The sequence below is a fragment of the Aegilops tauschii genome, chromosome 1 (genome assembly GCF_002575655.3).
Source record: "Aegilops tauschii subsp. strangulata cultivar AL8/78 chromosome 1, Aet v6.0, whole genome shotgun sequence".
NCBI classification, from domain to species: Eukaryota; Viridiplantae; Streptophyta; class Magnoliopsida; order Poales; family Poaceae; genus Aegilops; species Aegilops tauschii.
Genome location: NC_053035.3, coordinates 475,690,293 through 475,762,381, shown reverse-complemented (window position 1 = coordinate 475,762,381; position 72,089 = coordinate 475,690,293). Strand labels below are relative to the sequence as shown.

Genomic DNA, 72,089 nt, shown 5'->3' with positions numbered 1-72,089 from the left:
GACTTGGATGGATGGCACGATATGGTGGAGTGATTGTCGATATATGACAATGTGTCCGTTTAGTCCATACTTTCTGTATGACGAAACTTTGAGTTATGCACGACGAAACTTTATTTGTGATGTAATTAAACCGTACTCCTCGACTAGCGAAGATCACTTTAGTTAGGGCATTTTGGGTACGATGAACTTCGTTATTTATGCTTATGATATGTCGCTTCTATTTATGCCAAGGCTGTCTCTTTCTGTTGCTCAACTATATATGTTGCATATCATCGACTCATGTGACGATGCAGGTGCATAGATCATCGATGGCGAAGCAGTGCTACGCCAGGAGTATATATACGACGAGTGGCCGGAGTGTCAGGCCCAGGTGTACTGGTTTTCGGTTTCCGAGCGACAAGCAGTAGTTAGTTTAGGTTCACGCTAATGCGAGAGAGGGATACGAACTCATGTACTGCATAGTTCCGCTCTCACTCATAGTGATAGCTCTTCTCGCGTATATCATTGTTTAGATGGATGACGATGTAGTTGCAAGTAATCGAGACTTGTATCACTATTTTCGAGATGATGACGAGAGACCACTTTGTGTTGGATGATGATTATGATGATGACATGATTTGAAGAGACTATTTGTATGTATATGCTATGTTTACATTTGTATGTGTATGATATGCTAAAGATTATTGTATAAAGCCTGTTCAAATACAAAACAAATATGCAAAAAAAAACTAATAAAACTAGCAGTAGCGAGGGGATTAAAGTTAGCAGTAGCGCTCCCTTACCAGTAGCGCTTCCTTCTAAAAAGCGCTGGAGATATTAGCAGCAGCGCGTTGCGATAAAGCTCGCTACTGCTAGCCATGTATAGCAGTAGCGTTGGATGACACGTGCTACTGCTACATGATAGCTGTAGCGCCTTATCAGTAGCGCGGCGTCCCGCGCTACTGATAGGCAAAATACCCGTGCTACTGCTAGGGTTTTCCCTAGTAGTGTAGAGAGCTACATTGACTATCTTCATTTAGCCTTGCTGTTTCTTGAGAATCATGTGGGGAGGATGACACTGCACTCTTTAAACGAGTAGTGCGTCTCACAGTAACCCACTGGGGTGACTGTCTCATCATAAGTGATTGATGAGGGATACAAAAGAGCATTAGTTTGATGTACGAACATGGTTAATAGACATATGTAGTATGTATCAAAAACAGGAAGTCATGTCATTATCAAAGGTATAATGTGTAAAGTAAGCATATGTAATTTAACCAAATTGGAAGCGATACAAGCTAGACACCATATGCAACATGCAACCACATTTGACAGCGCGAAGTTAAAGCAAGCACCTGGGATTGTTGTGTGTGGCAATTCAGATCATCAACTGCAGAGCTACATTTACGATCTCCATCTGCTGACACTGTACCCTTTAGAGCGCTGAAACGCTTAGTGCTTATCTTCGAATTACACTGGAGCGACTTCTGTCTTTTCTTTTTTGTATTCATCAACACTGCGTCAGAGTCTGAAATACCCATGCATAAAAAAACAATAGTGTGAGTATGGGTGAAGTGTGTGCACAAGTAGTACAGTGTAAAGGTAGCAGGTCGGTGAGAAATAAATGACGGGAGACATATGATAGCTCTACAACATGCATGGCACATGAAATTACTAGATTCTAGGATTTTGAAATATGAGCACATGGATGGCTGGGAAATGCAGATGCTCCTCCAGCACACCACAAGGTGTGGTCCTATGAAAATAACAGATAGGTCAGTCCATTTTTTCTACACCATCCGATGTACAAAGAACGAGCAGATCGCCTTCATCTACCTCCAGCCAGTCAGTGTTACGATCTTCCTCAAAACGCCGGCGACCATCGTCCCAGTCCCCTGCCTCCGCCCTCCCCTCGACCTCACCGCACCGCTGTGCTTGGCACCGCCCCCGGCCATCCCTTCAAGCCATGCCGACCTCCAGATCGGGCGCAAGCAGCTCCTGCGCCCCACACCCCTATGATAGACACCGATGCGCCGCTTCCCCGGCGAACACGCGGACTAGGTGCAAAGTACACGTGAATACCAGTCATTGCGTGTGTGTATACTATCGACGAACTAGCCCCCAGGCTTCTATAACATACTCGGGGCCTAGGGTTACAAATCATATATAGTCGGCTTATCACTAGTGGGGATAGAGTCCTCCACGACTCTGCTAGCTTCGTCTTGTACACCGAGTCCTCCACATGGGTCTTCGTATAATGCGTCTCGGTCCAACCTATGTGGCGCAGGATGGAACCGACCCATGAGTCCTCATGTTGACCCACCACAAATAGAAATGATGTGCCCACCCCAACTAGAAATGATGCACCCACCACACCACACACGCAATCGGCCACTAAGAAAATAAGCATATACAATAGTACGATGTTATACATGAAAGTAAATTGCATGTGCATCCAAAAATATTTGTTCTGCATTGTGAATGTTTATATTTTCTCCTAAAATATTAGTCACGGGAAAGAGAAACGAAGGGCATATCTCTCCTTGTCTCCACCGGACACCCCCTCTTTCTACACCACTTTCACGTACGCACACAAACTATCTCTCGGCCCTCTAAAATTATGCATGCCCCTAACACATTCACGTGTGACGGTCACTGTATTTCAAGCAAAAGCACTATACGGTCACTGGACTTCAGAATATGCTCATTACGGTCACCGTATACATTCTCATGGTGATCATACGGTATCTAGCTCACGAGACGTCTGCGTATTTTGTTGATGACAGTGACAGATATTGTATTTGATGCATGCTCCGTATTTTGTTAACGACACTTACGGTCATTGTATTTGAAGCGAAAGCACGATATGGTCACTCGACTTCAAAATAAGCTCATCACGGTCACCACATACATTTTGTGGTGCTAACCAACCCATGGTTGGATGGTTAGGAGGACAGTGGTTCCCCGAGCCCACCAGGGTTAAAGTCCTGGTGCTCGCATTTATCCGGGGTTAATTTTAGTATTTTCCGGTGATGTGCGTTCAGTGGGAGGAGACGTCCCACTCGACTACAAGGCACCTATGGTGACTTCGTAAAATCTCAAGATCATATGCTGGCTCACTCTCTCGAAGGTGCTCATAGGGGTAGGGTCTGTGTGTGCGCGCTTATAGCAGTGTGTGCTTGCACGTATATATGAGCGCTTGTGTTTGTATCATGTTAAAAAAATACATGTCGTGATTATACAGTCACTGGCTCACCCGTACAACTCCGTATTTTGTTGATGACACAATCAATTGACCAGTCAAACGTTCCACGTGGCGCATCTAGTGTTGCACCATCGGGGCGCGTAACCATGGGGCCCACCTATCGGCGCATATATGAAAGAAAGAAATGATAGTTTGAGTCTGTACTGAGTTAATAAAATACATTTTAGGGTGATTATACGGTCACTGGCTCACCATACAGCTCCGTAATTTGTTGATGACACGATCAATTGACCAGTCAACCGGTCCACATTCAGCAGCGCACATCACCATAGGGCCCACCCGTCAGCACGTATATGAAAGACATAATTGGTAATAAATTAGTGGTCGATGGGGATTCGGAGTCGTGGGACCTCTGGTTGACAGTCGCCGGCGGTGGGGGGCGCGATGATTGGGCGGTGGCGTGGGGATCGCCGGAGAAAAAGCTCGGCGCAGGGGGGCCTAGAGGGATGGCCGGGGCGGCGGCGGACCGGCGGTGGGGAGTGGTTTCGGGGCGGGCGGGGCGGCATGGCGGTGCGGGCCGGCAGCGGGCAGCGGGGGCCGGCGGTTCGGCCAGTGGTGGCTGGCGGTTCAGGGGGTGGAGGTTGAAGATAAACTGCAGGCCCTTGATTTCGTATCCAATGGCTATAAAATTGACTGACCAGAGATGAAAAAGCCAGTCGACTGACGTGTAGCCTGACCCCGCACGTACACATGCACGCACGCAACACTCGCACGAATACACGCACGCATGCAGGTGTGCAACACTGGCACGTACACACTGAAACGTACACATGCATGCACGCAATACTCGCACGCCTGCATGCACACATCACACGACGCAAGACACACGCTCCACCTATACGTGCATGCACCCTTTGTTAAGGACATGGATTGTTACGGGTATTAATCAATCTTATCTGTGATAAGCAGAACATTGATGTTTGCAGCGGTCTTTATGAATCACAGCGTATCGAACGGGCTATCAACGTATATATGAAAAATTTAAAATTCTCTTACATTATATAGTAGGCTTATCTACATGAAATAGATGACGTCACACTCAATGAACAATCATCGGTTTATGAAATGCCCGCTTCTGACCGCCCTGGCCCAACAAAAGTTCCTCTGCCGTGCGCTGCCTGCGTTGGGTCACTGACATGCAGGCCATGTACCCAAAGAGCCCACACGTCAGTGGAAGAACGGCGCGGTGTCGTACGTCAGAGTCGAGCGCGCCACTCACTGCACGCCCGGCTGAACACGCCTCCTTTCCGCATTCAAACGCCTTCATGAAACCCGTGTGGAAGCCGAGAAACCCACTCTGGACACACGTCCGTTCATGACCGGACCAGCATTAAAGTAACGCCGGCCGAGCTCCTCCCGTCCGCCGTCTATTTAATCTCCTATTTAAATGAGGCCAGACGCCGGCCAAGAATCGCACACCTCCGCCGCTCCCCTATCTCCTCCTTCACCATTTTGTCCACTCTTACAATGGCTTACGAAGAGTAGTTATCCCGCATCCAAGCCGGCTGGGTGGCCCGCCGAGCCCGCCGGATACGAGCTATGCAGCTCGCTAATCCACCTCTCTCCCCTCGCCCGACGGAGCCAGTTGCCGCCCCAAGCCGGCGCACGGTTCAACAACTCGCCGCTCCAAGCCAGCTCGACGAGGAGCAGCGCACGGGCGTCGTCGCTGCCGTCCATGCCGCCGCCTCGTACCGCGCCTCCTGTGTCTGCGACCGCATCTCCCGTTTCTATGGCCGAGACTCCAATGCCGGCGGCCGCGCCATGCAAGCAGAGACAGAAGCTGGGTGCGCGGAGAGCGATGAGTCGGTGGCCAGCGCCTCCACGTCCGCCGCCATCATCGAGGAGAAGTAGAACACGGGAGGCCGCCGCCGCTTGGGTCCCATGAAGGCCACCACGGATCCTTTTGTTGCGAGGACCTTCGTCGACCCCGCATGAGCTCCACGGAAGCGGAGAAGTCCCCTTCCACCTTCATCGTGGGCATCAGCCAACGATATCAGTTGGGCAGTGGGGAAGCGAGCCGTCCTTTGCGCTGAAGCATATACCTCCGGGGCTCCCGGCAGCGGTGATCGTGCTACCGGACATGAGGAACACAAATGGATTGGCGGGTGACCATTTAGGGCAGGTATTATATACCTGTGCTGTCCAGAACTAGCACTGCTTAGTTGATTTGAATGTAATGAAATCCCTCATGTTTGTATGAAAATCCGGTATTTTATATGAATCCCGTCATTGTTTATATGAAATATTGCCGTGTTTGCATGAATTTCGTCTGGTTGGTTGAGTTGCTGTCAGAATGTGTGCGGCTATGGTTGGATGGCGTAATTTGCGGGTCGCCGTTCGGTCTGGGGCTGGCTCGGGCGGCGTGGTGGGACAAAAAAAGCACAGCTCGTGCGAGCTTGTCTCCAACGTGCGCGCTGGAGGATGCATGAGCACCCGAGCCATTCCTCATTCATCGGTGGCAAAGGCACCGGTGGACAAAAGGGTCACCAATATTTTGGCTACCCCGGGCAAGATCCAAACAGCCCCTCCCAGCACATTCAAATCCCTCGTTCACCGTGAAATTTGGCCATGTGTTGTTTTCATGGACTAGCAAGATGCCCGTACATTGCAGGGAACATCAAGATGCATTTTTTTTACAAAACACCTGTTGTGATTGACCCATGCAGGAGTAATCCCATGTCTAAAAACTAATGATATCTCGAGAATTTTATCGGAAAAATGGCATCTCGAGAATTTCATCGAAAAAATGGCATCTCGAGAATTTCATCGAAAAAATGATATCTCGAGAAAGATGAGAGATAAGGTGAGGAGGAGTGGGGCGTGGTGGTGACTGGTGGTCAGTCTGGGCGGAGGCATGGGGATGGATGGCGCATTATGTCTAGGTTTGTATCTCTCTCACACACACCCATGTAGGTGGGGGACGTGCACGAAGAGAAGAGGTGCACGCACGGCGCACGTACTCCCGTCTCTTTCCCAACCACACCCGTGCAGGTACACGGTGGAGCTCATTTCTGTACGAAAAGGCAGCCCACATGGTAATTTGACACGTGTACTGGTTGTCCACTTGATGGAGGATCGTCTACCACGGGTGAACAAACAAATTGCGACTTGACGCGTTATGTTAAAAAAGAGGCAAACCATGTGGGGCCTACCTTAGAGGCAAGGCTCTATAGGCTGGAGTACTTTTGATGTGTCCCGTCAACTCGCAGAACGAGGAGAAGCTTGCTTAGTACGCTGTCTCCCCCGCCCACGTGCGCGGTGGCTCGCAGGACGAGGTGAAGCTTGCTTACTACTCCCTCCGTTTACTCCTCGTCCCTACCTTGGTTAGAGAGATTATCATATTGTTTGAAATATAGTATGTCTTTTAGTAGTAGGAGTAGTACAGTGGTACATAGGAGTAGTACTACAACAATTTCCTTGGAGTCTGTGGTGCAGCAAGCTACCCTAGGCTATGTTACTACTCCCTCCTTTCCGGTTTATGGCTCAATTTCAAAATCTCTCCAACCAATGTAGACGGTGAGTGGTGGAATTAATTTCATAGTTTTCAAGTAATTAGTACGCTCATTTTTCTCAAGAAGTTATGTTTACCAATGCATTAATTACAACGAATGCATGCATGACCACAAAATTTCCATGAACTTCTACATGCATTGGTGAGTTTTCTCTTGACACTGCTTGCATCGGGTGATTTAACGCACCTCAAAATCCAAACATGTGATTGTATTACTACTACTAGTAGAATTGAGACTTATAAATCGAAAAAACGATTTTTTAGATGAGCCCTATAAACTGGAAAGGAGGGAGTAGTAAGTAGTACTACCTCCATAGTGGGTACGTACTCCGTAAAATCAGATTTTCCCAAAACTAAGTCGCTCAACCTTTATTTGCTTGTTTCCCTTCCTGCCTCGTTGCCTCGAACAGACTATGCCAAACTCCCCTGCCTGCCGCGCGGGAAAAGACCCGCCCTCGCCTTTTTTAGTCCGGGTTTGTATCGATGGATCGCACGAAGCAGCAAAAACCAAGCCGAGTCTTGTACTCCTCCATCAAAGCTCGCTTTCATGAATTCTGTACTTCCTCTCGCCAACATGTGGGACATATAGCAACTGGGTCGACGTGTCATGCACCAAATAACAGTGCAGAACAGCAGGGGGGACGCACCTTAGTCGTACCGCCCCAGTAGTAGTAATGAGCAATGAGACGTCAAATCACAATGCCGCACCTTCCCAGACGGACGAAGCAACAATTATCTCACACTTCGCTTCGCCATCATCTCCTTTAAGAAAACCGCGTATTGCTTCTGCCATTGTTTTACCTCAAGAGGGACGCGCATCGCCTTGGTACATCATGACACGTGGGACCGCATGAGAGGCCATGCTCCCCCGCCCATCGCTCGGTAAAATCACCTCATTTTTACTACTTCCTCTGTATCGGTGTACAGGGCATGCACGTCGTTCTAGGTTGAGAATTTAACTGGCTATATATGTGATGAACAGTGTATGTTTAGAAACTACATCCGCTTAAGAATCCAATGATATACTTTTTGTGACATAGCAACTCATATTTAGTTAGTCAAATGGATGACCTAGAACTACGTGCACGCCTTATAAACCGAGACGGAGAGGGTAGTACAGTATCTTTTTAGATCAATATAGTCGGGATTCACCACGGAGCAAAACCAAGTGGTAGGCTGCTCCTGTCGTGTTGGCGTAGCAACTCAAGCAGGGTCATTCCGCACACAAAATGGCGACACACTTAACAGGACCCCTTTGGCCGACATGTGGCTCATCCACCATCTTGTTCCACGTGCTATGCACCAAATTACAGTTCGGAGTAACGGTTGGACTTGGAGGCACCCTGGTCGTAGCGCCGCAGTAGTAGGAAATGAGCGATGAGGGGTCAAATCACAAAGCCCCACCTTTCCCGCATTAAGCTGGACGGACGAAGCAACCATCATTTCACTCTAGGGCGCAAGAGCATAAAGAAAAGAGAAAACCAATGATGTGTGCGGCAGCTACCTCGGGCACCGTAGGGTAGGGGCCTCCACTACAAATCCTTTTTTAAAGCGCCTCCACTACAAGCCCTTGAAAGCATGCACGGCCCACATCTCTTATTGGTTGATATGTCACGAAACAAAAAACGAGGAGGGAGTTAATGTACCGTCCCTAAGTATTTTGGGATTATTTGGCTTTCGGAAGATGACTTACACACCTAAACGGAGGGAGTACAAAGAGAAAAAATGAATTGTAGTTAAAAGAATGACATTTCTAACAAAAATGTGAATGTGAACTACATATGTGTGCACGTGACCAACACATACATTGTCAATACAAAATCTAATGCAAGAAATAACTTATGAGTAACATGCACGAATTGATGATGTGGTGCTTGCATGCATAGAGTACAAAAACAATGTGATTTATGACTTGCATGCATGACGCGTTCTTGTGCCATAGTTGCATGTCTAGGAAAAAAGCTACTAGTGGGTTGTACTAGCTATTTAGGAATAGAAGATGTATACATGGAAGTTGTAGGGAAAGATATGACATGTATCTCAATTCCTATGAGTAGGGATTGGTAAGGAGATGTCATTTGGTTCACATCATAGGAACTTTTCTCTTGAATCTAGAGATGACATGTATCTCAATTCCTATGAGGAGGGATTATAAAAGAGATGTCATTTGGTTCACATCATAGGAACTTTTCTATTGAATATACACTAATGTTTATTTTCCTTTGAAATTATGGGAGTATAGGAATCCATTCATATGAACCAAGTGGCTCTAAAGCTATAAAAATGATATCATGTTTATTTCCTTTGAAATGTGGAGTATATGAATCTATTCCTATGAACCAATTGGCTCTAAAGGAAAAAATCCTATAAAAATCATATCATATAGAGTTCATATGATATTCCTCCACACCAAAGGATGGTTCAAATTGCTGTAGGTGATACGACGGTCTTTCTTTGTAGACTCCTCCCCCATCACTACTAGGGAAAAGCCTAGCAGCAGCGTGGGCTTTAGGCCTATCAGTAGCGCGGCCAGGAGTGCTACTGGTATGACGCTACAGCTAAAGGTTAGCAGTAGCGTTGGTTAGCGTTGGTTAACCAATGCTACTGCTACACCGACTTAGTAGTAGCGCTTTCTCGGAGCGGCGCTACTGGTAATTACTAGTAGCGCTTCTCCCAGCCCGCCCTACTACTATTATTTCGTATTTTATTTCTTTTTCATTTCATGTTGTATTCATACACCTCTATAAAAGTTTTAATACATCAGCAATTTAGAGATTGTTTTTACATTATAATGAGTTATTACATCATTGGGTGAAAGAACCGTGGACTAGTTTCAAGTGGATGGACATCCACTTGAAACTAATCCGCGGTTCTTTCACGCAATGATATAATAAATATCATCATCATCGTCACCATATCATTAACAACTTATCATCATAATACATCATTGTCATATAACACCTCCTCATGATGATCGTTTTCATCGATGAGACATCACATAGCAAGTTGGTCACTAGTCATAATAACAACTACTCCTCATCATCAACTCTAACACATTGTACCACATAATAAACATATTGTACCTCATAGGACCTACTACATTCCCTTAGGACCTACTATATTCTCTAAGGTAAAATAGCAAAAAACAATATAGGCCCTGGCTCTCCATTATGGAGAATGCAGATTATCCTGTCTCCAATTCTTGCCTTTCGCTTAATGTTGCTTCCAAGAACCTCCTTACGAATGTCCAAACATTTTTTCCACTCTTTGATTAGCATGTGTTCACCGGTTTCAGAAATCCGATAAGCACAGGTGAGATCCGTAGGATGACCTGGCTGTAGGTTCAGAACTTCAAGGCGACCATTGTAATACATCAGATGAGGCATACAATCCATCGGGATTTTCTGTTGAAAAACATAGTAATAACTTCGTAGTTAGCAATGATGTACTAGTTTTAGAAGTATGCAAAAGATGCACGAATGTCGTAATAGTAAAAAACTAGGGTATCTCCATAGAAATTATCGTGGTTCAACACGTGCACTAGTGGCACGTATTCACCATAATTTGGAGGAGTTCGATAATAGGTATTGTAATTCTCAAAGAAAGTACAAAATGCGATCAGATGATTTTTCTCCTTATAAGTTAATTCGGAGCCATCGGTGTAGTGGGTTTTGTCTGCCATCTTCCGCACATTCTTTGAAGAATGAAAATAAGCTGTCAACTATTTTGAAATAAACAATATAAATTAGTTAATAACTATGTTTGAGAAACTCACATAGCGGTAGAATCGGAAACGTATCAACAAGGACCCAAATGTCCATATTGTTTTGCTCGATATCAGGATCACCAAGATCCATGGTGACAATCATACCCTCATAAAAACCATACATTTTGCAAAGTGCTTCCCAATTTTGGCAACCAAAATGGGTTACGCTCTGATAATTGTACAGATTTACTTCAAAATCCATATCATGATGGGTCCTTAGGTGTATTTTCTTTGTTTCAAAATTTTCATGGTCTTCAAAACCCATCCTCTCCAAGACATAGCGTCTTGCATGGCATGGGATAAGCTAGTCGAATTGTAAAAGATGAAAATTAGACGTTGAAATAGTTGAAGTCGTGCTTAATTACAAAAAAAAACACTTGTCGTCGTTGCGTACCATTTAAACGTCGAAGGTCTCCTCGAGCTTAATGTTGAAGCGCCGATCATCGTCCAGGTGAGGGCACCTGTCGCACAAACCTCGATCATCGTGGCACCAGCCGCACTCCCCCGGGAGACTTTCGTCATCCGAGTACGACATTTCCTACGTTCATAATTCAAAGATTAAACTTGTACAATTAAATATATGTACTAAAAACCTAAATTAGATCATTATTTTTTGAGAAAATCCAGGCCACTCGATATTTCCTACATATTCTAGCACAAGTCATACCGGAATTCACGAAAAAATCCGGCATGACCTTTGCTAAAAAAGGACATATCGAGCGCCTGAAATTTGCTGGAACGGAAATTAATCAACACTCCGGCAAAACATAGGCCACTCGGAGGTGTAACCTGAACATGACTGGCCACTTGGGCAACCACATATCCTATTTGAGCAACACATGATATACATGTTTTTATCTACATCATATATATCTTATAGGACTCATATTGACATGGAGATTTGGCTGGTCTCACCTCGAGGTCGGAGGGGGTCGGTGACGGGGACGACGGCGGGGATGATGGAGGGGCTCCTTGATTTCTGCAAAAGCAAAAACCCTATTAATTCTATTAATTCAACTAGTTCTTACTAAATATAAACTAGTTCTTACTAAATATAAACTAGTTCTTACTAAAATAAAAAAAATAACAACAAATATGACATGTTCAACTAGTTCTATTAATTCAACTAGTTCTTACTAAATATAAACTTACTATAAATAGAAAAAAACTAGTTCTTTCTAAAAATAAAGTAGTTCAACTAGTTATATTAATTTTCTTACTAAAAATACATTAGTTCTATTAATTCAACTAGTTCAACTAGTTTATTAATTTACTTACTAAACTAGTTCAACTAAAACTAAACTAGTTCAACTAGTTTATTAATTTACTTACTAATTATTTTAAACACTTACTAATTATCTACATTTAAATTACCTACAATTTGCAAGAACAGAGACACGGGAGGGAGGGAGGAGAGAGGAGGGGGAGGGGGCGTCCGGAGGAGGAGGGGAGGGGCCGGCCGGAGGAGGAGGAGGGAGGGGCGATGGGAGGAGGGCTGTCGGCGGAGGAGGGAGGAGGGAGGAGGGGCGGCCGGAGGAGGAGGGGGGAGGGGCGGCCGGAGGCGGAGGGAGGAGGGCGCGGTGGGAGTAGGAGGGAGGAGGGCGCGGTGGGAGGAGGAGGGAGTACCTCGGTGGAGGACGGACGACGGCGGCGGCGGCAGCAGGTGACGGGTATCGGCGTGAGCGAGAGTGACTGAGAGGGAGAGTGAGTGAGAGAGGGTCGGCCGCGTGGGGAGGATAAGGTAGGGTTAGTAGTAGCGCGTGTGCGAGAAAAGTGCTACAGCTAAGGAGAATAGCAGTAACGCCGGATGGGGATACGCGCTACTGCTAAGTTGGGCTAGGCATGTGCGCCCAGTTCAAACATAGCCGCAGCACGTTTTGCTAGTACGCGCTACTGCTAAAGTTATAGCAGTAGCGCGGTTTATTTTCGGGCGCTGCTACTAAGTAGCAGTAGCGCATTATTTTGTCCAGCGCTGCTGCTAATATGCTGTGTAAAAGGTTTTCCCTAGTAGTGCATATTTATATTTACCTCTCGAAGATGAATGAAATGATATATACTGGGTATTCTATATTTGCATTTTGGTACACAAAACTCGGTAAAAGTTTGCGAGGTTCGAATTTTCAATAAAGCTATATGCACTGCATTTTGGAACTGATGGAGAAGCATACGACAGTTGCTAACACTCACGTGGAAGATTTGTGTGTAGGAGGAGTGGCCGTTCTGTTAAATGACATGGCAAAACTGACATTGTCGGATGCCAATCGAACGGTTCTTACGACGTTCGTTAGGAAACGGCTTGTGGCGAACGTTTGTCGGATAATGATTTACAGGCACATGCATTGCATTGGTACGTGCCCCCTCTCTCTCATGCACACACGCACCCTCACGAGTCACGACTCTCCCGAGTCCCCTCGCACCCACCGTCTATCTGCAGGTAGACGTCACACACATATGTGCTCTTCACACCCTACCCTCAGAACTTCTAAAAAACAAAAGACGTCGCGCACCTTTTATTTTAACTCACACGTCACACACTTATACTATTACTCTTGTGGCGAACGTTCTTTGGGCATAGTATATTGTACTCTCACGAAGAGAAGCGGTGCACGCATGCACTAGTTCTCTCACACCCACTCGCGGGTACACGTAGGAGCGCATTTTTTTGAAGCTGGTACAACAAAATCACTCCACTATATATATAAGCAGGAGCCTTAGCGCTTGCTTTACTGGGGTTCCTCTCTTTCACTCTCTCATGCTCTCCAGATCTAAGCAAGACATAGGTGGCCACACTCTCTCTGCTCACAGCTGGTCACAAATCCGGCCGGACCACCTCGACTGGGGCAGGGGTGTAGGTGCATCGTTCACGCTATCGTCGGCGGCGAGGGAGGAGACCAACGGCTGCCCACGCGTCCCGATCAGCGGTCGTGCCGTTCTCTCCGAGAGAGTGCCAGCTCGGGAGGGCCTCCGACCCCTTGTTCCTCCCTGCGGTATTGTGGCCAAGATGCGGCCTCCCGACGCCGTCTTTGCCACATGCTGACGACCCTCAAGTATATATTCCTTCGAAACCTGCCTTGTTCTACACCCCAGCTCCCCACGTAGCTGCGTGTGGATCTTTTTCTACTTCCGTCGGCTGTTCCAAAGCCACCTAGACTTTTACTATTATTAGAGGTAAAGCTAGTTCATACATTCGAATCTAAGAGTTGGTTCAAACAGGGAAGAAAGTGGGAAAGTTGTAGCATGAATCTAGGACTTGGTTCTAAGAGGAAATGGGGGAAAGTAGTAGATACTGGCTACCCAACTGGTGTCTTGGTTGAAAAGGCGAAGAAAGCATGGTGGATGGAGAAGGGTGGGGGAAGTGGACCTGTCTCTTGGTCGAAAAAGGAAAGAAAGTGAGGGGTGTTGGGGGACAACGCAAATGAGAATGAGCAGGTCTAGATTTCATGTGTTCACATAGGAAAATGTCGCCGAGGAGATAAAAAATGGGACAAATGCAGACATGCTACCTGAGTGTTTGCCACTTTGTGCCCCTGCTGTCCCTACGCCCATATCGCTACCGTTAATGTAAAATCACATGAAGCATTAAGCAATGCCACCTAATGTCACTATTAGTAATGGTCTAGTGCCGTCGATAAATTGAAGCAATGCCACCACCATTTTATGAAGTGCTTCCGTCTTGCTTTATTTCCCATGAATTGTGTTTTTGCAGTTACACTTAAATATCACACCGCTAACATTGCTTCATCCCAGTGGAACTGCACAAATTTGATTGCACATTTACTGACCATGTGCTACTCTCATGACAGTAATACTAATGCTATTGTTCTGCATGTTAATCTAGTGGCAGTGTTGATGTGATGTGATGCTACTTACTTAAGGGCACTTTCATACTGTCAATGTAGTGCCAATTATAATACAATAGATGCTGATGTTAATCATACGCCACTGCAAATAACTGTCACTGTTTAAATAACCGTATTTCGTATTTGCGCAAACAGGGATGTCTGTCTCCATATCATTTCTATCTGCGCAATCAAAAGTACACATCTCAGTTTTAGTACAACTGCACAAAATGAGAAGGCTATTCCTAGCTGTCGTCCTCTAACCACCCGTCTTCCAGGTATTCCTACATTGGTAGTAACTAGGTAGAATGACCAACGCAATCTAAAAGATGCTGATTCATACGTTTTACTTCCTGATTGCAGTGCAGGGACGAGCGAAAACAACTGCATCCTAGTCTGGAATGCACTTTCTACCAGTTCATCCATGGACCGAGGACTAGCTGGCACGGCTGCACGGAGGTTTTTGGGACAGGTTCGCGGACAAGAGGCATTGTGGTCTGCTTATTTATGCAAATAGCGGTGCTTAAATTTAGTGGAATGCACAAGAATTTCAGATGGTCAGTACACTACATGGTTCAGTTCAGCATTCCAGCTGAGAACACAATTATAATTGGTTATTCTGGAATGAGAGAACCTAACCCTGGATGGTGTCAACAAGAAAAAACCAGAGTGAACTCCAGGAAATTTAAGCCTGCCGGGAGGCCCTTTGCTCAGAGAAGCCTTGCTTGATTTTCCCTGATTTGTAAACCTTCTCACAACTTTGTCTTTTGCTGTGAACTAGTATATGTTTGTTATGTTCTATGACTCATTGAGATGTATAAAATTTCTTAACTTATGCTTTTCAAGTTTTTTATGAAGCTGAGTTTAATGTGAGTGTTCCACATGAACGCTGGACTAGCGTGTGAACGTTTGGAATTTACATTGTGGCCTCAGTTAACTGCATGAACCACCGTAACAAGATACATAGTTGCATATATGTCAGACAGCAGATTATTGATTGTTAGCTGGTCGATAGCCTAGTGTTGAAGCGAGCTGAGCCAATGTGCCGTGTTTTGCACAACTGCTTACAAGTGGGGTAGCACCAACAGTGTTTACAAGTACTTATGTATACGTCAGTGCACAGTTCTCGAACGAGTACTCTATTTCATCAAACACACACTGCTCGTATGATAAACCGTGACAACTTATGTCTTACCATGCCATATTCATGAAAAAACTAGTGAGGATGCATCTGTTTCAGCAACAATTACGATGGTTCTCACAAGATTCACGGGCACACAAAAGTAGCAGCAGTTCTCATAGACGGATTCAAACAGAGTACTAGCCCCAGAGGGCTCGATAATAGGCAAGGTTCGGATAATTAGACACAATCCAAACTACTATTAAACACTAGCTGGGGCAACTATTTCATGCCTCTATCTAATTTGGGTTGGACACAGGGCGGACCTTGCCATGAACATCATCGAGGACGTCCGACATCAGCTCAATCCTGTGAACCTTCATGAAGATAACCTTGTGGCCTTGCCACTCATAAACTTGTTTGTGGAGGCATGCCACGTCATCTTCCTACGTAAGCTTGACAATAATAGTATGCCTTGCAAACGAAGGAGTAGCTTTGAACTTCTTGTGCTTCAGTACACCCTGGACAACACGCCTGACAACAGTGAGGCTAGAATACAACTAGACATCGGTATAAGCACAAATGGCTTCCAGGATCCAACACCCTAAGAACTCTGTTTTCCCAGTGCGTATATTCAGGTCATCGCCTCATAGCGAGTGACATGTACAACCACACAATCCATGTCTCCATCAGGGCTATAATTGAAATAGAAGCAAATTCTGAATTACTTTCTAGTACAAGAAACACAAGTTATTTAAACCACTATGTATAGCATGGCATCGAAGGTAACAAAATTTTGCATTATTCATCACCACATACTTAGATGAAAAACCACAATCGAGATCGGCAAAGAAGAAAATCATCTTGGGCAGCTCAGCGGGGGGGGGGGGGTGTGATACGTCTCCGTCGTATCTATAATTTTTGATTGTTCCATGCCAATATTATACAACTTTCATATACTTTTGGCAACTTTTTATACTATTTTTGGGACTAACATATTGATCCAGTGCCCAGTGCCAGTTCCTGTTTGTTGCATTTTTTTTGTTTCGCAGAAAATCCATATTAAACGGAGTCCAAACGGGATAAAAACTTACGGAGATTTTTTTGGAATATATGAGATTTTTGGGAAGAAGAATCAACGCGGTACGATTCCCGAGGGGGCCACGAGGCAGGGGGGCGTGCCCCAGGGGGTCAGGCGCGCCCTGGGCCCTCGTGGCCACCCCGTAAGGCGGTTGGTGCCCTTCTTTCGCCACAAGAAAGCTAATATCCGGATAGAGATCGTGTTAAAATTTCAGCCCAATCGAAGTTACGGATCTCCGGGAATATAAGAAACGGTGAAAGGCCAGAAACTGGAATGCAGAAACAGAGAGAGGCAGAGAGACATATCCAATCTTGGAGGGGCTCTCGCCCCTCCCATGCCATGGAAGCCAAGGACCAGAGGGAAAACCCTTCTCCCATCTAGGGAGAAGGTCAAGGAAGAAGAATAAGAAGGGGGGCTCTCTGCCCCTCTCTTCCGGTGGCGCCGGAACGCCGCCGGGGCCATCATCGTCACCGCAATCTACACCAACACCTCCGTCATCTTCACCAACATCTTCATCACCTTCCCCCATCTATCTACAGTGGTCCACTCTCCCGCAACCCGCTGTACCCACTACTTGAACATGGTGCTTTATGCTTCATATTATTATCCAATGATGTGTTGCCATCCTATGATGTCTGAGTAGATTTTCGTTGTCCTATCGGTAATTGGTGAATTGCTATGATTGGTTTAATTTGCTTGTGGTTATGTTGCTGTCCTTTGGTGCCCATCATATGAGCGGGCATGTGGATCACACCATAGGGTTAGTTGTATGTTGATAGGACTATGTATTTAAGGGCAAGAGTGACGGAAGCTTCAACCTAGCATAGAAATTGATGCATACGGGATTGAAGGGGGACCAATATATCTTAATGCTATGGTTGGGTTTTACCTTAATGAACGTTAGTAGTTGCGGATGCTTGCTAATAGTTCCAATCATAAGTGCATAGAATTCCAAGTCAGGGCTGACATGCTAGCAGTGGCCTCTCCCACATAAAACTCGCTATCGGTCTAGTAAGGTAGTCAATTGCTTAGGGACAATTTCACAACTCCTACCACCACTTTTCCACACTCGCTATACTAACTTTATTGCTTCTTTACTTAAAACAGCCCCTGGTTTTTATTTATGTGCTCTTTATATTCTTGCAAACCTATCCCGTTACACCTACAAAGTACTTCTAGTTTTATACTTGTTCTAGGTAAAGCGAATGTCAAGCGTGCGTAGAGTTGTATTGGTGGTCGATAAAACTTGAGGGAATATTTGTTCTACCTTTAGCTCCTCGTTGGGTTCGACACTCTTACTTATCGAAAGAGGCTACAATTGATCCCCTATACTTGTGGGTTATCAGGGGGGACACATCCTCGAAGGGGGAAAACTGCTCCTGCAGTGCCAAGGGGGCTGTAACCTCAAACGAGGCGTTGACCATCTCAGTAGTGGCCGTGAGCGTATCTGGGGTCGGCTCGGTGGCTGCCTCCATCTTCTTGGAGCTCTCTGTCTCGTGGGGATCAGCCTCCCGCGTCTGCTCCAATATCGACAGATCTTTGCCTGGTTCTCCTTGGTCCATCATGAAACCGACGAATACTAGTAGACCACTGAAAGGAAAACACAATCGCAATGACAATGAAACAAAAAAGAGAGTGAGGATCGGTTACTGCTTTGCAAAAGTTCTTTTTTTTTCTCTGAACGAAAATATACCAACATTACGGATCTGCTTACCTTCCCTTTGTTGGGAGAGAAGAATAGTGTCAGATGCGAATGTTGGCTTTCTTGAAGGGAAACGGTGAGGGAGAAGGGGATTCTGGGAAGAGTGAAATGATGGTTGCTTCGTTCGTCAAACTTAGACTGCGGGGAGGTGGGGTTTTGTGATACGACGGCTCGTTACTGCCGCGCTACGAACGGGGTGACTCTCCGCCTGCACACTGCTTCTAATTTGGTGGATGACATTTGGGCCCGTGCGCTGCATGGCCCGCATGTCGGTGAACAAAAATAAATGGCATTCCATAGAGGGAGACGTTTCGATGACCTAGGAGGAGCCAGAAGCGGTAGTGTATCCACTGTACTAGTAGTAATTGTTTTCTGGGTAGCTGTAGAGTGTCTCCACTATAGTAGTAGTAATTGTTTCTCTGGGCCCAAGACAAAACAGCCCATCCACCCTAGTAAATAATAAAATCAATTCAAAAGCCCATATAATTACTTAATGAGAGGTGCTACCCACACCCAGCACACCGCCCCCCAAAAAAACCTGGGTGCTCTTCTTCCTCCTCACTCCCACCCACCTCACGTCAGCTCGCTCCATTCGTACCCCTGAATTCCTCACCTCACTCCTACAGAAAACCCCAGCTCCCCTTCTTCCTCACTACTACAGAAAAATCCCAGCTCCCCTTCTTCTTCACTCGCACTACAACTAGGCTCGTCATTCGTTGCTCTGCTCAAATCCGTGAGCGCGGCGCGACGCCCTCGAGGAAAATGGAGTCGGCTGACCTCAGCGCCAAGAAGATGAGGCTCCCGCCAGCTGCCACGCCTGTCATAGATCCTGCACCCGGCAGCGTGGGGAGAAGCGGCGACCCCGCCCCCACCGGATCCCACGAACCCGTACATTCTCGGGTGGACCACATCAATGATCTCCCGGACACCGTCCTTGGGGAGATCATCTCGCTTCTCCCCACCAAGGATTGCTGCCACACCCAAGTCCTCTCAATTCGGTGGCACCCTCTATGGCGCGCCGTGCCCCTTAATCTCGACTGTCATCAGCTATCTCTCTTCAATGATTTTGAAATCCCTAGAGCCATCATCTCCTCCCAGCAGGGCTCCGTTCAAAGCCTCTGCATCCTGTCATGCTACCTAAGCAGGCATACCATGCCCTGCATGGTGGACGCCTGGCTGAAATCCCCTGAATTCACAGAACTACAGCTGCTTGAGTTCTACTATTCCCCTGGAAATCACCTACCAGATACCGAACGCCATGTACTTATGCCCTCAGCACCGATGTCCATCTCGCGGTTTTCCTCCTCTCTCCATACCGCCACCTTTGCGCTGTGCTACCTACCAGACAATGTGGTACTAAACCTTCGACTCCCATTTCTCTAGAAACTTTCACTTGTGCGGGTTCGTATATTGGAGGCCTCATTGCACAGCATCATCTGAGGGAGTCCTGGACTAAGGGGTTCTCGGACGTCCAGTCTATTATCAAATGGGCCGGACTGGTGGGCTGTGAAGACATGAAGGCCGAAGACTGTACCCGTGTCCGGATTGGACTCTCTTTGGCGATCAACTATGAAGATTCCTTCCTGTGTAACCGACTCTATGTAACCCTAGATCCCCCCAATGTCTATATAAACCGGAGGGTTTAGTCCGAAAGGATATACTCATTACCATAGTCATACAAGCTAGGCTTCTAGGGTTTAGCCATTACGATCACGTGGTAGATCAACTCTTGTAATACTCATATTCATCAAGATCAATCAAGCAGGAAGTAGGGTATTACCTCCATAGAGAGGGCCCGAACCTGGGTAAACATCGTGTCCCCTGTCTCCTGCAACCATCGAACTTAGACGCACAGTTCGGGACCCCCTACCCGAGATCTGCCGGTTTTGACACCGACATTGGTGCTTTCATTGAGAGTTCCACTGTGCCGTCGACGAAAGGTTCGATGGCCCCGTCGATCGTCAATAGTGACGCTGTCCAAGGAGAAACCTTCCTCCCCGGACAGATTTTCGTATTCGGCGGCTTCGTACTGCGGGCCAACTCGCTTGGCCATCTGGAGCAGATCGATAGCTACGCCCCTGGCCACCAGGTCAGATTTGGAAGCTTGAAATATGTCGCGGATATCTGTGGAGACTTGATCTTCAACGGATTTGAGACCACGTCGATCGCTCCCCCTCGCTCCGGTGAACATGACTTAAATCTGTCATCGAACCATATTCAGGAGATGGTTCCTGTAACTGCTATGACCCTAGATCCGGAGCAGATCGCGCCATCTGAAGCCACAAAATCCGCAGTGTTGGAGCCACAGACAGACTCAGCACCTTGCAATATTTGCGTCAACTGAATTCCGGACTTGTTTCCGGCTATAAGTTCTGAACCACGCACGCCTGCGGACGCCGAGCTGGATCGGTTATCGATCTTCGAGTTTAGCGCCGCAGATATCTTCCAACACTCGCCCTTGGGTGATGTGCTAAATTCATTAAAGAGCCTGTCCTTGGCGGGGGACTCACAGCCAAACTATGTCCAGTTCGAACTGGAGGCCGATGATGGAGAATTTCGCTTCCCACCCGCCACCCATTTCATAGCCACTGTCGAGGATTTAAACGACATGCTTGATTATGGCTCCGAAGACATCGACGGTATAGACAACGATGCCGACAAGGAGCAAGGCCAGGACCTGCCATTCACTGGATGTGGGACAGCCACTTCTTCGTACAACGTGTACATGGTTGATACACCTAAAAAAGCTAGCGATGATGACAAAGAAGATACAGTTGAGAATAAACATCCTGGGACACAGTCCAAGCGCCGGCTCCCTAAATGCCGCTCTAAGTCACGTCGCTCAACAGACAGCAACGCTGGCACCAGAGAAAATAGTACTCCGGACGACGTGGAAAACAATGAAGACCCTGTTGGAGCAAGATCCGAACAGGAGGAACAAGAAAACGGGCAAGCTAGCCTCGATGAACAAGCCCTACCCAGCGACAATTCGGAGGACGACAACTACCTTCCGCTCTCCGAAGATGAGGTAAGCCTCGGCGATGAAGACTTCGTCGTACTCGAAGAACCCCTCGAGCAGGAGTGCTTCAAGCGCAGGCTAATAGCTACTGCAAGGAGCCTGAAAAAGAAGCAGCAGCAGCTTCAAGCTGACCAACACCTACTCAACGATAGATGGACCGAAGTCCTGGCTGCCGAAGAATATGGCCTTAGTGGCCCAGCCAAAAGCTACCCGAAGCATAGACTGCTACCTCAGTTCGATGACGAGGCGTTGGAGCCCGGACCATCATCACACAATTCGACAGGTCGTCGACAACTCGGTCCGGATAAAGAGGCAACTCAAGCCGAACACCAGACCGCCCCACCTCGCCGTAAAGGCAAGAATAACACAGCCTGTGTCCGTACAGACGACCTTCGACGGGACTTGGACAGTAGAGCAGGACACGCAAGATCGATCTACGGATCGCGAGGGCATGCCCGGACACGCGACGATGGCTACCTATCCGGACGTGACAAACCTAGCCACGCCCGAGCCGAAAACCGCAAATGGACTCCTTCGGAGTTACGTTGCAGTGTGGCCCAACATAGAGGCGCCGCCCACCCTATTTGCTTCACTAATGAAGTAATGGATCATGAATTCCCCGAAGGATTCAAACCCGTCAATATTGAACCATACGACGGAACAACCGATCCCGCGGTATGGATAGAAGATTTTATCCTCCACATCCATATGGCCCGTGGAGACGACCTCCACGCCATTAAATACCTCCCACTAAAGCTAAAAGGGCCAGCTCGGCACTTGTTAAACAGCCTGCCTGAAAATTCCATAGGCAGCTGGGAGGACTTGGAAGAGGCCTTCCTCGACAACTTCCAAGGAACATATGTCCGGCCACCGGATGCCGATGACCTAAGTCACATTGTCCAGCAGCCCGGAGAGTCAGCCAGGAAGCTCTGGACTCGGTTCTTAATCAAAGAGAACCAAATCATCGACTGTCCGGACGCGCAAGCCCTTTACGGATTTCAGACACAGTGTCCGGGACGAATGGCTTGCACGCCACCTCGGTCAAGAAGGACCTAAATCCATGAAAGCCCTCACTGCTCTGATGACCCGCTTTTGCGCGGGAGAAGATAGCTGGCTCGCTCATAGAAGCAACAGCACCAGCGACCCGGGCACTTCCAAAATCCGAGACGGCAACGGCAAGCCACGACGAAGCAACTACAATAGGCGCAATGTAATGAAAGATCACGCGACACAGCGGTCAACGCCGGATTCAGCAATCCCAAGCCCGGTCAACGGAACAAGCCATTCAAGACAAACCGAGACGAACCATCCAACCTCGACAGGATATTGGACCGACCCTGCCAGATTCACGGCCACCCCGATAAAACAGCTAATCATACCAACAGAAACTGCTGGGTCTTTAAGCAGGCTGGCAAGCTCAACGCCGAACACAAGGGGAGGAGGCCGCCAGGCGACAGGAACGACAGAGAGGTTCACCAACGACATACCGGGGGTCAGAAGCAATTTGCACCCGAGGATAGACTACTCCCAGAGCGGGAATAGCAGTCCGGCTTCTACCGCCAACCTCGTATACCTGCAAAATTTGTATCGCTCATACATCACTATGCACTCAAGATACCATGGACATTGGTGGAAGCACATTACAGAAAAACCTGCAAGCATTCCCGTAACACCGCTTATCTATTTTCTTTTTATTTTCTCCTTCACTATCTTTTAAAAACAGGTGACGAACAGGACAAACATCTAAAACTGACTCTATCGGAGTTCGGATCCGTAAACTTACCTAAGGGGCTCCGTCCACCAAGGACTCCCCTCGCCGAGGACAGGCGGCGCAGACGTGCGACAGGAGGTCCAAAATAACTTTTTGTAGACCGCACTCTTTATTTCGAGCGTGTACTATGCCTATTCCTCCGCCCCCGACCCCGAGCATGTCAAATGGCCGGGGTTGTGGTCTTTATATATATATATATATATATATATATATATATATATATAAAGTAATCATTGGCACATCACTCAGATTCCAATAAACAGTACCCGAATTAATCATCCGTGTTGTTTCGCCAATGAATACGGCTCCCATGGTGTTTCACAGATACACCTTGGCATAGCCTGCCAGGGGCTCAGTATGGGAACAAATGAGTTGCCAACAAAAGTCCGAACAGCTCTATAGCATACTTCGGCGTCACAAGTTTGGCCTTATATGCATCAGTTCCGAATCATTGTCTTGGGTCAATAGTTGGGTTGCCCGACTCCTGTGCTTGCTACCCTACGTTCCGCTCCATCGGCTAGGGTAGTAAAGGGAGAACTACTGCGACTGTGCTTCCGGTTCATCCGGTCAAGTGCCTCAGTAGAGAAAGCCGAAAACTGACAGTCATGATGCGGCGAGTGCTGGTCAACCACTTGACGACTTATTGGAGTCTTTAGCGATTCTCCGTGTCACACGAGGTATATTTTTCAGATCAAGAATGTAAAGCATTGTATCATAATACGCCGCGTACATACCAGGGGCTATGTCGTAGTCCCACCATAAAACTCCTATGGCTAAGTGAAATTGTTAACGCCCTATAGTCCGATTGCCTGGTTCGCCGCATTATCACCTCCTTCATGGACCAAGACGTTGGATAAAGAGTGATTAAATGCTTTGCCGAACACCCCCGTACTTCCTACGAGGGGGCTGAAGCCGACGACTGGAAAACTTTCAGATTATATTACAACGGCCGCACAGGAGGAATACAAGCTCTAGAGCAAAACATAAAAATAGATTAACTATACAATTGTCTTTTACAATTCTCATACACCTCACTCGAACATTATGTCTTTCGAGCACTGACCCTCTATCAAGCAGGCGACCTCTAGGACATCTTCAAAATAATGCTTCCTGTTTAGGACGGTCCTTGCCCTCGGGTGGACTCTTCGCCGCAACATCGATGGCTTTCATCTTCCCCCAGAATGTCTTAACTCGGGCAAAAGTCATCCGTGCACCTTCAATGCACGCTGACCGCTTCACAACGTCGATACGCGGCACCGCGTCAACAATCCTTTGCACCAAACCGAAGTAGCTATCCGGAACATGCTCAGTTGGCCAGAACCGGATTATGACGTTCTTCATGGCAGCGCCGGATATCCTATGAAGCTCGGCCCATTGGGACATCTGTTCATTCAGCAACAGAGGGCGCTTTGATGCGCCAAACTGTGACCAGAAAAGCTTCTCCGTGGCGTACCCATCTCGCGCTTGGTAATACTGCGCCGCATCGGAAGAACTCTTCGGCAAGTCTAAAAACTCGTCCGGAGAACTCCACACTCGGTTAAGCTGAGCATAGTTCGGATCGCCGAACTTAGTTTGTAGCAAAAAGGGCTTACCAGTTGCAATCTCCCCAGCTTGCCGGTTCCCCTCACGGGCTGCTCTCGATTCTGACCACGCTTCTCTCACCTCTTGTAAGGCCTTGTCCAATTCAGCCGTTTTGGCTTCATTCTCCTTCTCCAGAAATTCACAGCGGCTAGTAGCATTTTTTAGTTCGAGCGCCATCGTGGATAATTTCTCCTCGTCTTGGCGCCGTGCAGCTTGTTCGGCTTCTAACTTAGCCGATGCCATTTCGGCAGCAGCATTGCTACGCCGGGCCTGCTCCTTGGCCCGGGCCAGCTCCGCTCGAAGAACTTCAACGGCGGAAGCACCATCTGCAGCCATGGATATTCCAGCATAAATTTTTTAGCATCATGCTTATACCACAAACATGTATGGGGATTGCCCCGAATACATACCTTGCGATTCGTCAAGACGCATATTGATTAACGCAAGATCGTCCCCTGCTACATCAAGCTTCCGCTGCAGCTCGGCAATATCCATAGTCTGGGAAGTAGCCAAAGGGGAAGCAGCCTATGTTCAAGTTCGTCAGGTTAGTCCTTGAATAATTCTTTTTGATCCTCCGTTCGCATCCTAGTGGAAGCCAACCCGAGTCTCAGGGGCTACTACCTATACACAGGTGCATCTTTGCAAATAAAACATGGCTGAAAACATTATATCACAAACCTTGAAGCCTTTTAGCAGGCTCATGAAGGCTTCATTTAATCCGCTCTTCGCGGACAAAATCTTCTCAACCACTGTACCCATCAAGGTACGCTGTTCCCCCGAGACAGATGTGTTTCGCAACATGTCCTGCAATATGTCCGGAGCCGCCGGGTCTCCGGAAGCCGCTCTAGGAGCACAGTCATCCTTTGAAGGAATTCGTTCACCTGTCTTCGAAATCATCGTCGGCTGCAAGCCAGATAGTCCGGGGCCTTTATTATTGGCCCCAGAATCTCGGACGGTCGGAGGTCCACCTTCGGGTACTGCCTCTTTCATCCCCTGCATAGCTTGTTGAGCAAGAAAAACCCTCCGCGATGACACTTTGGAGTCGTCCTCCTTATTGGGCGAGGAGGTCGGGGGAGGCGTCTCGCTTTCCATCATCTCTAGGAGGAGACCTCCCGAAGAAGAGGATTGCCCTGAAAAACTCTGTGCTGACCTGTAAAAATGCACGGACACGTTACGTATATCTTTGGTAAGGGCAAAGGAGCGGGACGCTATCAAAGCACCCCAGATTCACTCACGGTTTGGTCGAGGACTTATCCCCATGTTGGAGTTGTTCAACGGCGTCGCTTTCCAAACCCAAGACACTCGACGATGGCATCTTGCCCTTCCGAGACCGCCCCTCCCAACCTTCGAAGGCGGCCCTTTTCCTCCTGCTCGGAGAAGGGATACTGGCTCCTCTCTCGCCTCCGTCTTCAGGCGAGGAAAGGTCGGTTTCTTCGGACTCAGTATCCGACTTACCTCCGGAACAAAGGCCATCCCGGGTCTTTTCGCTCTCCTCTTTGCCCTCCCTTGCCGGCGCCTGGTATGGTGCCGGGGCTAGCATCCTTGTTAACACAGGATTAGCTGCGTCTTCGGGAAGGGGAGCCGGACACCTAATCCGTTCCACTTTCTTTATCCAGCCATGAAAAAGGATGGTTCGGTCAGTGTCTTACCACTGGGTATCTGATTATGAGGTGTTCAGCGAACGGGCACTTACCGGGATGTCCGGATGGTTACAGTCTAGGCCGATATCTTCGGTGGTGTCCAGCCATTGCTTTCGTTTCCTGAAAAATAATCTCCACATTCCTTCGTGTGTAGTGCCGAAGAAGTGTTGAAGAGTCCGCGACCCTTCTGGATTAAACTCCCACAGGCGGAGAGGCCGTCGCTGGCACGGCAGGGTCCGACGGACTAGCATTACTTGAACAACGTTGACGATATTGATGTCCCTCTCAATGAGGCTTCGGATGCGACTTTGCAGAGCCCGCACCTCATCTGTTGATCCCTAGTCCAACCCCTTATTAATCCACGATGCAAGCTGAATTGGGGGGCTGGATCGAAATGCGGGCGTAGCTGCCCACATGGAGCCACAGGGCTCGGTGATATAGAACCACCCTTGCTGCCATAAGTCGGAAGATTTGGCAAAGGATCCTTTTAGCCAAACAGTGCTAGCAAGCTTGCTCACCGTGGCACCACCGCACTCTGCCTCCTCCCCCTCTATCACTTGCGGCTTCACATCGAAGGTCTTGAGCCACAAGCCGAAGTGCGGAGGAGTTCGGAGGAAGGCTTCGCACGTGACGATAATCGCCGAGATACGAAGAATAGAGTCTGGGGCCAGATCGTAAAAATCTAGCCCATAATAGAACATGAGCCCTCAGACGAAGGGGTTAAGTGCAAACCCTAACCGGCGGAGGAAGTGAGACACAAACACGACTCTCTCGCCTGATCTGGGGGTGGGAATAACCTGCCCCTCGGCAGGAAGCCGATGAAGGATTTTTGCGGTCAGATACTTTGCCTCCCGAAGCTTTGCAATATCTCCCTCCGTGACAGAGGAAGCCACCCACCAGCCTTGACGGCTGGATCCGGACATGATCGGAGCCTGTGGCGATTGAAACCCGGGTGTTGGAACTCGGGGTAGCAAGGGTTGAGGAAGAAGCAGGCGTGAAAGAAAAAAGACGGGTCTGTGCCCCTATATAAAGACCACGAATATCGAGCGTCTCATCCTGGGCCTCAAAACTTGCCTATTCCCAGGGAGTTGTACCCAAGTGACGGTTGGGTTACCCACGTCCGGGTTAATAAGTATCCCTAAAAAAAGGGAGACACAATCTCCGCTTGGATAAGGCGATTCCAATAAAACCACGTCTTGGGACGTGGGACGACGGGCTAGCCAACGGTTCGCAAATAATGACCGAGCAGGCGTGATGCCATATTACCCAAAAAGTTGTCAGCAGATTGGGTTCGTGAAATATTATATCCTCTGCAGTTGTGTTTACAAGTCTAGATACAATCATTACATCTGAAGACTATCTTGGAGTTCGGAAAGGGGAACCCGCCTTGCAATGCCGAAGACAATCTGCGCGCCGGACTCCTCGTCATTGAAGCCAGGTCCAGGGGCTACTGAGGGAGTCCTGGACTAAGGGGTCCTTAGGCGTCCGGTCCATTATCAAATGGGCCGGACTGGTGGCTGTGAAGACATGAAGGCCGAAGACTGTACCCGTGTCCGGATTGGACTCTCCTTGGCGTGGAAGGCAAGCTTGGCGATCAACTATGAAGATTCCTTCCTGTGTAACCGACTCTATGTAACACTAGACCCCCCCCCCCCCCCCGTGTCTATATATACCGGAGGGTTTAGTCCAGAAAGGATATACTCATTACCATAGTCATACAGGCTAGGCTTCTAGGGTTTAGCCATTACGATCTCGTGGTAGGTCAACTCTTGTAATACCCATATTCATCAAGATCAATCAAGCAGGAAGTAGGGTATTACCTCCATAGAGAGGGCCCGAACCTGGCTAAACATCGTGTCCCTTGTCTCCTGCAACCATCGACCTTAGACACACAGTTTGGGACCCCCTACCCGAGATTCGCCGGTTTTGACACCGACATCATCCACTCCAGTTGCCCTGCCCTGGAGTGCTTGGTGCTTGTTTTCACAGTTAGAATCGGTTGTCTCCAAATAAAGTCGCCTAACCTTGAAAGAATTGGAATTTTTTTTGACGGAAGGTAGCTCATTATCCAAGATGCCCCTTCACTTCAAAGGTTGATCCTTGATTCTAGTTATTCATCGTCGGAAATAACCGTCCTCTCTGCGCCTAAACTGGAGACCTTGGGTGTAATACATGATCTCTGTGCTCATTATAAGATGGTGTTTGGCTCCACAGTTCTTCAGGAAATTTATATTATCATCTACACTTGTAACCATAAGCTGCATTTTAAATTTCTGTGCATAAGTTTTATATCATCTTGGAGTACACATTTTGTACTAATATTACGTTCTATGCTCAATGAAGAGTTTCTCCATGGATAGCCTATCAATGGTGTTGGATTCTGTCAAGATCTTATATATCCAAATGAATAGTTTTGATCTGAACAAGATTACTGGCTTGCTGCAATGCTTTCCATGTCTGGAGAAGTTGTATGTAAAGGTGATAATTTCACGCACATTGGAAGCCCGCATATAGTGTACTAGAATTAACCGTTCAGCTGTTGCTCTTTCGACACTCTTTTTTTAGACCTTAACTGTTTTCAATCTTCATGTCTATTCAGGCAACAGGACGGGGTAAGAAAGTTATAACCAATCGGTGGATTTGTAAGCACCGGGATTTTCTCACTTCTCATGACATTCGATTGAAGACAATAACACTAGACCGATATGTAGCCAACCATGCAAACACTAGATTTGTCACATTCTTCCTGCTGAATGCGAGGTTACTATTGTCCATCAGGCTTAAGTTTATCAGCAGCATGGTTTTGACGGATGGGTATGTCAAAGAGCAAACAAAGGAGTTTCAGGTGGACAAGAGCTTCTGAACGTGTCGGGATTCTATTTACAACATATTGTGGTCATAATCCAGTAAATTTTGCGACCCAGGATGTTTATTCTATGGACCTGACCGATCCATTTGATTGTGACTGCCGAAAACAGTGCTGGAGTTAGATGTTGTTGCCCTTTTCAACCTGAGTTTTGTCTAAACCCGATGAACAATTATCCCTCGTGCTTTTGTATAGTTTGTAAGCTGGAGTTAGTTGTTCTTGCCCTTTTCAACTCTGCTGTGACTGTCATATTTTCTTTGAAACAAGGCAACTGGCTTGCCATTCATTTAATTTAGAGTGAAATATTGTAACAAATCCCAACCAAGGGAAATAACATCACTCTCGCCGGCTGCTTGAGCTCACTATGCATTACAGAAGCCAAGTGATTAGCCCCCACCAGCACCCACAAACTTATTTTGAACTAGCACACCAAATGGGTTGTAAATTTTCATAGGAAAGGTTGCATGACCGTGACAGATTTGGATTCTGACATTTGGGACCCACGAGGAAATAGCCTATCCAAGGTGGTGTCGACTTACTAGCTAGTCAACAAACAATTCTGCCTACCAGCCGTTGGATTGACATCCAACATCTGTCGTGTATCTTCTATCTCTTGTCTTCTTCCTCCAGCCGCCCAAACCAAACCACCCCGTCGGCTATGCTCCGCCTACTCCCGCCTCCCATGTCTGGCTGCGCCTCCGCCGCCCTACCGTACCCTCCAACGTTGGCTAGTCCCTCCCTGAATTCCCCCACATGTCCTGTTATTCTCCGGCGATGTTAGCCCCAACACGCACCCGCACCCGAACCAGTCAACCCTCGTACTCCCCTCCGCCTGCGACTGGATCGGCACATCTTCCACGGCTCCTGTTCGTTCCGTCCAAGGCCTCGCCGTCGTCCTCCGCCTTGGTTCACTCGCTGTGCGCGGTGCGCCGCCCTCTTGTGTTGTCAACGTCGTCAACAACCGAGAGCAACAAGGAGATGACTGTACATGGAGAGGATGACGGTAGGGACCCACCAGCGTCATGGCAGTACGCAAACAAGTGCGTCGTTATTACAAGCCAAAAAAAGGTTCCTCCTAATGGTTGGACATCTAGGGCTCACGCCATTGTCAACGTAGTCAATAAACGAGAGAATTACACAACTAGCGGCTGACACCAGGGACCCAACATGTCGCGCAGTTGTTATTTACTTTTTTTAGGAACAAGCAGTTATTATTTATACTAGCTTTAGCGACGGATCAGGGTAACAACGGGGATGTGCGGGGGTTGTGGCCCGTCTAGCCAGGGTTTTATTTATGTTTACCACATCATGAGCCCAATTGTGTTTTTTTCTTGCTGAAAATGGCTAGCCCAGTTCTATATTTTTTAAGAAATACCCAAACGAGGCATACTTGCTTTATCAGCCCAGCTGGGCTGCAAATCATTCAAGACGAGGAGAGTTTCATTCAGTTTGCCCAGAAAATGGGCTATCAGTAATGAGAAATGGGTTGTGCATTTTTAAAACACATCAAACCGGGAATTAGTTTCATTTTTTTTCATTACAAGATTTTAAATTCAATTGATTTTTATGCGTGGACAATTATTTGGATTTTATATTTATATAAATTATTTTTCAAAATCGTTTGAATGTGACTCGATATTTCGGGATTAAAATAGTTGACCGCACCAAAATATGCAAAATTTCGTATAATTTTTAACCGTGGCCACAATATGGGGTGTAATGCTACCAAAAAGAAGATGAGCTCAAAAAAATTCTTAAGAATTAGCAAATGGGCTGTAAATTATTAGAAATAATGGCAGATGGGTTGTATGTTGTTTTCCACGGATTTGAGGCTGACTTGTGCGCCTACTACAGGTTGACGCGTATGCTTTCCTAAAAAAAGGTTGACGCACACGCAACGTCGTGTCAACTTACAACACACGAGAGGAGTGATTGTTGGATGTCCATCCAACGGCCGTCGTGCTTCTTCAATCTCTGCTCTTCCTGCTCCAGCCGCTCAAACAAGCGCCGGCGGGACTGCCTGCTCCCTCCTCCCGCGGCCGGCTGTGCTGCCGCGCAGGCCTCACCGCCCCATCATACTCCCATCGCTGGCCTAGCCATCCCTCTACTCACCCACACCTGATGTTATTCTCCGGCGACGGCAGACGAACCAGTAAACCCTCGTACTCCCCTGCGCGTGGGAAACAACTGCCGAGTCTTCCCTGGCTCTATGTCGTTCCCTCCCTGGTGCTCTCGGCGCAGCGTGGTCAATGTGGTCAACAAACGACATCCATCGGAAGCGGACTGTACGTGGAGAGGCTGACAGCTGGGTCCGCGGCCGCACGCAAGGAAATGCCTCCTTATTACGCGCAAAATAATGATTCCTCCACCAGACAGCTGGGACCTACCGGAAGGGCCTCTGTATTTCAATAAAAAAATGTTCCCCCCGCTGACAGGTCGGACCCACCAGCTATACCTTCGCACGCAAGGAAGTGCCTCCTTATTACGCACAAAAATATGAATACTCCCCCTGCTAGCTGGGACCCACCATAGTGGGAGGCTGACTTGTGGGCCTACTAAGTTGACTGGGACGGAGGGCTTTGTCAACTTAGTCAATATGAACGATTCTAACTCTAGTGACTGTACTATGTCCATCCAATGGCCGCAGTGCTTCTTCAACCTCTGGTCTTCTTGCTCCAGCCGCCCAAACCAGTGCCGGTCGTGCCGCGTGCTCCTGCCTCCCGTGGCCGGCTGTGATGCCGAGGAGGCCTCACCGCCCCCTACTACTCCCACCGCTGGCCAGGCCATCCCTCTACTCACCCACACCCCCTGTTATTCTGCCGTGACGACAGCCTCACACCGAAGCCGAACCAGTGTGAACCCTCGTACTTCTCTCCGCGTGGGCATCCACTGCCGCGTCTTCCCTGGCTCCGTGTCGTCCCCTTCCTAGGTCTCGCCGTCGTCCACCGCCTTGGTGCTCTCGGCGCGGCGTGGTCAATGTGGTCAATGAATGACTTCCATCGGAAGAGTACTGTACATGGAGAGGCTGACAGTTGGGTCCACGGCCGTAGCAAAGAAGTGCCTCCTTATTACGTGGAAAATAATGATTCCTCCACCTGACAGCAGGGACCCACCGGACGGACCACCGTATTTCGTGAAAAAAATGTTTCCCCCCTAACTGCTGGGACCCACCAGCTACATCTTCGCATGCAAGGAAGTGCCTGACATTCGGGACCCACCAGGTCGAAGCGTACGTAGCGTTGTCATCCTGGTCACGAACGTGTACGTACATACGATCGGTCTGTCCGCAAGCTGCAGCGATGAACCGTGGCCGTGTAAGGAAGGGAACGTGTCGCAGTATAGGCGCGCACGTGTCGTGGTAGAGGCGCGCACGTAACAAGTCACAGCAGTCCCGTTAATAACGTGTACACGTACGTACAGCCAGGGTGCAAGAAAGTAAATACGGCCACGTACATACATACGGGCAGGGTCCCAAACGCCTACTCGCGCATACGTACGGCCAGGGCTCGTGTATATGTCTAGATCAGAACGGAGAAACTGTGTCGTCGTGTTCATCAGGAGCCAACCAGCTTGGATGGAACAGCCTATCGAAACGAGGCCTGGCGCACCGCAGAACGGAGGAAACGGCCTTGTGTTCGACCGGCCACGGTCGAAACGGGATCCTGTTCATCGGGAGGGGTCTAGTGTACCGCAAAACGGAGGAAACAGACTTCCCCTGGACCTCCTACGGTCGAAATGGGGTCTTGTTGATCGGGAAGGGTGTGGCGTACCGCAAAACGGAGGAAACGGACTTATGTTGGAGCGCTATGGTCGAAACGGGGGTCCTGTTCATCGGGAAGGGTGTGGCGTACCGCAAAACGGGACTCCATGGGATACTGTTCATCTCCACCGTCGACCTCGCTCCAGCCTCCAAGGGCTACTGTTCATCCACCGTCGATCTCGTCCAGCCTCCACCTGCAACTGTTCATCCACGGGCTCCTGTTCATCCAGCCTCCACCGCTCCTCCACCGGCTACTGTTCAAACAGCCCTTCCACGGGGTCCTGTTCAACCACCCCTCCACGGGCTACTGCTCATCAAGCCCTCCACCGGGTACTGTTCAACCAGCCCTTCACGGGGTTGTCCTGTTCATCCAGCCCTCCACGGGGTCCTGTTCATCCAACCCCCACTACTAGAAAACAGGTTATTAATGGCGCACCTATTTTGGCTACTAATGGCGCACATTAGGTGCGCCATTACTAGCACGCCATTAGTAAGTTTTAGTAATGGCGCACATTTGGTGCGCCATTACTATCCCAGACAGTAATGGCGCACCTAATAGTGCGCCATTACTAACCCTTAGGTGCCCCACTAGTAATAAAGCCAAGTGCGCCACTAGTAACCTTAGAGGTGCGCCACTAGCTAAAAAGCTAGGTGCGCCACCAATAAAGCTGAAATGCGCCACTAATAGTATATTTGGAAAACAAAAAAAATACAAATTTACAAAAAACAACCTACAAGGAAAAATAATTTAAAAACAAAAAATGAAATAGAACCATCATTTTTATTATAGCAAGAATATTACCATGTCTTTATAAGTATCCAATAAAAAGAAAATTGCACAGAAATAAAACAAAATCCTATAACTAATCTTCTACTCCCTCCGTCCAAGAATACCTCTCGCAAGGGGAGGAAATTTTGAACTGAAGTGCATTTTACATTACAACCCGTCATATTTCAAATCAAAATCAATCGAGTCCACGTCCGATCGGCAACAGCGCCTCGTCCTGGCATCGAGGAGAGCCAGAACTCATCTCTTCGGTAGCTCGTCACCACCCTCCCGGCAGCCTCCGACATCACGTACCCACCCTCTCGACGTCGATCAACTGCTTTGAGGTAGCAGATTCCTCATCTGTGTCTGCTCCTGCAATTAACACTTTGAATGCAATTAACAATTTGAATGTTAACATGGGGCAAAGACAAGATGGATCAGTATATAACAATGGAGTACATGCACAATTAGATGTTCAAGCTGTTTAATGTCACTCCCATCATCACAATTTCATCTCAGGAAATGGAGTAGAATAGATTTAATTGGATGTTTGAATGATATGGTTACTTACAAGTGTCAGGGCTATTACGGTCAGTTAAGTAATTGCACCAGATTAAAGAGGAGCCAAAGAATTTACAAGTGGTCTAGTGCATATGCAAGTGCAAGTTACTCAGTTAAAATTCAGTACTCCATTGCCCAAAATAATTCAGTTAAAATTTTGTTAAAAGATCACTGAATTAACCAAGTACTCCAGGTCAGGTCCAGTTAGTCAATGCATAATTTCTAAACCTATCATCAATGGAAGGTCACCAATTTTAATTGAGCAGTAGCTAATTGAGCAAACACACTGAGCTTATGCATAACACATTAGCTGCGGAAAGTACTCACCTTGCGGTGATTATTTCACAGGGATAAACCTCCAAATATAACCACTATACCACACTATATAAATTGTGAATCAAGGAACTGCTGCAATTGACATGAGAAGATCAACAATATATGCTCACCTCCAGGAACAAAGTCAGCTCCATATATATGCTAGCTCCAGGGTAAATATGCCACAATATCACACCTTGTGAAAAGAGCATCTTATTAAACAGTCGGTCACAAACATTCTAATTTCTTAACATAATTACAGTAAGTTACTTACTTGCGGTATACACAGGGGGTAATTATCATATTAATTACCTTGTTTGAGGTAAATTAATTGCTAAAGTTAACATAAAAATGTAAATTAGATGAACTGTAAACTGTTCAAGGAAACAGAAAGTGCAAACCGCATAACAAACAAAAATAGCAAGATTAGCCTCTTGTTTACCATTAAGTTTGGACTTTGGACAAAACGTGTTTTGATTGATCATACAGTAGATTTACGGGGCATCTCGCTGAAGGACGGGTCCTTGGCGATCTGCTCCGCCATCTCCTTGATGCTCGGGTCCTGCGCCCACGCCACAACAAAATCCACGATTCAAGTTAATTGTCACAGAAATTCCCATGAAATCGAAACAAATTCACAGGAAATTCGAGCTTGTGTAAATAATCTTCCCAAGAACTCAACTTTGACAATGGAGAGAACAGAGCAGAGTATTACTAGTTTTGCAGAAACTGTAAAATGCTTCAGTAGAGCTTGGTTACATTGAGCAAGTTCGAATATGTTAAAATGGACGCGAATATCTTTAGTGAAACCCAACCAAATTAACAACCGATTCAAACCTGTAGTATAAGTAAAATCCTCCGGGAAACGAAATCCAGAGGACGGACACGGAGGGTGTGAGAGCGGAGAGAACCTGAGGGAGACGGGTCGAGGCCGCCTCTCGCGGCGGCCGGGATGGGGAGCGAGGCGAAGGCGCGGAGGAGGAGGAGGAGGAGGAGCGGGGGCGGAGCAGGGCGAGGCCGCCGTTGCTGCGGGAGATGGCGGCTGGATCCGCGCCGATACGGGGCGGGGGAGGCCACCGTGGCTGGTGGCGGAGGGGGTGGCACCTGTGAAGCTCGTGGGGCGGATCTGGCCGGTTCCCGGCGAGTGGAGACGGCGGCGGCTCCACCACTGCCAGATCCAGCGCCGCCGCTGCCTTCCGATCCGTCGCCGCCGAGCTCGGGCTCCTTGGCTGCGACTGCCGCGAGGAGGCGCGAAGGGGACCGAAGAGAGAGGAGGGCAAGGGCCGCCGCGCAGGAAGAGGAGGGAGCACTTGCCTACAAAACCACAATGGCGCATGGATCGGGGCTGGGGCGAGGCGAGAGACGTGTGTGTGTGTGTGTGTGTGCGCGTGGGGTGAGGGAGAAGAGGATAGGGTTCCGTGCGAGAGAGAGGAGAGAGATGGTGGACGGTCGGGCCGCGGCACTTACCTACAAAACCACAATGGCGCACCTCCCAAGCAATGCGCCATTAGTATCAAAAATAGCAATGGCGCATCAGGGAAAAGTGCGCCATTAGTAGTTTTGCAAAAAAGGGAATAAAAAATATAATAGAAAAAACAACATTAGTGGCGCACTTTCCGGCAGGTGCGCCATTACTAGTTGCAACTAGTAATGGCGCACTGTGTCTGGATGCGCCATTAGTATGTTTGGACAGGCGCACTAGTTAAAAAAAAATTGATACTAATGGCGCACCCTGGGCCAGGTGCGCGATTAGTAGTTTCAACTCTAATGGCGTATCAGAAGGTGGTGCGCCATTAGTATATACTAATGGCGCACCGCTTGTCTGGTGCGCCATTAGTGTCAATCCCATCTATAGCCCTTTTTCTAGTAGTGCCCCCACCAGGAACTGTTCATCCAACCCCCAACAACGCTCACTGTTCATCAAGGAAAGGAGGCAGCAGGTTCGATCGGCTTCAGTTAGCAGCAGTAGTGAAGGAATCACTCGATCGGGTTCAGTTAACAGCCAGATCGATCGATCGCTCAGGTTCAGCAACGCGTAGCCTGCAGTGCAGTCGCTCGGGTTCAGTAGGCGAATGCCTCGCTCGGGTTCAGTTAGAGCCAAACGCCTCGCACCCACGCGCGTACGTGTACGAGAGAAACGCGCATCGCTCGGCCCCTGACCATCCACCGTAATCGGGAATTCCCCGATATTTTCCTCGCCCTCGCTTCTACCACGCTTTTTTCCGTCATGTACGGCCCAAAGAATGTCATGCAGCTGCGCCTCCGACATGATTTTTTGTCATAGAAGTAGGAGCCCACCACATCTATGATGATACCGGGTTTTGTCACAATTATCATCATAGAAGTGTCATAAGCATGACAGAAAAAATTCGTTGCCAAAATGTCACGGATGTGTCTTTTTTTTATAGTGAAGACTTTGACATAACGTCCCGTATGTGTGAAATAAAATTGTTCCGTGAAGATGTCTCTTGTCTTTTCCACCGTATTCATCCCCGCAGGTACCCAGGATCATGGAGATCGAGCACCGGTGAGGCTAGGAGCAAGGAAACCGTGAAGTATTATACCAAACACCGATGACAGAAAGGTTTAGTAGGGTAACACGGATCATATCCTTGGCGATAAATGAGGTGTAGTCATTAAACGCTCAAAGCTCTTATCTGATTTCATTATCTTAATTATTGAGGCAACCCCACGTGATGGATAGGGCCTGTGGTAGGACAACTGATTCTTGATGCAGGACTCGTGCCGGTCAAGATGTTATTTGGACACATCCCCCACTTCGATCCGTAATAAGCACATCTCAATGGGTGACTTCCAGCGCACAAATTAATATCCTATTTGATCCGAGCGCAAATACAAGGTTGTAAGCATAAGACCTCATACCCGTACCTCTTTTTATTACAAGTGTTTGAATCACTGTTTGCTTGTTGATCCGGTTAAAAGTTGGATTTGGCATTTTGACAAAAGCTTGCTAGAGACCATCGGTTTAAGCGATAACCATGGTCACCTCTAGGGAAATATTTGTGAGATACTATTTACTGCTCCAATACCGGATCAATAAAAGGAGGTATCAGCCACCCTACACATTTGGCAATGCCTCACTACAGAGGGTGGCCATGATGACCGCTTGTTCGATATTCACGGTGGCCGCGACCGGATGATCCCGACGGTTGCACGCGCGAGGGAAACTTTGGATCTCAGCATAGTGGCCAACGATAACCAGATTTGGCAGTAGGAACTATTGCCCTGAGATGGTAATTAAGAGAGCAGTCAAACTTTCTCCAAGAAAAAGGATCTCTTGTACCTTATGGACCCATGACACCTGACCACTTGGCCCCACCAGGATATCGATAGGACTAAAAATCTACATGTACTCGTTTGTGTTGCAGTGCTAGCTAGTACCGGTAGTGTGGAGGTGCTCTTTTTGTTGTTGTTTTTATTAGGTTGAGTGCTAGTGTGCCTATCCATGCACTATTTTCTACCTTGCCCACATGCCAGTGAGCTGAACCAAGGGAAAATGGAGAGGCCAAGAGTGACAGCGGAGTCCTACCTCCACCTGACTGATTACCCCCTGGCAACAATAAACGGTGACCATGCCTAGTAAAGTGATACAAAGGAGTTCCTCAAGGAAAAAAAAGTGACAGAAGGAGGCTTATGCTTCAGTGGCCCACACACCCCTCACGACCTGGGGCTAAGAGCATGTCTAGTAGAACCCTCAAATCCTCAAACTCTTAAAGTAGTTTTAAGGATTGAAAAGTGCCAGTTTTTGGCACTTTTAAGGGTCGAAAAACAGGGGCAAAGACTAGAACCCTCAAACCCAACCCTTAAACTATTTTAAGGGTTGGATTTGAGGGTTCTAGTCTTTGCCTCAACCCCAACCTTTAAAACTGTCATTTCACATATCACACATTTCATCATATGACATATCACAAATTCCATCACATTTGACATAAAACAATAATCATTCAAATTATTACAACAATGTTTGAGCAAATTACAATAATTGTTCGAATCAAATAGGACATAGAAAAGTAAAACAAAGATACATCACGGGCCAATGCGCCGCCCATCCAACTGCCAGTGGTGCTCTACTAGATCATCCCGGAGCCGACCATGAGTGGTTGCATCCTCAATCTCACGATGTGCTTGAAGAAAAGCATGTATGCGAGAAGGGTTTCTTTCCGGTTGCACACGGGTACCAACATTGTCATAGAAACAAGGGAGGTTTAACCCTCTCTCATCCTCTAGGATCATGTTGTGTAGAATCACACAACATTTCATGATGTTCACCAAGGTTTTTTTGTCCCAAAACCGAGCTGGACCCCGAACTATGGCAAACCTTGCTTGCAAAACACCGAAAGCTCTCTCAATATCCTTGCGGGCTGCCTCTTGTGCCTTGGTGAAATGAGCCTCTTTTCTTGTTAAGGGCACCCCATTTTTCTCCTTGATGGACTTCACAAGAGTTGCCCATTCGGGATAGATGCCATCGGTGAGATAGTATCCCATTGAGTACTCATTGTCCATGATTTTGTAGTTGCAAGCTTGAGCATCCCCAGAAATTAATCTTTTGAACAAAGGAGATCTATTGAGGACATTGATATCATTGAGTGTTCCCGGCAACCCAAAGAATGCATGCAATCCATGTGTCCTCCGATGCTACGGCCTCAAGCACAATGGTAGCATCACGGCTTTTACCGCAATACATGCCGTGCCATGCCTTTGGGCAATTTTTCCATGTCCAATGCATGCAATCAAGACTACCTAGCATCCCCGGCCATCCCCTTTTTTCATTGATTTCCATCAGTCTCTTTGTATCTTCCTCGTTTGGTGCTCGAAGATACTTCTCACCATACAACTTGATAACCAACTTTACAAACCTACGGACGGACTCTGTGGTTGTATCTTGTCCAATGCGAAGATACTCGTCGGTATAGTCCGCGGGTATGCCATAGGCGAGTACCCGCATTGCCGCCGATATCTTTTGGTATGCACTAAACCCCATGATACCGGCGGCGGATCTACGACGCTTGAAATAATGGGAGGCCGCCTCACAATCGGTGACAATCTTCACAAAAAGACTACGGCGCATTCGGTACCTTCTGCGGAAGAGGCGAGGAGGGTATGTAGGTACCTCGTCGAAGTAGTCTTGCATCAAATGCTCGTGCCCAAGAGCGCGGTTCCGATAGATGGTGACTCGCCCCATCTTCGACCCTCTCCTCTGATCCATCAGCTTCGCGCGGTCTTCAATCGCTTGCACGTCGACGAGGAGGCTCATCATCTCGACGTCGTCGTCTTGCAACAACTCGTCAATGTCCGAATCGTCGGATGGCGACCAAACCGACGAATCGGAAAACGAGTCCATGGCAACATCATCGTTGTTCATCTCCATCTACAAAAAGCATTCAATATTTAGTGCTACAAATTGAAACAATAAAGAAAATGAAACAAAAAAGAAAAAAGAAAAAAATTAACATACCTTCGGGCGAGGCCGAGGCGGGCAGGGGGCGCGGCAGAGGTGGGTTGGGGAGGACGCTGCGGGGCGGAGGCCGGGGAAGACCGCGGCGGGGAGGACGCGCGGCGGCCGGGGTCGGGGAAGACCGCGGCGGGGCTGAGGGCGGGCAGGGGCGGCGATTCGCGCGGAGAGGAGGAGGCGCGGCCGTCCGGGGCCGGGGATGGACGCGGCCGAGGCGTGAGGCGCCGGCGGGACGGCGGGGACGGAGGCGGGCGGCGGGCGGGCGGTCGGATCCGCGCGGCGGCGGCGGCGCGGAGGTTGGGGAGGATGAAACTTCCCTCCCGCGCGTCGTTGCTACGATTTGGGGGTCGACCCCTGTTTTCCTCCCAAACCCTCACTTCTACAGGTTGGAGATGTGTTTCCGGGTTGGGCCTCTAAAAAAATTTGAGGGTCTAAGGGTTATAGGGGTCTAGTCTACGCACTTTTTTCTGTCCAAACTGTAAAAAAGCAGTTATGTTTACATATTTGGGGGTTTAGGGGTACTACTAGAGATGCTCTAAGCAGGATACATGTGATCGGAGATGGAGTCAGGGAAATTGTATGAGGGGGTCCTATTGCTGCAACACCGTCATTGGGGAGGTCAGGAACCACGATAATACATTTTTTGTTCCCAATACATCATATTATTAGCTATAACAATGTTGGTTTATCAATGTTGGCGTGGGCCATGCCCCTAGCTCACCCCCCCCCCCCCTCACTGCCTCTGTCACTACATGTGATAGACTAAAAATTTCAAGATTTTCATATATGTTTTGAATGAAGACATTGAGTTGCATAATTGCTTGAACGTAGCTTTTTGTTTCCATTTAGAAACGATTTTTAAGGTATATGGAAATCAAATTTCAAATATTTCCACTAAATACGTAGAAATGCTTTTAATACCTCAAAATAGAAATGACTTAAGAAAAATTATCTAAATTTGACATGAACAAACAAACAAGGTATGTCGCATGTAGAAAAGTTTGGGGCATTTGAAAACAATAGTTTTGATAGGCACCCCACATGGTACCTTAATTTGATGTGTTCAAAACAATAAGAAATACAAATCATTACATAAAAAGATGGAACATATGCAGGTATATTAGTGTACATTACCACAATACCTAGTTGCAGTACAAAATCAAGTGAAAATGATGAACAAACCATGATGTGGACTACAGACTTCCTACTCCCCCTTCGAATTCTAAATCACTTGTTGGGAGATGATTGAATTATAAAATCAATGTATGCTTACACCGTTACTAAAATCTATGGGTTTTTTAACGCAATCTCATTAGGTAATATGATGAACCCATACAAAATCTCATTGTATTTAAACCGCATTTAGATTTTATAGGAAAATAAAACAAATAGGATGCTTGTAATTGTATGGAATTTTCCAAAGAAATATTTAAAAATTTCATATTTTTTGACAGGAGGCTATGAGTTACGTAAGTACTTGACAAGATTTGCTTTTAATTTAGAGACCATTTTAAGGTACATGTAGTTCAAATTTCAAATATATCGAGTAAATAGATAGAAATGCATTTAGTGCCTACAAAATTGCAGATGGTTTTAGAAAGATGCCTAAATTTGATATTTAGTCTAGTCCTAGACATGAAGCCTTATTCCCATACCCATACCATAGCATAATTTTTATTTGATAAAAGATAATTAACCAAAACTCATTTTACCAATGACATGCTCTCTTGGCCTGCCTATCATTGGTCTGCGAGGCTAATAGTGTGTCGGCCCAGAACGGTCCATCGCGTCCCCTACCCTACAAATTTGACCCCTAAACCTAACTCTCAACATTAAATCCACCCCTCTCCCAATCTCCACAGCCGACGGCAATCCCCCACCTCTACCTCTCCCTCCCCTACACCCACTCCATCGAAGCCTCCCTACAGATCTGGCGACGCCTCCGCTAGGCGGGATGGCCACGATGTCCATGTGCTCGGCATCGATGGTGGCCGCACACGGGACGACCCCAACGGCCGTGCCTGGGATGGCCACTTCGGATCTCGGCCTAGTGGACAATGACGACCAGATCTACCGGCTGGGAGGATCTCGGCTGCCTCCTCGACGACCTCTCGTCGGCCACAACCATATCATTTGGGAGGTTGGTTCATAATGAATAAGGATAACGTCCGATTACCTTTTGTGTACTATATAATGCTCACTACCACCTACTATTTGTTCTCGCATTGGGATCTCTTTTGTGGCTGTGCGCGGGATGGCCACTTCGGATCTTTGCCTAGTGGACAACGACGACCAGATGTACCGGCAGGGAGGATCTCGGTTGCCTCCTCGGCGACCTCTTGTCGGCCACAACCATATCATTTGGGAGGTTGGTTCATAATGAATAAGGATAATGTCTGATTAACTTTTGTGCAATAGAAAACTCTCACTACCACCTAGTATTTGTTCTCGCATTGGGATCTCTTTTGTGGCCATGCGCGGGATGGCCACTTAGGATCTTTGCCTAGTGGACAACAACGACCAGATCTACCGGCAGGGAGGATCTCGGTTGCCTCCTCGGTGACCTCTCGTCGGCCACAACCATATCATTTGCGAGGTTGGTTCATAATGAATAAGGATAATGTCTGATTACCTTTTTTGCAACAGATAATGCTCACTACCACCTAGTATTTGTTCTCGCATTGGGATCCCTTTTGTGGCCGTGCGCGGGATGGCCACTTCGGATCTTGGCCTAGTGGACAACGACGACCAGATCTGCCAGCAGGGAGGATCTCGGTTGCCTCCTCGGCGACCTCTCGTCGGCCACAACCATATCATTTGGGAGGTTGGTTCATAATGTATAAGGATAATGTCCGATTACCTTTTGTGCAATAGATAATGCTCACTACCACCTAGTATTTGTTCTCGCCTTTGGATCTCTTTTGTGGCCGTGCGCAGGATGGCCCCTTTGGATCTTGGCCTAGTGGACAACGACGACCAGATCTACCGGCAGGGAGGATCTCGGTTGCCTCCTCAGCGACCTCTCGTCGGCCACAACCATATCATTTGGGAGGTTGGTTCGTAATAAATAAGGATAATGTCCGATTACCATTTGTGCAATAGATAATGCTCACTACCACCTAGTATTTGTTCTCGCACTGGGATCTCTTTTGTGGCCGTGCGCGGGATGGCCACTTTGGATCTTGGCCTAGTGGACAACGACGACCAGATCTACCGGCAGGGAGGATCTCGGTTGCCTCCTCGGTGACCTCTCGTCGGCCACAACCATATCATTTGGGAGGTTGGTTCATAATGAATAAGGATAATTTCTGATTACCTTTTGTGCAATAGAGAATGCTCACTACCACCTAGTATTTGTTCTCGCATTGGGATCCCTTTCGTGGCCGTGCGCGGGATGGCCACTTCGGATCTTGGCCTAGTGGACAATGACGACCAGATCTGCCGGCAGGGAGGATCTCGGTTGCCTCCTCGGCGACCTCTCGTCCGCCACAACCATATCATTTGGGAGGTTGGTTCATAATGAATAAGGATAATGTCCGATTACCTTTTGTGCAATAGATAATGCTCACCACCACCTAGTATTTGTTTGCATTGGGATCTCTTTTGTGGCCGTGCGCACGATGGACACTTCGGATTTTGGCCTAGTGGACAACGACGCCTAGATCTACCGACAGGGAGGATCTCGGTTGCCTCCTCGGCGACCTCTCGTCGGCCACAACCATATCATTTGGGAGGTTGGTTCATAATGTATAAGGATAATGTCCGATTACCTTTTGTGCAATAGATAATGCTCACTGCCACCTAGTATTTGTTCTCGCCTTTGGATCTCTTTTGTGGCCGTGCGCAGGATGGCCCCTTTGGATCTTGGCCTAGTGGACAACGACGACCAGATCTACCGGCAGGGAGGATCTCGGTTGCCTCCTCGGCGACCTCTCGTCGGCCACAACCATATCATTTGGGAGGTTGGTTCATAATAAATAAGGATAATGTCCGATTACCATTTGTGCAATAGATAATGCTCACTACCACCTAGTATTTGTTCTCGCACTGGGATCTCTTTTGTGGCCGTGCGCGGGATGGCCACTTTGGATCTTGGCCTAGTGGACAACGACGACCAGATCTACCGGCAGGGAGGATCTCGGTTGCCTCCTCGGTGACCTCTCGTCGGCCACAACCATTTCATTTGGGAGGTTGGTTCATAATGAATAAGGATAATGTCTGATTACCTTTTGTGCAATAGAGAATGCTCACTACCACCTAGTATTTGTTCTCGCATTGGGATCCCTTTCGTGGCCGTGCGCGGGATGGCCACTTCGGATCTTGGCCTAGTGGACAACGACGACCAGATCTGCCGGCAGGGAGGATCTCGGTTGCCTCCTCGGCGACCTCTCGTCGGCCACAACCATATCATTTGGGAGGTTGGTTCATAATGAATAAGGGTAATGTCCGATTACCTTTTGTGCAATAGATAATGCTCACCACCACCTAGTATTTGTTTGCATTGGGATCTCTTTTGTGGCCGTGCGCACGATGGACACTTCGGATTTTGGCCTAGTGGACAACGACGCCTAGATCTACCGACAGGGAGGATCTCGGTTGCCTCCTAGGCGACCTCTCGTCTGCCACAACCATATCATTTGGGAGGTTGGTTCATAATGAATAAGGATAATGTCCGATTACCTTTTGTGAAATAGATAATGCTCACTGCCACCTAGTATTTGTTCTCGCATTGGGATCTCTTTTTGTGGGTAACTTTGAGGTTAGAATATCATTTTGGCGCATATGTTGGGTTTGTTAAACGGTCCCTCCATTTGCTCTTGTGAATTTTTGTAAAAATGTTCATATTTTTACGTACATGCCTTGCCTACCTATAATTTTTGTTTCACGCTATTGTTCTTCTTCAACTTAAGAATACAACACCGGTTCCGTGTAATAGACCTGATTTACTTTGGGAGTATGTGCATCTCACGCTTTGCAGAAAATGTTACTCGTATTCTATGTTTTTTTGTTTTGTTTATAGGAGTCAAAAATAACTAGACGAGGGGATAAAGCAATTCATTTGAATGAGCCACCATGCAGCGAACAAAGGTATGATAGTCTCTCCCAGCATGTTTAATCTCAACAATGACCGGTAATTTCAGCAGCTTCGGTATGCACCAACTACAATTATTACAATGTTTCTTGTGTAAGTACCAACTACCATTCAAAGCAATTTAAAGAATGGACACCCAAAAATGGCTAAAAAGATATGCACAATGAGCATTAGTAGGAACTAACACAACTTATTGCCAAAATTTGTCACCAATGTCAACCGATATAGCAAGCAGATAAACCAATTCTTTGAATTACTGAAATTTTGGGTATGGATATATCTCTTGTTTTGGGAAAGGAAGGCAACCAGATTCAATCTGTACACATGTACTCCTCGCTGCTGCTGGCTATAGTCGCTACTCACCATCCTGATTTCCCATGTCCAGCTGCTCCTTTGTTTGTCGATGTCGTATTTGCCACCGCCCTAGTGAGCCAGCTGCTCTCTCTCCTTGGCAGAGCCCCTTGCCATTGTAGTTCCCTCACCATTCGCGGCTGGTGTCGCGCTGCCCTGTCGCCTCGCCAGCCCACCATGTATGAACACCCCCCCCCCCCCCCCCCCCCCCCCCCCCCACCAACACCTTCCAACATTCCGCCTCGCTTCCAGGCGACACTACGGACAGCCACGCCGTCCCTTGTCTCCGACACTGTACTTGGCATGGCCTCATTGGAGTCGTCGCCGCCTATCTAGGTGCCTCGCCTTTCTCTTTTTCGTAGGAATCGAGTGGTGCCCAAATCAATTTCAGGCGTTAAATACCAACACACTAAATCCATTGCACTCTACTTGTTATCTAACCAAAGTGCCAAATATACCCTAATAGTAGAACGCCACGAGAATTGGAGCATATTTTAGAGAAGGGCCCGTCTCTCCGACTTGCACTGCTATCGCATGCACGGAAAAGGAATGAGAGGCTCGCTCCGGCTCAAACTAATCGAAATGGATGCCGCTCTACTAAGCACTAGCAGTAAATCTTAGAGCCACGGTGTGGCAAAGAGCATACCCTGATTTCAGTCATGTAGCTGCAGGTGTGGCATTGTGGCAAAGCTCATCGCCAAGTTAGCAACAATTTTGCCTCCAGCAGCGCCCATATCCGATCACCATATCTCATCAATCCACGTGAGAATCTCGCTTGCCCAAGTGAGGCAAACAGTCCCTGCAAAACAGAAATTCATGGTGGCTATCGGCAGGAGACAGCGCCCACAAAGCACAAAACCGGCACTGCAAAATTCAGCCAAGAAGAAGCAAAACGATGCAAACGGAATAACAACGACGAAACTGAGCGAAAAGGTTTGTTTCCTCTTCCAAGCTCTTCCCCAGGCTATGCAAGTCTGGAACCAAGTCTGGTAATATGCATAGCCCGCCGCCACCCCGGCCCCCACCACGGAGGTGCGGAAACAGCGGCGGCGGGCGACGACCGACCATTTGTAAACCAACGAACCGTTTGTCATCGACGACACGAATGAACGAAAGTTTTAAGAAAAGGAAAAGAGCCGAACGCCGGCTAGAGTTCTTTTTGATTTTTTAGTTTCGACTGACCCTCATGGAATGCCCATGAGTCTACTGCTGCCTTCAACCCCTCTTCCTCCGGCTAGCACGCTCCTCCGCATCGGTGACGCCAAAATGTTTTTTTTCTCCCGCCGCGTCATCGTCGGAGTCGCGCCTCTTGGAGCTTAGGGCGTCCTCCTCCGCCATTGCTCGCAGGCCGGGGCGCTGCAAAACAACACAAAGATTATCAAGCTTGGCTGCTGAAAGAGAGAAACAGAAACAAAGCCCCCCCTCCAAAAAAAATCTGAAACAGAAACATGCAACGGGGCCTTGGCTACCAAGACGTACACGACGGCTGGCCACGTGTAGACATGACAAAATCTCTGTACTGGACACACCTGCACATCGGCAGTCAGCCACATAGACAGGCCAGTCCGAGCTCGCATGCACAGTCAACAATGGTCCGGGCCCACGTGACATCGGCTAGGACGACGATAAATAGAAAGCCGGTGACTTCTTTCCCTTCTCCCCCAAACCCTCCCAGCTCTATACAAATAAGTATTCAATCATCTACGTATAGTATAGCACTAACCGTCATAAGTATCATCCAAATATCTGAAAAGTCTAAACAATCATATAAAAACTAATGCCATTGTTCTAATGACGAAATGACGGTGCGGTGTAAATGTAAGTAAAAATAAAGCTGGCTGGTAAAAAAAAGTGTGCAGTGGAGATGGAGCGGTACCTTCTTTTGCTTCTTCTGGCGCACCATGTACCGGGCCCTGGTCACCTCAGGCAGCGTCTGCCCCGGGAACAGTTTCTGCGCCAACACATCGCCGATCGTGTCAGCCTTACCACTCGTAGTAACACCGAGACGAATGCATGCATGGAAGAGAGACAAAAAAAGAATGGCGGTGCGTGGCGTACCTGGAGCTTGTCCTCGACGGCCTTGGGGCGGCGCTGCAGGGGGCGGTAGGGCAGCCTGCCGCCGGTCATCGCGAACCAGTCCTCCTCCTTCTCCCTGCGGGTGAGCTGGGTCGCGACGTATGGCAGCGGCAGCCGGGCCAGGGCCTCCACCGCGACGTGCGGCGCCACCGCCGGGGGCTCCTGCACCATTGGCGCCTTGCCTTTCTCCTTCATCGACTCCTGGCGCGGCGGCTGCTGCCTCTGCGGCTGTGGCGTCCTAGGCTCCGCCTTGGGCGCCGGCTCCTGCTCGCCGTTGCTGCCGTGAGCCGCCTTGTCCGCCGCCTGACGGTACGGCTGCCGCCTCGGCTGCTGCTGCGGCGGCTTGGGCTCATGCACCTTGGGCGCCGGCTCCTGCTCGGTGGTGCGAGGCGCCTTGTCCGCCGCTTGCTGCTGCTGCTCGCCGGCAGCGGCATGAGGGTCCTCCGCGGATGATCTGGTCACCGTCATTTTTGGCATCATCGGTAAGCAAGGACGACGGACACGACCGAAACTGAGCAATGCCTATGCGATCTAGCCTGCCCAGCGACTACAAGTACACCGCATATAAAAGGAGACCTCTACTCTACAGATGGATAGATAGATGGTTGGATATGCGCAAGCAAGCACACTAATGCCACTAATGCATGCAGCAAATCTCTACTACTAATGCCGATTTAGCGGTGATATCACCAGTTCCTCTGGCCAGCACCGCGTATACATACAATAGAAGGAAAGTATTAATGGCATTAGTATACATGCAATAGGTGGATAGATAGACACTGCTGTTTGCGTGTAGAGTGATCGCCCAGATTATCAGTATGTATCCCGGAGATAATGAGGTGCCGATTAATGCGTGTGGCGTTACTTACTTTGGTCTACTGCTGGCGTATAAAGGGCAATAATACAAATGGTGTAATTGAGTAAAGAAACGCGCCACTATTTCTAAAAAATGGAGGGGGACCCACACCGCCACGCAAGCGAGACCCGGCCTGGACCTGACCTGAGCCCACGGGCAGTGGCTCGGACCCAACCGGACCGGCCCGACCGAGACGGCACAACACAGACGGAGTGGGGACGCTGCCGCCGTGGACGACGGACAGGTCCCATGGTGGCTACCTTACCTGGCGTCGACACAGAATGGGGCGTGGCGTGCGTACCTGCGCTGCGAGAGGGTGGCGGCGCGAGGTGGCAGTGGCGAGAGGGTGGCGACGCGAGGTGGCAGTGGCGAGAGGGTGGCTGCGCGAGGAGTGTGTGGTGATGTGTCGAGGATGACGGGGCCGCGGGTGCTCGGCGGCGGCATCAGCTTCTCCGCCTCCGCGTGCGGCTGGGCCTGGCCTTGCGCTGCCGGGCGTTTCTTCAGCCTTAAGATGGTCCGGCAATGTGCCTGAGCGGGGATCAGCTCGAGCTCAGGCGCGGGGGTGGGAGTGAGCACCGGTGCTGGCGCGGGAGTAGGCACCGGTGCGGGCGCGGGTGCGTGCGGCTCGCGGCGGGCGCGCGAGCGCTTCTTGCGGCCCCACTTGAGCGGTGCGGGGTCTTCCGGCGCGGCGATGGTGATGCAGCTGCTGCTGCCACCACCGAGGTCGGTTCCCTGGGTGGCCTGGGCGGCGAGTTTGTAGAACCCGCCGCCGCCGAGGTCGGCTCCCTGGGTAGCCTTGGCGGTGAGGTTGTAGAGCCCGCCGTCGAGGCTGTTGTATGGTTGGGAGGCTTGGGCGGCGAAGGTGTAGACCGCCCCGCCGAGGTTGTTGGATGCCTCGGAGGCTTGGTCGGCCAAGTTGTAGAGCCCACCGCCGAGGTTGAGTCCCCGCGAGGAGTTCGCGGCGGCGTTGTGCAGCTGGTGGTCGCTCATGATGGCAGCGGATGAGGACGCCGAACGCCCTCCTGGCCGGCGCTGCTCGAGCGAGGCGTGGGCGAGGTAGGACGCGAGGCTCGAGCTGTCGGCGTCCACGGCCTGGTCGCCGTCATGCTCGTCCATGCTTGGTGCGGGTGACGGCGCGGGTTCTGCTGGCTTTCTGGTGGTGGCGCTGCCACTGCCGCTGCCGCTTCCGCTACCATTGGGGACTGGAACGGATTCCGGGTTGATCATCTGGTACCTGCACGAAAAACGAGATCAGACAATCCAGATACTCCCTCCGTTTTTATTTAGACTGGGTATTACTAAAGTCAAGCTTTGTAATCTTTGACAAAGTTTATAAACCAAAATATTAAGATACACAATAACAAATCAATACCATTAGATTTATTATTAAATGTACTTTCACATCATATATATTTGTTATGGTAAATGTTTATATCATTTTTTATAAACTTGGTCAAACTTTACGATTTTAGGCAACGATTTGGATCGCACGAGAACCAAGTCAAACACTTGGGATACAACATGAAACCAACAGCAAAAACTTTTTCCCCTCATCGCAAGAACTGTAAACCAAAACCAAAATTAGTTCTAAAACGCAACCACGTCTACGAACTGAAGAACTGAAGTGCAGAACCCGAGCACTCGAAGATCTGCTCGACGGAAATCCGCACAAAAAAGCACACACGGAACTGCCTGCAGCGACGACACGAAAACAATCGGCCGAAAGCATGAATCTTCCGCCAAGACAGACCAAACAGAAATCCTAATACAGACCAAAATCGACAGAAAAACTCTACAACCAGTCACAACAGCCGTCGAGTGGGGAAAGAAAAGAATTTGAGGCAGTGAGACGAGAAAGATTGGTAAAATCCAGCAGTGAGACGAGACAGGCAACCAAACCGTGAAAGATTGGTAAAATCCGCTGGCTCCTCCTCGGTGGTGCGAGGCGCCTTGTCCGCCGCTTGCTGCTGCGGCTGCTGCTGCTCGCCGGCAGCGGCATGAAGGTCCTCCGCGGATGATCTGGTCACCGTCATGTTCGGCATCGTCAGTAAGCAAGGACGACAGACACGACCAAACTGAACAATGTCTATGGGATCTAGCCTGCCCTGCCAGTACGAGTACACCGCTTATATATAAAACGAGACCTCTACTCTACAGATGGATAGATGGATGGTTGGATATGCACAAGCAAGCAGATTAATTAATGCCACTAATGCGTCAAATCTCTACTACTTTTTTTTTGAGGAACTAATACTACTACTAATACGAATTCAGCGGCGATATATACTTGTACTGGGCCTGCACCGCGTACATATACAAACAATAGAAGGAAACTATTAATGGCATTAGTGCCAGGATAGACACTGCTGTTTGCGTGTAGAGTGATCACAACACAACACAGACGATGCTGGAGATCGCCTAGATTATCAGTATCTATCCCGGAGATAATGAGGTGCTGATTAATGCGTGTGGCGTTACTTACTTGTACTGCTCGCGTATAAAGGGCAAGAATACAAAAGGTGTAATTGAGTAAAGAAACACGCCACTTTTCTAAGAATGGAGGGGGACCCACAACGCCACGGGCCCTGGCCCAAGCCCATGGGCAGCGGGTCAGGCCAGACCGACCCGACCATGACGGCGCAACGCAACTCAACATGGACTAAGTGGGGACGCTGCCGCCGTCGACGACGGGCAGGGCCCATGGTGGCTACCTTACCTGGCTTCGACAGAGAATGGGGCGTGGGAGTGTACCTGTGATACGAGAGGGTGGCGGCGCGAGGTGGCAGTGGCGAGAGGGTGGCGGCGCGAGGAGTCTGTCCCGAGGTGTCGAGGATGACAGGCCCGCGGGCGCTCGGTGGCGCATCAGCTTCTCCGCCTCCGCGTGCGGCGGGGCCTGGCCTTGCGCCGTCGGGCGTTTCTTGATCCATAGGATGGCCCGAAGACGTGCCTGAGCGGGGGTCAGCTCGGGCTCAGGTGTCGGGCCATCCTAAGGATCAAAAAACGTCCGGCAGCGCCGCCTGACCTTGCGCCACCGGGCATTTCTTGCGCCTGGTGGTCGCTCACGATGACTGCGGATGAGGACCCCGAACGCCCTCGTGGCTGGCGCTTCTCGAGCGAGGTGCGGGCGAGGTAGGACGCGAGGCTCGACCTACCGGCGTCCACGGCTGGGGCAATGTCGCGCTCATCCATGCTTAGTGTGGGTGACGGCGCGGGTTCTGCTGGCTTCCTGTTGGCGCCGTTCTGCTGCCGCCGCCATTGGGGACTCGGACGGAATCCGGGTTGATCCTCTGGTACCTGCACGGAAAATGAAATCAGACAATCCAAAGATGGCATTAGTGAGCACAAGAACCACGTCGAACACTCGGGATACAGATTGAAACAAACATTAAAGAAATTCTTCCCCTCATCGCGAGAATTCTATCTAAACCAAAATCAGTTCCAAAAAGCAACTACATCTACGAACTGCGAAATTGGATTGCGAACCCCGAACATCCAAAGATCTGTTCGACAGAAATCCGTACAGAAACAATTGGGCGAAAGCATGAATCTTCCGCCATGATCCTGTCGCCGGAGTTGATCGTCGTCGTGCAGAGGGGTGGACCTGGAGGAGGCCATCTCGACGCGTGAGTAGCCGACCAGTAGGGCTTAGCCTCTAAGCGGGGCACCATCGTAGTCCCCACAATTGATCCGGCAACCAGAGCGACGAGGTGAGATGCGCCGATGATGGGTGAGGGTGATAGGGACGGGCGGAGAATAGATCTACATGGTGGAGGCTATGCAGCTCCACCTTCCTGGACGGGTGGCGAATGGTGGTAGGAGGCTCGATTTGCGGAAGATGGGGAGGCTGGGAGAAGAGAGAAGGGTTTGTGGCGGCTAGGAGAGGTCAGAGGAGTCGAGTGTGGATTGATTTAGGGTTCCATCGTGGGATGGATGGATGTGGTATTTTTGTATGGCAGAAATGCTAGGGCCCACATGTCGGGCCTAACTGACGGCACTCGTGGATATCAGGTATAGGAGTGGTGGAACGTACCCACCCCTACGATACCTGGTGGGGACAACTTTTGGCCCATAGGCATACCTGTGGGTTGCAAATTGAGCACAAATAAGGTAATTAGCTGATGGCGTGCCTCCTGGGACATGCGTGTGTGGTGCCATGGAGGATATGCTTGATGGGCATGTCCATAATCGAAAGCACCGGCGAGGAGGTCACCTATCAATGTAACGAGAAACGAAGGAGTAGGAGAGGGATCCAAGGGCGGCCAGGAGGGGGAAGGAGAGAGAGAGTGCATACTTGAGGTAGTGAAGAACTGGTTGATGGTGGCCATGCCGATGATTGAGAGCATGAGAAGGGGAATCCACGCCCTCGCTTGGTCGGCGAACCCCATCGACGTTGATGCATAGAAGGCTTCTCCAGAGAGGCTTCCCGTCGGCCCGTCACGGTGGCATGAGGCTCGATCTAGGAAGAGGGAAGGGCTGGGAGAAAAGAGGGTTGGCGGCGGCTAGTGAAGGAAAGAGGGCTATTGTGCGGTTTGATTTAGGGTTCTGATGTGAGAACACTGGGTGTGGTATTTTTATATGAGAGAAATGATAGGGCGCACATATCGGGCCTAATTGATGGGCCCACGGGAATTAGGTACGGGGAGCGCTGGATTGTACCCATCCCGACGACACCCTGCGAGGACTACATTTGGCCCATACACATATCTGTGCGTAGTAAATTTAGCCCAATAAGGTAATTAGGTGATGGTGTGCCTTCTGAGATGTGTGTGTGCAGTGCTATGGAGGCTATGCTTGTTGGGCATTTCCATGATCGGACGCACTTGCGAGGAGGTCGCCGGTCGATGGAACAAGAAACGGGGAGAAGAAGAGAGATCTAAGGGAGGCCAGGAAAGAGCGCACCCAAGGTAGTGAAGATCTGGCCAATGGTGGCCACACCAGTGAATGCGAGCAGGAAGAGGGAGATTCACATCCTCACCTGGCCGGCGAACCCCATCGACGATGGTGCATAGAGGGATACAAAGCATGGATGCATACGAACCCACTTTCATAATCTTAAAGGAAAATTACAATTGTACTTTGCATCACTGTAGACACATCGGTGCACGCGCCAGCTGCATGGCCTTGAACTGTCTCTCTCGCGACAAACGGTGCTCGCATAGGTCGCGTGCTCGATCGGCGCACAACTAATATTGCTGATGCGTTCTCGTCTTGTAATGAACAGGAATCGATAGAACACCGTCATGGGAGGTCGGCCAAACCTTGCCACCATGCGCACATTTGGAAGGATGCTACATTGCTATCTCTACCAACAAGGTGTTCCAATGTGGAAATATCCAAGAGCAAAAGTGAATCATCATTCTTGATTAACACATGATTCACTATAACCAAGTAGTATTTGTGATTGAAATCTTCTTTGTAAAGTATGTCCATATATGTACTAATGTTACGATCATATATACTAGTGATATTGTTTACATATAAAGGAAAATGCCTTTCAATTCACTAAGCATGATGATGCATATTTGGGGTATTTCATATGCATGGATGAATAGTTTTTTTGGGTACTGACGTGCATGAAAGCTTGGCTTTATCAGCTACAACAAAAGGATCGCCCTTTCTGTTATGAATATGTCAAAAAAGTATGGTATGCTATTACAAGTAAGTATTAGTTTCGTGACTTAGTGGATAATAAAATGCAAAGCACAACATGTCTCGCAATCGACTGAATCCATCGAAAAGGCTACCAGTTCTTCGTTTGTAAGCAAAGGAAAAGAAAAACAAGTAGTACAAGCAAAACTAGCTAGCTCTAACCTCTAAGAGATACCAACAATTGATTCCATGAAAAGAATAGCATGCCTCTTGTTTTGCGAACAATAGTTTGCCGCTTTCCTAGCAGATTTTGATTATCAAATCGTCAAAAGTGCGTGCGTGATCGCCTTTGGTTGCTTGCGTGCGGGGAGCGTTGGCAGGTGAGCGGTGAACGTACCAGGGTTCATGCACGTCCATGCGAGTGACGTCCTTGATATCCTCAGGCTGCGTTTAAGTGTCTGCTCGAGTCTATAGATGATGATCAAACGATGAGTCACTGAAGTTGCAGACGAGTACACGCTCAACCACATCTGCAGACGAGTACACGTTCAGTGACGCGGTGTGCATGCCAGTATGTGCGTGTCCTATTGTACATATACAGAAGAAAAAAAAGTCCAGCTGGAAGATTCAAGCACACGCACGGTTGCAGCTGTTGCATGCATGCGACGTTAGGAGTGCACTGGCACACCGCCCGCCGCTTGTACTCGCCTGCAAATGTACGTATTTGTCAAACGTATTTCGTGGCAACTTCAGTTAGATTAGATAGGCGGCAGTGACTCATCGTGAGGCCATCATCATCCATAGACACGAGTTCCTGACGCTTACAGCCAGCCTGGGGATAGAGAGGCCGACACTCGCATGGACGGACGGGCGCCTAGGTGCAGCCGAGAACGCACCAGTCCCCTCGCTAAAAAAAAAAGAGAGAGAGAGAAAGAGAACACACTAGTCACAGAGTTTCAGTTACCCGTTGCTGTGCTGTAAAGTGCTGCAGCTTCACTGTGGAAAAGAACAACGAGTTGCTCGCGGATCGGCGGAGTCTCGCCTCCTCCGGTGGCCGGTCGTCTGAGCGACGTGAGGAAACGGAAGCAACTAGTAACCGAAGGAACGACCGAACGAGAGCGAGGAAGGACCGGCGCCGCCCGGGCGGCGAGATCTTTTTTTTTTTTGAAAGATCCAGGGATTCCTGGCTTTTCATTGATTTAGCAGAGAGCAATGGGGAAAACAAACATGGGGAGGGGGGTGACCCGTAGGTCAAGGAGTGAAGAGAAAAGAAAACGGAGAGAAAGAGAAAAAACTAGGGTTTTCAAGGTTACATATTCCCGAACGGGGGCTCTAGGCATGTTGCGCCCGCGGCTCGCCACAGATCGATGGCTCTCCTGATGGATGCAACTACCTCAGAGACGGAGGCCACCTTGCCCCTGAAAGTGCAGTCGTTTCTTTCTCTTCGGATTTCCCACAGAGCCAGGAGGATGAGGGAGTTGACAGCTTTTCTGAATGCTGGGCTGGTGTCGTTGATCATCTTGGTGGCGATCAATGTGGAGTTCGGTAGCGGTTGCCATCTGGTCGGGTCGACGGCGCCACATCCGGTCCACGCCGCCAGCCTCTGCCATACCACCCTAGCAAAGTTGCATTGCCAGAAGAGGTGCGTCGCCGTTTCGAGGTTTCTGACATGGTTGACAGAAGTAACCGTTTGGCCATCCTCTTCTTTGTAGTCTGTCGTTGCACCAGATTCGTTGCTTGAACAATAACCAGTAGAAGATCTTGATTTTTCCAGGGGCCCAGGTGTTCCAAATTAGCTTGTGCAAAGGAGAATTGATCCTGCCAAAGAGTTGCATGTTGTAGGCTGAGGCAGCAGTGTATGTTCCTGATGTTGTGAATTTCCAAGTGATTTCGTCCGGGATCCCCGGCTGCAGCTGCACAGCGGCAAGACGGATGTGCCTGGCCAACAGAAGAAAATCTTGGAGCAGGGCACCGGTGTTTCCATGGGCGAGGTCACGGATCCAGGTGTCAGCCGAGAGGGCTTCTTTAACTGATCTGTTTTTTCTCCTCGCGTGGGCGAACAGAGCCGGGAAGGAAGCTCGCAGGGTCGATGATCCCAGCCACGCGCAGTTCCAAAACGAGGCAGTTTCCCCGTTGCCAATAGTCACCTTTTTTGCTGCAGCGAAAAGCTTCTTGTCTGAGTCGTCGCAGGGCAGCTCCGAACCCGCTCAGGGCCGATCAGGGTTGCACCAGCGGAACCAGAGCCACCTGAGCCTGAGCACGCGAGAGAGCTGCTGTAGATCAAGAACGCCGAGGCCCCCGTATTCCGTCGGGGAACAAACTGTGGGTCAGTTGACCTTGCATTTGCCACCGGAGAGTTCCTCATCGTGAGCCCAAAGGAAGCGCCGCCTGCACTTGTCGATGTCTTTGAGCAACTTTTTTGGAGCCCGCGGCACCGTCAGAACGAAGGTAGGCAACACCGTTAGGACGGAACGGACTAGAACCCTACGGCCTGCTATCGACATGAGGCGTCCTTTCCATGCCACCAGTCTGGCTCTTATGCGATCAAGAATGAATTGAAGATGGACTAGTCGGACACGGGAGATGGTAATGGGGAGGCCTAAGTAGCGCAGCGGGAAGCCGACCACCGGACCGCCAAACCCATGCAGCACATCTTGAAGATCGATGTCGCCGCAGCTAATAGGTGCTACTGACGATTTTTCCAGGTTGATGCGGAGCCCCGTGGCCTTCCCGAAATTATCAAGCAGCAGAAGCAGGTTGTCGATCTCTTGGCGAGAGGGGTTGACGAAGATCATGGCGTCGTCGGCGTAGAGGCAAGTTCTGAGGGTTCCTATCCTACCCGGCAGGGGGGGTGAGCAAGCCATGCTCCTCTGCTCTTCTAAGAGACGATGCAGTGGGTCGATGGCGAGGATGGACAACAAGGGCGAGAGCGGGTCTCCCTGCCGCAGCCCTCTACGGTGGTCGATATCGCGTCCAGAGCAGCCGTTTAGGACGAAGGCCGAAGAAGAGCTAACTAGCAACATCGAAATCCAGTCCCTCCATCTAGCACTAAACCCTAACTTATCTAGGAATTGGAGTAGATATTCCCAGGAGACGTTGTCAAAGGCCTTGGCTATGTCTAACTTGATGAGCAGGGCGGGTGTTTTGCGACAATGCAGCGAACGGACGGCATTCTGAACATATAGGAAGCTATCATGGATGCATTTGGATTTCATGAAGGCTGACTGGGCTGGAGATTAGCTGCTCCATCACCTGCGACAGTCTGAGCTGCAGCACCTTTGCAATGAGCTTGGCCACAGAGTGAATTAAGCTTATTGGGCGATAATCTGCAATTGTTTCAGCACCATCTTTCTTTGGCAGAAGAGCAACTAGTGCCTTGTTTAGAGGTTTGAAATCACCTGCCAGGTGGTGGAACTGGTGGAAGGCCGCAAGTATGTCATGTTTGATCGTCGACCAGCAGGCTCTAAAGAAGATGTCGTTGAAACCGTCAGGGCCCGGAGCTTTTTCCGGGGGCATGGCTTTGATAGCATTCCAAATCTCCTCTTCGGTGAAAGGGTTATCTAGGCCCCCACCCTGAATTGACGGCAGCTGGAGCTCGTTCCTATTTATCATTTTGAACAATCTTGCTTAGATCCCAGCAGGCTGTTGAAGTGTTCAAAAATGCAATCCTCCTTGTCTTCATGAGCAGTGACCACTCCCTCATTTGTTTTCAATGCAGCGATGAAGTTTTTGCGACGCCTTGAGTTTATCTTTGCATTGAATTTTTTTTATTTGCATCCCCCGCATGCAACCAGGTAATTCTGGATGCCTGTCTCTTTCGGACGCGCTCAATAGCAGCGAGCCCGAGCAGTCTTGCTTTCAGTTTCTTTCTTAGAGCGAGTTCAAGCGGGGTCAGTGATGACCCACAAGTATAGGGGATCTATCATAGTCCTTTCGATAAGTAAGAGTGTCGAATCCAACGAGGAGCAGAAGGAAATGACAAGCAGTTTTCAGTAAGGTATTCTCTGCAAGCACTGAAATTATCGGTAACAGATAGTTTTGTGATAAGCTAATTCGTAACGGGTAACAAGTAACAAGAGTAAATAAAGTGCAGCATGATCTTCCACCAAGTAAACCAACTAGCATCAACTACAAGGAGTAATCAACACTACTAGCAACTCCAGGTACCAATCTGAGGTTTGGATACAAAGTTTGGATACAAGAGATGAACTAGGGTTTGAGAGGAGATGGTGCTGGTGAAGATGTTGATGAAGATTGACCCCCTCCCGATGAGAGGATCGTTGGTGATGACGATGGTGATGATTTCCTCCTCCCGGAGGGAAGTTTCCCCAGCCCTAGATTGGTTCCGCCAAGGTTCCGCCTCGTGGCGGCGGTGTTTCGTCCCGAAAGTTTGCTTATGATTTTTTTTCAGGGTAAAAGACTTCATATAGCAGAAGATGGACACCGGAGGCCTGACAGTGGGCAGACGAGGCAAGGGGCACGCCCAGGGGGGGAGGGCGCACCCCACCCCCCCCCCCCCCACACACACACACACCCTCGTGGATGGTGGGTGGCCCCCCTTGGTAGTTTCTTCGCTCAGTATTTTTTATTAATTTCAAAAATAACTTCCGTAGAGTTTCAGGACTTTTGGAGATGTGCAGAATAGGTCTCTAATATTTGCTCCTTTTCCAGCCCAGAATTCCAGCTGCCGGCATTCCCCCTCTTAATGTAAACCTTGTAAAATAAGAGAGAATAGACATAAGTATTGTGACATAATGTGTAATAACAGCCCATAATACAATAAATATCGATATAAAAGCATGATGCAAAATGAACGTATCAGTCAGCAGCCGGGTCTCTTGAGCGACGTCGAGGCGAAGAATAATTTCAGAAGCAATGTGGAACTGCAGTCTTGCATCACTAAAATGTGTCTTGCTCCAAATTTTCAGATCTTTTGTTGTCCTCAATAGTTTCAGCTTCAGCCTGACGAAAGCGCAGGAGTGATTGATAGGTCTGTTCCAAGCTCTGTCCACCGTCTCGTGGAAGTGGGGAAATTTTGGCCAGAAAGATTCAAACCGGAACTTTGCTTTTTTCCCTGGGGAGGTGGTATCCCCAAGGAGGAAAGGGCAATGGTCTGAGCATGCAGTAGAAGAGGCCATCAGGATGACTGAGGGAAACAACGCTTCCCAACTGATGTTACAGAAGAATTTGTCGATGCTCTCTAGGGTTGGTCTCTCCCTTTCATTACTCCATGTAAATCTTCTGTTTTTACATTTGATTTCTCTGAGCTCACCCGAGTCAATGGCACTTCTGAATGTGCCCATGATTCTGCGGTTTATGCGGTCATTGTTTTTGTCTCTGGCTTCATAAATTATGTTAAAATCTCCGTTAATCAGCCAGGGTTGTCCAACTGGAGGGGCAATGCTTCTTATCTCAGTCAGAAAATCTTCTTTCCTCTCATCATCAGCCGGCCCGTAGACGGTAGTCAACAAAAAAGATTTGCCCGATGCTTTGAGCCTGACTTGTGCAGTTATAGCAAACTGTCCAATTGCTTGGGAGTTGATCTCCACAACATCAGGGTCCCAGAAGATGGCAGCACCACCTCTGGTGTCGAAGGCAGGCAGCACTACGCAATCTCTAAGCTTGGCGCCTCCAACTTCTCTGGCCAAATCAGCAGTCCAGGTGGAGATTTTTGTTTCCTGCAGACAGAGAATGGCAAGGCGATGGGAAACAGCAACTTCAGCAACAGTAGCTCTTCTCGCGGGCGAGTTCAGGCCCCGAACATTCCATGAAATAATTGGGCAGAGGTTTTCAATCATGGGGACACCAGAATTTCTCCGAAAGGATTACTGGATTGATGATACTGAAGAACAGGTACACAACCATCCTAACAGGGGGTGCCGGCGACCACCAATAGGCCCCAACTCTCGCCGGCGCCAGCTACACGACGAACTACAGCTACGATTACAGAGCATCATCGGGAAACTAGATCCTAATTCTAACTGACAGAAGGTCAGCCACCCTCGGAGACTACTACTAACGAAGACTAACATAGAAACTACTGGCCATCAATGGCAGCTCCGTCAGGTCCGGCGAGGCCTGCAGCTACAAGGAGTGCCGCCTCGTCCAGGCGAGTGAGCCTGGCAATGCAGGCGATGTCGTCAACGGTCAGGGGCTCCTTGAAACGGCGGATGAGCGCTTCAGCAGCCTGCGGAGTCATCTTGTCCTTCGGTCCCAGCAAACCCAGCTCCCGGACGATGCGGAATGCGGCGCGCTCGGCCACCGGGATCGAGCAGTTCATCATCGCCTGCCTGGCGCTCTGACGCACAGGAGCAGAGGGGGGCCTTGCCCGAGACTTGGGTGGTGCAGACTTGCGCGGCGGGGGGGTCTTGATGATCGGTGGCGGCGGGTCGGTGAAGAGGCCGCGGTCCGGGGCAGCATCTTCCTCTGGCACGATCACCATGTCACTGACGCGTCGAGTAACCGCGCCGAGCTGCACTTCCAGAGCGGCGAGATCGCGCGCTGGTCTGACCGAAACGGCCGTGGCACGCGTCACCGCGGCTGCACCGCCTCCAACTCTTCCCTTGCGACAACGCTTGCTGATGCTACGTACAGCCCGGGGATGGAAGTGCACTGGCACCAGGGTGACCACGCCCAGTCACCAGTGTTTCGGATGCTTCCTCTCGAGGTTGCCGCTCATCTGCAAACGCTCCCCGCGACGTCTAGAAACGGCGACGAGCGGCCGGCGCCGCGCGACGAACGTAGTTATAGTTAGCTCTTAGGACGAAGAGGGAGCGAAGACTCGGATAAGTATATGACATTCTACCATGCACAAATGTTTCGTGCATTTATTCACCGTCTATCATTGCTTCAATATTCGTGCCATGTTTTTTTCAGTCTGCCAAAAAAAAAACTCTACACCGCTCGTACTACTATATGACATTCTACCTGCTCGTACTACTATTACGTGTTAGAGATACATTTGGGATACTTGTATTTGATAATTTAGGATTTATAATCCGTCTCCTACCTTATTTTCAGGAGAGGCGTCTTGCCCTTTAAGTCTTGTACTCAATATATACTCGCCCTCGAGGCTCAATAATACATCCATCATATTCCGCAACAATCCTCTTTCTCCCTTATAACATGGTATCTATCGCAAGTCGATCCTAAGCCCTAGCCGCCGCCGCTTCCGCACCTGCGCGCCGCCCCCGGGGCGGTCGGCCTCCATGACCGCCGCCGGGGGCCGCGCCACCCGTACCTAGGGTTCGTCCGCCGGCAGTGTTGGCCGGTTGCCCTAAAGAGTCTTTTTTCCCGATCCTTTGATCCGGGTTTTCTCTCTCTCGCCGGTTGCTTTGATCGGCGTCTTTTTTTTGGTTTTCCGATCTATTCTTGATCGGTTTGCGTCGCCCACCGCCGCCGTCGACCCCGAGCGCCTCTACTTCGGCCCTGGCGCGACCAGCAGGCCTCTCCTCCGACCCGGCGGCCACGCGCGCCGAGACGGCCCGTCAGGGCCAGCCACCGTCCGCGCGTCGGTCCGCCCGTCGCCCTGCGCCGGCCGTCACCGCCCTGCTTCGACCGGGACACCTGCATCGCGCCGACCGGCGGCCTCGCGCCATGCAACGGCTAATCATAGCCGTCGCTCGCACGCCGGCCCGCCCATCGATCCACATCACCCGCCTCCGCCGCGTCTGCACGGCGGCCCGGTACCTCGCCGGCCTCGTCCTCGGCTGCGTCGGGACGGCTACGTCAGGCTCATTGGCTGCCTCAACTCGGGCGCCGCTGCTCCGTTGGTCACTCGGGCCTCGCTGCCCGGGCGCCGGCGTTGCTTTGGCAGCCCGGGTGTCGGTGCTGACAAGCTCGTCCGCACGACGTCCCACGCCATCCGTCGTCGCCAGCTTCATCTCGGACTCCGCCGCCACCACGTCTCCACCGAGCGGCGTCCCCGACCTCGCGCGCGATCGGCTTGATCATCCGCTCGCCGCCGCGATCCGCCTCATCTACGCCGCGCGACCGACCTGGCCCGTCGGTTACGCGCGCCTCCGCAGGTCCCGTGAAGATCATCCCCGAGTTCAGCGCGCCTCTCCACCGATCGAGCATCGGGCTACCGCTGCGTCGTCCCCTCGGGCCGCAGCGCCGCCGCCCCGTGGTTCTCCTCGCGGCTGCATCGACTCGTGCGTCGCCGCTGCGTCGTCCTTTCGGGCCGTAGTGTCGCGATACGTGGTCCCCGCCGCCGCCCCGAGGCCGTCCCCGCGGTTGCACCGACTCGCGAACCGCTGTTGCGTCGCCCCTTCGGGCCGCAGCGTCGCGGCCCGCGGTCCCGGCCGCGGCCCCTAGGTCTTCCCGCCGTCGCCCCGACCCGCCTACCGCCGCTGCGTCGCCCCTTGGGCCGTAGCGCCGCAGCCCGCGGTCCACTCCGCCGTCACCGCGCGTCGACCTCCCGTGGTATGCACCGCGCCGTCTCCCTTGGCGCGGAAACGCCACCGTCCGCGCAGGTCTTCGTCACGCTGTCAGGGTTCTTCGCCTACTTCGAGTACCGCCGCCGCACTCCTAACCTAGCCGCCGCCGCCGCTCTTCTTTGGCCGCCGCCGCGGCTACCTCCGTAGCTGCCGCCGCCGCCCGTCCACCCCGCTTCGTCTTCGTCCAGCACCAGCTCGTCGCCAGCGTCGCCGTCATCTACCCCGACCGCTTCATCTACTCCAACAACCGTGGGCGACATTGGCCCCGCACCGATTGGCGCCGCAACCGTCGTCGAGTCCTTCTCTGCTGGCCTCTCCGACCTCTTCGACATGGCGTACAGCTCGTGCAGGTCCCAGTCTACGCATGCCCGGTGCTGGCAACACCGCCGCGTGCCTTCGTCCACGACGTGTCCCTGGGCCTGGCAAGCCTGGTGCGGCGCTTCGTCAACTTCGTCTCCGACCGTCTACGCATGCCCGGTGCTGGCAACACCGACGCGTGCCTTCGTCTACGATGTGTCCCCGGGGTTGGCAAACCCGGCGCGACGCGTCGTCAACACCATTCTCCTTCCTGGCGCATCACTTCTTCGACACCACTGCGTCCATGACTAACTCGGCGCTGTGGCTCCATGGCGACTCCCTCGACACCGGCTACCCTGACTCGACATCGACCACGGCGTTCTTCGCACGGCTACCTCGATCACGGCTACACCACCCTACGCTCTCAGCTACATCGACATCGGCACAAAGGGCTATCATCTGCTTGAGCAACTCGTCGGCTTCCTCTACAGTCAACGCGTCCGCGACGCGACACCGTCCACGACGCTCCCGCTAGGACTGCAGGGGGATGTCAGTCCGTCGGCTGCTATTCTCTCCAGTCTGACCGTCCGCGACGCTCCTGTTGTTCGCAACGCTACCGCTACGACTGCGGGGAGATGTTAGAGATATATTTGGGATACTTGTATTTGGTAGTCTAGGATTTGTAATCCGTCTCCTACCTTATCTCCAGGAGAGGCGTCTTGCCCTCCAAGTCTTGTACTCAATATATACTCGCCCTCGAGGCTCAATAATACATCCATCATATTCCGCAACAATCCTCTCTCTCCCTTCTAACACTTCGAACAAGAACAAATTCGCACCCCGAGCGGTTGCCGTCACTGCAGATACAACTCGACACCACTCCTTAAAACGATCACATTGAATTCATGTTTTAGCCAACTAATTCAAAAGTCTAAACTGATGAAGAGATAAGGGCAATATATTTGAACAGACCACAATTATACTACGATGCGTGCATACTTCGTGCGTGTATTCACCCTCCATCATTGCTTCCATATCCGTGCCATGTTCTTTTCAGCCTGTGACAAAAATATTACGGTGCTACAAAATGTTTCATCGGTCTTTTTTCTTTTCTTTCAAAGTGTACCATTTTATTTCGTTGTGTACCAACAAATTCAATCTAAAACAAGGGCACTCTTGTTTGTCGGTACACAATAAAACATTACGATGCACTCTGAAACATGGAGAAAAATATCAAGTGGATGTATGGACGGTGAATACATGGAACGAATCTCAAAGCAACGACGGAATGTTGATGTATCATGTATCCACGGTATATCCCATGCTTGGTGGAAAAGACACACTCGAAAACTCTACCTCAAAACGGAGAGACTTGAAACTAACCGAGACGGTGAGATGTCACGGTAGCCCCTCTAGAAGTTATAATTTTAACTTCAACAAACTTATTAGAAAACAAGTGCACTATTATTTGAAGGAAATTAGCATTTGCCACCCCTAGTGGAAATGAGAAAATAGTAAAGCTACAACCTAAGGCACTAATTGGCACTGTTGTTTTCTCATTTTTGTTTTTCTAATAAGTTGGGGATGGTCATAATTTATTATGACAATTTACATGGGTATGCATATATTCTAATACTATGTGCATGATGTTTTTTCTACTTTTAATAGAAGTACAAATTTTACCAAATAAAAAAAAGGGTCTTGTGTAATAGGGCGGGAAGGGTTGCCACAACGGCCAGTTTGAAAGGGGACAAGGTCGCAGCTTATCCTAACTAAAGGCAGTCTTTGCCTGCAAAAGTCTCCTGGTGTGGTGTGTTGCTGGGCTCAAGAATGACATCCGCTCTGGCGCGCCCGCCATCTTGATTATCTTGCACCGATCCGGCAACCTTTGGTGATTGCTTTGGGAACTAGTGGTTGGGGTCTTGCTCCCTTAGCGCGAAAGAGGAAAGTCTCATTATCTGCACCCGCTGGCGCAACCTCTGGCATCGCTTGGCGCCTCGCGCATCACCCACGTGAAGACTCTGGACTGCGTGACCAGGTCTGGCGGCTCATGACTTGTTCGCCTCCGCGAGGGCCTTGGGAGGTGACCTCGGGAGACTACCTCGCGAGGATTCTGGTGGCGCCTGCGATCCGCCTGGGGTGCTGCTGACTTGTGCCTCCCGGAGCGAGGGCCTCACGAGGATCTTGCTCACGAACCTTTGTAATGGGCCGCGCACTGGGCCGCAGGCAGACGCACCTGAGTAGCCCCAGTCCCACGGGCCTGACACATGGCATGCCATGTGATTAAGAAGATGTTCATTCAGTCTAATACATAAACGGGCCCATGGCACAACATATGATTAACTAGAAATTAGAAGGGGATTTAATGCATCTTCTTTATTTTTTATGTGTGGTCACATTAACCATTAACCGTTGAGGCGTCACCGGGTAGTGGTTAGGTGTGCATCCTCATCTACAATGTCTTATCCTTGTGGTGTGTTCCGGATCCCAAGTAATTGATAGTGTCACATTTATCCCATAATAATACATATCAAGCTAAGACTACTATATACCAAGTTACAATTGCATGTCATGATTAAAAATAAGTAATTTTATATGCATTATACCCATATCCATTCAAACTTATATAGAAGTGAAACTGTGAAAGGCACTCCCATTTTCATATGTGGAAAACGATAGTAGCATAAAAGTCTTACCGTTATGAACCTTAAAAGATGTTCAATGTTTGGTTTTTTGGTTGGAAAGAAATATGTGTGTTTTTTGGAGGAATATGTGTTTCTTTCTCTTCGCGGCGAGTCATAGAGTGGTGAATAGATCAGTAACCGTGGGTTCTTGAACTAACGACTGGGATGGGGAAGGTGAGATGCGAGTGCTTATCCTCCCATTGCCATGTTATGCCTCAACGGGTCACGTGAACGTAGGGGTGGTCGCGCCTAAGACCGCACAGGGATAATGGTGCATGCCTATTCTGCCAAAAAATTCCCATTGAATTCGGAGGTATTGCCTTAGTCATGATTGCGCCAAACCCTCGATGTCGCCTCGTGCTGCGGCCTCCTCCTCCATCCTTTGACTCGGCCAAGGCGACGGGGGCCAAGATCTAGGGTAGCACGCCACTGCGACAAACGGCAGGAAGCCTCTCCGGTAGGCCCCTCTATGCACCATATCCCCGTACCAGATTCCCGTGGGCCCATCAATTAGGCCCGATATGTGCGCCCTATCATTTCTCCTATATAAAAATACCACACCCAGCCTTCTCACATAAGAACCCTAAATCAAACCGCACAAGAGTCCTCTTTCCTCCCCTAGCCGCCGCCAACCCTTTCTGCTCCCAACCCTTTCCTCTTCCCAGATCGAGCCTCACGCCACTGTGACGGTCCGACGGGAAGCCTCTCTGGAGGAGCCTTCTATGCATCAACATCAATGGGGTTCGCCGACAAAGCGAGGGCATGGATCCCTCTTCTCATGCTCTCAATCGTCGGCACGGCCACCATCAACCAGATCTTGTGGTGTGCGTCTGTTTTTTTTGTTTTGCCTGGAGCAGAGTTTATCTAATCTTCAGGTCACCGGTGCTCCGTATGGTTCCTGATGTTGTTCTGTTGCTTGCCTTCCTGTCTCATCTCACAGCTGGATTCATTTTACCAATCTTTCCCGGTTTGGTTGTCGGCCGCATATTCTTTCCTTTTTCCCTACTCGACGGCTGTTGTGACTGGTTCCAGAGTCTCCCGTCGATTTTGTTCTGTTTTAGTAGGATTTCTGTTTGGTCTATTTTCGCAGCGGCAACATGATCATGGCGGAAGATTCATGCTTTCGCCCGATTGTTTCTGTATGGATTTCTGTCGAACAGATCTTTGAACGTTCAGGGTTCGCAATCCAATTTCACAGTTCGTAGACGTGGTTGCTTTTTGGAACTGGTTTTGGTTTAGATAGAATTCGCGCGATGAGGGAAGAATTTCTTTGCTGTTTGTTTCAATCTGTATCCCAAGTGTTTGACGTGGTTCTCGTGCTCGCTAACGCCGTCTTTGGATTGTCTGATTTCATTTTCCATGCAGGTAGCGGGGTCATCTGGCGCGGCGATCGATGTCAATGCCGCCACCGCCGCTGCCACCGAGGTCGCTTCCCTGGGTGACCTGGGCGGCAAGGTTGTAGAGCCCGTCACCAAGGTCGGCTCCCTGGGTGGCCTGGGCAGCGAGGTTGTAGAGCCCGCCGCCGAGGTCGCCTCCCTGGGTGGAAAGGTTGTAGAGCCCGCCGTCGAGGCTGTTGTATGCCTGGGAGGCTTGGGCGACGAAGTTGTAGACCGCCCCGCCGAGGCTGTTGGATGCCTCGGAGGCTTGGGCGGCCAAGTTGTAGAGCCTGCCGCCGAGGTTGAGTCCCTGGGAGAAGTGCTCGGCGATGTTGTACATCTGATGGTCGCTCACGATGGCAGCAGATGAGGACGCCGGACGCCCTCGTGGCCGGCGCTACTCGAGGGAGGCGCGGGCGAGGTAGGACACGAGGCTCAAGCTGTCGGCGTCCATGGCCAGGGCGCCGTCGCGCTCGACCACACCAAGCATGGACGAGCGCGACGGCGCCCCGGCCGTGGATGCCGACAGGTCGAGCCTCACGTCCTACCTCTCCCGCGCCTCGCTCGACCTGCGCCAGCAACGAGGGTGTCCGTCATCCTCATCCGCTGCCATCCTGAGGGACCACCAGCTGTACAATGCTGCTGCGCACTCCTCCCAAGGACTCAACCTCGGCGGCGCGCTCTACAACTTGTCCACCCAAGCCTTCGAGCCATCCAACAGCCTCGGCGGGGCGGTCTACACCTTCGTCGCCCAAGCCTCCCAGGCATACAACAGCCTCGACGGCGGGCTCTACAACCTCACCGCCTAGACCACCCAGGGAGGCGACCTCGGTGGTGGCGGGCTCTACAACCTCGCCGCCCAGGCCACCCAGGGAACCGACCTCGGCGGCGGCAGCAGCAGCAGCGGCGGCATCGCCATCGCCATCGCCATCGCCGCGCCGGAAGACCTTGCCCCGCTCAAGTGGGTCCGCAAGAAGCGCTCGCACGTCCGCTCCTACTCCTGAACCCGTACCCGTGCCTACTCCCACACCAGCACCGGTGCCCACTCCCACCCCCGCGGCTGAGCCCGAACTGACCCCCACTTAGACGCATTGCGGTATGGCCAGAGGAACTGGTGATATCACCGCTAAATCGGCATTAGTAGTAGGGATTTGATGCATGCATTAGTGGCAATAGTGTGCTTGCTTGTGCATATCCAACCATCTATCAATCCATCTATAGAGTAGAGGGCAGGCTAGACCGCATACACATTGCTCAGTTTCTACTTTGTAGATCACACACATCTTAATTCTCGTTTGGGTCGTGTCTGTCGTTGCTGCGTGCGTACGTACTGATGCCGAACATGACGGTGACCAGATCATCCGCGGAGGACGCTAACGCCGGTGCCGGCGGCGAGCAGCAGCAGCCAGCGCCGAAGGAGCAGCAGAGGCCGCGTCGGCCAAGGCGGCCCACAGCAGCGCCGAGCAGGAGCCTAGGCAGCCGACGCCGCAGAGGCAGCAGCCGCCGCGTCAGGCGTCGATGAGGGAGAAAAGCAAGGCGCCGATGGTGCAGAGCCCCCCGCGAAAAAGTTTTTTTACCGGTGCTGGGAGCTACCGGTGAAGTCCCAACCAATCAAATGCTTCCAGCTAACTTTGTGTGGGCCAACTATCCAATGATATAGTGTTGTACTTTGCTAGTATCCGGTCCATTAAATCAAATCAATGTGAGACCCAACCGTACTACTGAGTGCAACTTTTATGCCTAGCCATGCATGCATGTTGTTAGACCACTCCACACACAGAAAAGGCAAACATTTTATTTATCTTGGAAGATATTAATTCATTGATATCTTTTGAATAAAAATTTCATTTTGAAATATTTTTACACATTTGAATTCCTGACGCCGTGATCTTTAAAATAAGATCAAACTTGAATACATTTCGAACGAGTTCAAATTTGTTGCAACATATTTCACTCATTTGTAATAAACAAATTTCACTCATTTCTCAAAAAATGATTTAACTTGTTTATTTCACTCATTCAAAATACTTAATTTCAATCATTCCAAAACACATATTTCAATCATTTGACCAAATTGGTTTCACTCATTTCAAAAAACGGATTTCACTACGTTCAATTCAAAGACAGTGTTCACTAAATTGAGATGTGAAACTTGTTATTTGAATACATTTCGAACGAGTTTAAAATTGTTGCAACATATTTCACTCATTTCTTAAAAATTGATTTAACTTGTTTATTTCACTCATTTCAAAATACTTGTTTCAGTCATGTCAAAACACATATTTCAATCATTTGAAATAATTGGTTTCACTCATTTCAAAAAACGGATTTCACTCCTTTCAATTCAAAGACAGTGTTCACTCAATTGAGATGTGAAACTTGTTATTTGAATACATTTCGAATGAGTTTAAAATTCTTGCAACATATTTTACTCATTTCTAATAAACAAATTTCACTCATTCCTTAAAAAATGATTTAGCTTGTTTATTTCACTCATTTCAAAATACTTATTTCAGTCATTTCAAAACACATATTTCAATCATTTGAAAAAAAATCAGTTTCACTTATTTTCAAAACAAAAAAAAACGTAAGACCAACCCCACTCATTTTCAAAAACTTGTTTCACTCCTTTGAAAGAACACATTTTACTCATTTTCAAAAACTTATTTCACTCCTTTGAAAAACATAACTAGAATTGAAATATAATTAAAAATTTAAACTAGTCAAAATATATCCAAGATTGGTCTTGATTTAAAGATCTTGTCGACCTAAATACAAATATATAAAAAGTTTCCAAAACAAAAATTCGGTTTAAAAGTTATGAGCAATTCAAAATGCTAGACTGAAAATAAAAGGCAAGCTTTTTGTTTGGAGAGAGAGAGAGACAAGGACGACATGTGCATGCAACCAGTGTTGTACTATTCTGAGTGAAAGCATCCTCCACTAGTACTTTCCCTGGCAAAAGTCTGTGTATGTCAGTTGTATTAGCTGTGTATTCTGTCTGTATCTCCAAATGTGAATGGATTTTATTTACATCCCGGTTCTGGTAAAAGAGACTTTGCGGAGCCCCCTGCGGTGGCGCCGCACGTCGCGGCCAAGGCGGCGGCGGCCGCGCGTCGCGACCCAGCTCACCCGCAAGGAGAAGGAGGAGGACTGGTTCGCGATGACCGGCGGCAGGCTGCCCTACCGCCCCTGCAGCGCCGCCCCAAGGCCGTCGAGGACGAGCTCCAGGTACGCCACGCACCGCCATTCTTTTTTTGTCTCCCTTCCATGCATGCATGCATGCATTCGTCTCGGTCTTACTACGAGCGGTAAGGCTGACACGATCGACGATGTGTTGGCGCAGAAACTGTTCCCGGGGCAGACGCTGCCTGAGGTGACCAGGGCCAGGTACATGGTGCGCGAGAAGAAGCAAAAGAAGGTACCGCTCCATCTCCACTGCACACTTTTTTTTACCAGCCAGCTTTTATTTATTTATTTATTACAATGTACTTTCATTTGCTCAGTACGTTGATGGCATTATTCTAGATGATTACTAGGTTTCAGTTTTTTTATGGGTATCAGATATTTGATGGAGTAATAGTATAGATGATTGGATACGTTGGATCCGCCTGCGTTCGTTAGATTTCTATATGGAGTTTTTTTAGAATTATATTTGTATGGAGCTGGGAGGGTTTGGGAGAGAAGGGAAAGAAGTCGCCCGCTTTCTATTTATCGTCCCAGCCGATGTCACGTGGGCCCGGACCATTGTGGACTGTGCATGCGAGCTCGGGCTGGCCTGTCTATGTGGCTGACTGCCGACGTGCAGGTGCGTCCAGTACAGAGATTTTGTCATGTCTACACGTGGCCAGTCGTCGCTTCATAATCTTTGTGTTGTTTTGCAGCGCGCCGGCCTGCAAGCAATGGCGGAGGAGGATGACCTGAGCTCCAAGAGGCGCCACGACGACGAGGACGACGTGGCGGGAGAAAAAGACCATTTGGGCGTTGCCGATGCGGAGGAGCGCGGTAGCCGGAGGAAGAGAGGTTGAAGGCAGCAGTGGACTCATGTGCATTCCATGAGCCTCAGTCGGAACAAAAAAAAAAAAGAACTCTAGCCAGCGTTCGGCTTTTCCCTTTTCTTGGACTTTCGTTCGTTCGTGTCGTCGATGAGACGGTTCATTGGTTTACAATGGTCGGTCATCGCCCGCCGTCGCTGTTTCCGCACCTCCGTAGTGGGGGCCGGGGTGGCGGCGGGCTGGTTGGTTGAAGCCCGCAGTCGCTGTTTCCGCACCTCCGTGGTGCACTAGTAGAAAACAGGGCTTTGGTCACAGGGCAGTATTTATATTAGTCCTGGTTCAGTCACGAACCGGGACTAATGTGAGCATTCGTCCCGGTTCGTGTGGCTAAGGCATTAGTCCCGGTTCACCTGGGCCCTTTAGTCCCTGTTGGTGCCACGAACCGGGACTAAAGGGTGCGATGCCCATTAGTCCCGGCTGGTGGCATCAACCGGTACTAATGGGCTTTGAGGCATTAGTACCGGTTCATGGCACGAACCGGTACTAAAGGTCCCATTTTCAAACTCTACCCCCCCCCCCCCCCACCGCCTTTTCAGTTTTAGAAAAAACAAAAGAAAATGATGGAAATGTCAAAAAAATAAAATAAAATAAGTTTCCCATGTGATATGTGGTCTAGTTGTTGGGAAAACTAACAAATATGAATTTCGACTTTATTTGTAAAATCTCTCTGGAATTTGTAAAATGGGCATAACTTTTGCATACGAACTCGGATGAAAAAGTTTTTTATATGAAAAATCATCTACTCGAAAAGTTACATCCGAATTTAACTGGGACACCCCGTTAAACATTTTCAAAATCCTCAAAAACCTAACAGAAAAAAAGTTACGGGGCTTTTACGATCTAGAGTGGAAAAAATCGAAAAAATTCAAACTGTGGTCAAACAATGATCAAACTAATTATTTTAGAATATTAGTGTTACTAAATAATTATTTTAGTTATTTTGAATTTTGGTCAAATCTGGTCAAACTGTGGTCAAACAATGGTCAAACTAATTATTCAAGAAATATTAGTGTTACTAAATAATTATTGTTTTTTAAAACAATAGTTTCAAACTCAAATAGTGAAATGTGTCACTTCATGCTCAAGCAAAATTCCTGAGGGTTAATAGGATTGACATCTTACTATTGTCAGGAAAATAACAAGTGCAGACTTGGAAACGAGGGAGAATAGAACCCGGAAGTTAAGCGTGCTCAGGCTGGGGGAGTGGGAGGATGGGTGACTGTTCGGGAAGTTAGATGATTTGGAATGATGAGGGGT

General features: G+C 49.3%; 1 protein-coding gene and 2 long non-coding RNA genes across 11 annotated transcripts; 2 read left to right on the top strand and 1 right to left on the bottom strand.

Moving 5' to 3' along the window:
* Nucleotides 1-41,674: 41,674 nt before the first annotated feature.
* Nucleotides 41,675-55,636, top strand: LOC120965365 (uncharacterized). 7 transcript variants are annotated; one of them, XR_012187887.1, is made up of 9 exons: nt 41,676-42,386; nt 42,458-42,842; nt 42,956-43,070; nt 43,142-43,298; nt 43,370-44,208; nt 44,280-44,436; nt 44,508-44,662; nt 45,039-45,106; nt 46,133-46,265. It is a non-coding gene; the product is annotated as an uncharacterized lncRNA (long non-coding RNA). The 7 variants fall into 7 exon arrangements; XR_012187882.1 differs by having other exon boundaries at nt 42,458-43,070; nt 43,370-43,526; nt 43,598-44,208; XR_012187885.1 differs by having other exon boundaries at nt 42,458-43,070; nt 43,370-43,752; nt 43,866-44,208.
* LOC109749475 (uncharacterized) lies at nt 46,384-52,910 on the bottom strand. Of its 3 annotated transcripts, none has more exons than XM_045229336.2 (7): nt 52,685-52,910; nt 51,145-51,687; nt 50,293-50,412; nt 48,695-49,627; nt 47,520-47,991; nt 47,338-47,412; nt 46,384-46,817 (listed from the first exon to the last, which is right to left on the bottom strand). In XM_045229336.2, exons 2-7 carry the CDS (start codon nt 51,318-51,320, stop codon nt 46,677-46,679), a joined length of 1,917 nt encoding a protein of 638 aa, XP_045085271.1. In that variant the 5' UTR covers nt 51,321-51,687; nt 52,685-52,910; the 3' UTR covers nt 46,384-46,676. The 3 variants fall into 3 exon arrangements, with proteins under 3 accessions (XP_045085271.1, XP_020164024.2, XP_045085272.1); XM_020308435.4 differs by lacking the exon at nt 52,685-52,910 and adding an exon at nt 51,915-52,609; XM_045229337.2 differs by lacking the exons at nt 50,293-50,412; nt 52,685-52,910 and adding an exon at nt 51,915-52,608.
* Nucleotides 55,637-67,882: 12,246 nt separating the features above from the next.
* Nucleotides 67,883-71,268, top strand: LOC120968770 (uncharacterized). The gene is made up of 3 exons (XR_005763145.3): nt 67,883-70,008; nt 70,124-70,198; nt 70,662-71,268. It is a non-coding gene; the product is annotated as an uncharacterized lncRNA (long non-coding RNA).
* Nucleotides 71,269-72,089: the final 821 nt, after the last annotated feature.

What these genes read in the sequence shown, in the direction of transcription:
- LOC109749475 (XM_045229336.2), bottom strand. Translation starts at nt 51,320, where the DNA reads ATGGATCAAGAAACGCCCGACGGCGCAAGGCCAGGCCCCGCCGCACGC. An exon ending in GCCACCCTCTCGTATCACAG is followed by an intron (nt 50,413 to 51,144) that starts GTACACTCCCAC and finishes GACGGTGACCAG; the next exon opens with ATCATCCGCGGAGGACCTTC. An exon ending in GCCAGAAGAAGCAAAAGAAG is followed by an intron (nt 46,818 to 47,337) that starts GTACCGCTCCAT and finishes GTTGTTTTGCAG; the next exon opens with CGCCCCGGCCTGCGAGCAAT.